Consider the following 62370-nt stretch of genomic DNA (forward strand, 5'->3'; position numbering starts at 1 on the left):
CCATTTTGGCGCCCCCTATGGTCGGCGCCCGGGGACATATGTACCCCCCCCCCCCCTTCGCTACGCCTCTGCCTAATTACTCTAGTCCTAACCCCTCACCTCAAAAGTTCACATCAGCCCTGATCAATATTCGAATTAGGGTTCGATGATAGCAGTAAAATGTAGGCCTGCTTTGTTACGCTCTGTCGGCAAACAGATATTGAGAAGCTTCGGCAAATGCAAAAATGCATTTCTGTGGGTGTGTGGAGTGTAAATTAAATTTTAAATTATGTTGTGCATATGATCGCTGTTTCTAAACACAATCAACCAGTCAACGAAATACCCATATCGTATTCAAATGTGTGAAAAAATATGTATAATATATATATATATATATATATATATATATATATATATATATATATATATATATATAATATATATATATATATATATATATATATATATATATATATATATATATATATATATGTCAGAGGCGTAGCGACCCTTCCCGGCGCCCGGGGACAAACTTTTCGATTTGCACCCCCTCCCCTCAAGATTTCGATTTGCCACCCCCTCAACCTTTCAATTTATTTTTTCAACCCATTTTGGCGCCCCTAAGGTCGGCGCCTGGGGACATATGTCTTATGTGTTGCGTTACGCATCGGATCACCCGCAGAGTTTCTTCCAGGCATCTCTTCGGGGGGGCAAAGCCCCCCCGAAAAATTTTTACCGCCCCCCCGAACGGAATGAAATTTATATAATTTATATAGAAAATATATACTTTTAAACAGTGTCCGCCCCCCGAAGAAAGTTTACCGCCCCCCCGAATATTTCAAGTGCCCCCCCGGAGAAAAAAGTCTGGAAGAAACACTGATCACCCGAAAGGCGTGTCCGTGTGTTCACAACAATCAATTCCTATTGGATTGCAATTTATTTAAACAGTTTTCTAAAACGCGAAATAACGTTTTCTAACATTGCTATTTTATAATGTAAAATTGTGACGTCACCATCTGACCCCCTCCCTCATCGCACACCGTCCACAAAATTACTCTCCCCCCCCCCCCCTCCCCCTTCGAGTGTGACTTCATTTATGGACGACCCCTTGACATATTAGTATGGCTTGTTTCTCAGAAATACTGTAACCTTATTGCCAGTTTGAAAAACAAATCACTGGGATGATAAAAATATTATTTTTTGTTGTTGTTGATGCATTTAATTAGGTAATTACATATAATATATTTAGAAGTAGATCTAGGCATAAGCTTGAGTCTAATAAACTATAAAATAAAACATTAGGATGCACGGTATATTTATAAGCGCAAATGTTAAAAAAAGTATATTCTATTTGGCTTAGATTTTGAGAAAAATATTAACCCTTCAAGATTCAAGAACCATCGGTGGCCAGTAGAGTTATTGAGTCTAATTCATCAAGTGTAACTTATGTATTAACCAGAGTTTAAACAGGTTAAAGTCTCCATATAGATTATAGATCTAGATCTAGACTAGATCTAGATATAAGTGTGCAGGTAACTAAAAGATTCTAAATCGAGATCTAAAATATATTAATGAGTACCATAAGCAAAGCCTTAAGCCTAAGCCTACTAATATAATAATATTTAGGCCTAAATAAATTTTAGCCATTTTTAGCTATACTGGCTATAGTATAGTATAGGCAAATTATAGGCCCTATTTTATTAGTAGCCTATTATTAGTTCTATTAGGCCTACTATTAATAATAGTATTCCAGCCAATTCTAAATTATTATTATTATTAAAATTTAAAATTAACTTAAACCTTAGTAGTTTAGTAGGCCTAATGTCTTATTTTATCATTATTAAGTAATATTATAAGGCTGCATCTGGCATCCATCCAGACCCCGGTGTTGTTATAATAATTTAGCCTATTATAATAGACTCGGCCGCTATTCAATTGGACCAGCCTATAAATTTGTTAAGATAATAATAATATGATAATTGTAAACAATAGGTCCTAAGGCCTAAATTAACTATATCTTTTCTGTTGTTGTGATTTTTTTCTTATAATTCTATAGGTCTTATAATAACTTAATGTCTTGAGATTTTGCTTTAAATGCATGATATCAAATTATCATTCCTGACAAATGTCAAGCAGAGTTTCTTCCAGTTATATAGAAAACACATAATTTTACTTTGAGTACTATTTCATATGGTATTAAACTTCTCTGACCGAGCTAATGTTGAGCTTGCATTGTAAATTTGTGCTTTATTTTTTTAAATTTTCTTCTGTTTAACGTAATTTATTTTCATATGGCATATCAGTCCAAATTTAAAATAAAATTATTGTAAAAAAATATTTTTGGACTAATAAATATATATAATAAATAAAATGTAGGCTACAGTCTAGAGGTCCTGGCCTGTTTTCTTGAACACTAATATCTCAAATGCGTGGTAGCAGCTATAATATATTATGCAAAATATAACATATGAACTCGATCACAATGACTCCAAATAAGCTTTTCATCTTGCTCGGTTGGGGGTGGGGGGGGGGGGGGGGGGGGGGGGGGGGGGACACAACAAATCTCAACAATCTCAGATTGTAATGGTATTGCTGCGACACGTGTGCTATACGCTTACACTATTATCTAAACCAATGTGAACTCACAGTGACACTAGCTAGACAATGTTGGTATTTTTCTCTCTCTGACAAAAAAAACGTGAGTGGGCGATCATAGATGAAACGACATTTAGAATGGGCATATTTAAAAATCTGAATCTAGAAAAGAAATACAATCTATGAAAAACAATTTTTTAAAAAAAGCTATTGCAAAGCAACTATCGAGACAGAACTACAAATTTACTTAAAATACTTTTCTTCTCGCTGACTGTTTTTGATCAACCAGGAACAAGGGAAGGGATATCCCAGTTTAGTTAGGTTCCAAACCGGTAACAGACAAGAGGCACGACGTCTTACATTGAATATAGTCTAAATATAGGGTAGTTAGTGTAATAACACGTATTTTTGTTGATATGACAATACAGTCGTTATTGTGGGTTCTTTCTTTTAGGAACACGATCAACAGTGCTTTTTAACTTTAAAATTTATTTACATAGATCCACAAGAATAATGACGATAATCCATAGTAGAAGAAACGACTATGATATTATAGTCTAGAAACAAATTGATGTGGTGACATCTTACATCTTACTATACATGCAAGCCCCCCTAGTTCACCTTGCACTCCCCTTTTATACCTTACATTCTCCCCCCTTATGTCAGTGAGCAATCTCACAAAAAGCATGTAAAAACATGACGAGTCACTCACACGATGTTTCCGTTGGCCAGGTACTCTACATTCATGCAACTTCATGTTAGAATACAATATAATAATCATACCCAATAGTACAGTCTGTTACAGTTAGAAATAGTAGGACCTAACACTAGCAAATCAACAAAACTAATTAACACACACAATAAAACACATAAAAATACTAACAAATCCACAAGAAACATCAGATAAATATAAAAAGGTATAATTTTAATACAGGTTATAAACAAGTGTGTAACTATAGATCAAACTCAATACCAGGTCCGAATAGTGGCCATGGCTATAAGGACCTGGGTCCGAATAGCCACTCCCTAATATTAAACTAATATGTTATTAGTTGGTTTTTTTTAAATAGTTAAGGCCAGGGCTTTTAAATTTTTATTTGTAACTTTAATTAAGCACTGTCATCATTTTAAAAAATTACCTTTATAATCATAACTATACAAAGTTACCTAATTTAGTCTATTTATAGTCTAATAGTAACTGCATAGAAATCACCTGTCATCTGTTGTAGGTCTATAATATGTTTATGATGTTTGACAGCAATAACTGATTAAATGCTTATGTTAAAACATGCTTACCTTTTTTTATAACCATATAGAATTTATAGGCTTTCATCATGGAAGAGAGCATTGAAGCAGACAATGGCAATGCTGTGATTGAGTATTCACAATTTGCTAAAACATTGCATTCGAATGGAATAAGTCTTAATAAATTACTTGAAGATGTTAATTTTTTCCAACCATTACAAAGGTAATTGCTTAAAAAACTTATCAGTTTTTTTTTAATGGGATGGCACAGCTTTTCCATTCAAAGTATTTTTAATTAAAAATAATAAGTCCTGAAGATTTTTATTTACAATTGAGGCCAGATTTAAAAATTAACATTTTTTAATTTGAAAAATTTGGATTATTAGAGACACTACATTATGTCTATATTAACACACACAGATTATCTTTGAGAGATGTGCATCAAGATGAAAGTGTCATACATATTCTTAAAATGTTTCATACATTGGGGATTGCAGCTAAGGAGGATCTTAATTCAATAGCTGTAAGCATATTTTTATTTGAACTTTATTTTAAATGTGTAAAATTTTATAATTTTCTACTTAATCATCAACTTCCAGGCAGTTCTTAATCAACCAGATCCAGTAAATCTTATAGGTATTACAGAAGATGGTGAATTTAGAAAAATAAATATGTGGGATAACTAAAAAAAGTTAAGGTAACTATCAGGAAGAAAAGAGAATGGCCCTAGGAGCAGATAGAATCTGCAGAACTGCTTGGTGTAGAATGTCAAAAACTTCCCAAAATTTTTCAAGTTGGGTATTTAACCTATTTGTAAAGTGGAGTCACAAATTATGGAGACTGTTTCAAAGAGGTAAAAAAAAAGATTGGAGAAAGTTTGCAAATTCTTGGTATGCTAAGGAATATATGGAGATTAGGAAAGAAAATTCTATTATAGATATATTTAAAAGTTATGTATGGCTCTGATTGTTGAAACACCACCAATGCTATTGAGAAGTTTCCCAAAATAAGAGCTTGTGTAAATATTGAGAATCATGTGGCCAAGGGGACATCCATAAATGACGTCACGCTTTTTTTGACGATTTTACCTCTCCACCTCTCTCCCCCCCCCCCCCCCCGTCACACATCATCACAAAAAGCCAGACCCCTCCCCCCTAAAATGATGTCACACCTCAGCCTACACCCCCCCCCCCTCAAAATTGCAGTTGAATTTTTCTTAAAACATCGATATTTTTCCAAAATCTTGTCTGAACTCTGTCAAAGTACAAAGTAGAGTATTTTAATCAATTGCTATTGCACTTTATTAAAACAGTTTTCTAAATCGTGAAATTATGTCTAAAATTCGTTTTCTAACATTGCTTTTTTATAATGCAAAAGGGTCATACCATCTGAACCCCCCTCCTGCTCGTCACACCGTCAAAAAATTACGGACCCCCCTGTGAGTGTGACGTCATTTATGGACGACCCCCAAGTACCTTCTCATTGGGGAGTTAGAAAGGTGAAAACTCATCCATCCATGAACAGTGGTCATCAGGCACAGACAATGTGGTCATATACAAAGAATGACAGCAGATGCGTTGTCTAAGACTCCGCTTAAATGGACCCACCAAGCAAGAAATAATTAAGGAGGCCTAAAGAATCATGGAGATAGTGTTTAAGGAGGGTGTCCTAATGTTCTTTCAGGCAGAAGTTAAAGCCAGGGACAAGTTGAAAAGGCTTGAGAGATGATAATGAATTATTTTAATTGCAGATTTATTGACTGGTTTTACTAATCAAATTTTTATTAACTGATTTTACTAATAAAATTAGCACAGTTTTTTTTTTTTTATTTAATAGACACTAGTTTCAAGAAAAAATAAGCCAAAAACACAAAATGTTCAAATTAGTGATATATAAAAAAGTAGGATTCCATAATTGATTTTCAACTAAGTATTACTCAATTTTCTATTTCTGTACAGAAAATGAGGTCAAGCAAAGTGGAAGATGTCCAGTACAATGTAATTTTTCTGCTTTATAAATAATATTAATTGTTTTATACTGCGTAAAACAAATATCTACCTTCAGAATTACATAACAGCTTTTATATCCAACTACTCTGAACTTTTTTTATCTGTTTACTTTAATGATACAAAAGTTTTGTATTCAACAAAGTCTGTAAAATATCTTCCTAGCACAAATGGGTACCTGATAATATTTAGGAAAGTAAGTGCAACAAAATATTTTTTGCCCACACAACCTGATCACACCATCTGAAGGAATCTGCTTCATCTGCTCTATCATCAAGACTCAATTATTAAAAGATGTCTTTAATTTTTATATCAGTTATTATACAGTTAAATGGTGTTACTAATTTTTATTGGACAGATCAATACTGTATCACATCAAAAATTCTTTTTGCTGGTATTTCTGTTAGGATCTAGGGATAGGATGAGAATTACTACAAAATAATAGAAACTTTCAGTCTCTATAACATCAAATTGTTATTCACATTTTTTTAAATTGGTTAAAAATGTGGGATTTATTGAAATTTGTATTCCTGCTCATAATTATTTACAGTGTTGATCTTTTTTTTAAAATAGAATGGAATTAGTCAAACGGAAGAAGATGTAAAGAATATTGAAAAGGTGGGCCTAATTTCATACATGATAAACTCCACAATATTTTTAATATGCAGGTTTTGTCTATTTTTTAACTTTGTATTTTAATTGCTACACTTTCTTTGATTATCGGCTTTAGCGTTGTTTCACTTACAAGAGCTAAATAACCTAGCAGACTGTAAAATCCATCAGTCTCATTGTAAAATGTGATATAGATAAAATAATGTATTGCTTTTCAATAATTTTATACCATTATTTTTAATCAGTCGGATGAATGGAGTTGTTTCAAAAAACTTCAGGAAAAGTGCTGTGACTTGATCAGAGAAATAAATACACATTTGGTAAGATTGTTTTTAGAAAATTGTTTTTTAGCACGAAATATAAAAAAAAATTATGGAACGAACTTTTAAATTCCTTTTTAATATGTTTATTTCAGACTCTGTTTTTTAAGCAACAATTTAAAGGAACAACAGAGTGTGGAAGACCATCAGGTATATTGCCAGAAAATACATTGTTTTTTTTGTTTTTTGTTTTTTTTTGTTAAATTGTAGGTTAAATAAAATATTTACAACTTGAAATGTTACTATATAACAATATTTAACAATAAGATGTCAAACTATTAATTTAAATACATTATTTAATGAACATTTTTTAAATTAGTTTCTTTCAAGGAGCAGGATATTATCTCCACACAACTGGTGAGTATTACTCAATTAATTAAGACTTTTCTAACAGATTTAATTCTGAGAGACAACAAGCGTTTTATTTTAGCTTTTAAAATATTTATAAAAATATGTATAAACAAAAAAGAATCGCTCCATTTGTAATTTAAGCCTCTATTTAGACTAAAAGAAAATTTTATTTTAAAACTAGCATGCCTGTCCCCGCGTGGGGATTAAAGAACGTCTGACAAAATATATAAGTAGAGTTTCACTAATGCGTACCAAACCCATATTCTTAGGCGCGTGACCTTGTTTTTTAAAACTAAGTTATTCAAATGTAAACAATGCCTGCTCTTGGATCATAAATATCGGGACACGGGTTTACCTACACAACTGCCCAGCATGCCTTGAGTGTAGGTAAATCACTCACCGTAATATTTAACGCCTAAGTGTTGGTAACATGTTGGTAATCATTTATTTTCTCCTTTTTAGTGCATTATTACATAAAAGATTGTTATTAAAACATTTTTTATGAATTTTTTTATTTTAACTTTCTAATTGAATTCAGCGTTTAAATATTTTTGTTTCTCTCTTCTATTCAAAGCCATTCTTCATAGAAAATGTACATTCTCTTGAAAGCTCTTTGAAAGAAATGATGGTTTCTTTTAGAAGGATCCAAGCTTTAAGACATGCTGGTTTGACTGAATGCTCAGCTGCAGTGGAGCAGCTTGAAACAACAAACCAACAACTAAACGAAATGTAACTTTAATTTCTCAATAGTGGTAAACTGTTTAAAAATAAGAATGCTATAAAATGTCAATAATTTTCATAAATATCTCCCTACATTCGAGGTATTATTATTATTATTATTACTATATTTTGTGTTGAACAGTTTCAGAGATGCTTACACCTTAGTTGAGAGTTGCGGAAATGTTTACACCTTAGTTAAGACCAGTACAGCATGTGAAGAAATAAAAACATGCCTTCATTCTTTAAACAAAACTCTTAAGGCAAAGTAAGTTTGTGTTGTTCAATTTATTTGTATGTATCAGCCACTGTTAAGATATCATTTTCTGTTAATTATATGTTGGTTATCTTCGTTTGATGATTAAACTAATCAGTGGTAGCTCCCAGCTACCTATGGTAGTAACCATATGTTATATGTTACTTTTCTATTAAAACACCATAAGTAAAACACAGAAACAATCATTTTGAAATATGTTTACATTTTTCTTAGCCATTTTTAATTACATTTTAATTTTTTTTTAATATAATCAAAGTGGACAATTTATTGAGCAACAACCACCCTGTTGTATAAAAGTAACAGATGTCAAAGATAAAAAAAAGACTTCAGATTCATTTAAGCTCAGTATAAGGTAGGTAGTTTTATACTAAAGTCTCATCCATTTATGTCATCCACATTGTTAGGGAGGGGGGAGGGCTCTGATGTTGATTTTCATGGATGCTTATGAACTGGGTGGTTTTCTTTTTTTTTCTGGATTGTTATAATGCATATCCTCAATATAGGTTGGTGCAAGTGAATATTGGTGCACACGTATGTTGAACGAATGGTATTGAATCGGGCAGCTCAAACCCCCCTCGCAGCCCAACATTTTGGTGGAGACAGCTTAAACATCAACATCAAGACTCAACGACCCGTTTTTGAAGATTCTTGTATGGAGACCCAAATTGGAGTTTAAAGATCGTATTTGGAAACTCGTATGTGAAGACACTTGCTAAGAAAAATTGTATGCTAAGACCCTAGCTTAGAAAACTGGTGGTGTAACTACATTGTGGAAACACATTGTGAAACACATCAGTGAGGCACAAGTTCATTCAACTGATAGTTCTACTACTAGAATATACTGCTAGATTGTACAAGAATATTTCAACAATGGACATTGCAACCGCGATACTGTTGTGTTAGATAGCTGACTAATCATATTCCGCCAGCTGAGTGCGACGTCTACGTGATCTTGACCTCGGACCGTTGGCAAAGTAACGAGGGTCTGAACAACTTGTCCCCCCAATTTTTACCCTAGTACAATATACTGACAGGGGTATTATAAAGACAACATCATTTATTATGCAAACAAAATGAACTTTAATAACAGTTCTTGCATTTTTTAAAAACAACCATTCAACGTCACAGTAGGCCTATCTATATTAATAAAATTAGTAACTCCGTGGTAAGATAAGCATGAGTGAAAATAAAATAATTCTTATTATCTGATGAAGTAAAAATCATTAAAATAACACACCAGCATATTATAGAACTACACTTCTGAGGAAAAAAGCCACTCAATACTGACTACTGTTTAGTGTTTATAAATAATACTTGTTTGATGGATTATTCACATAACTAGACATGGGTGAATGGAACAAAAAATTGAAAAGTATGTGCCCTGTTTTGCCAGGGCTAAGATACGATGTATATTTTTTGTTTTATGGGACCAAATATTTTTTTAATCTTTTTAATTTTCATTTATTTAATATTACCCTGAAGTTTTCAAACAGTTTTGTCACATAGCTTAATTATTTTGTCACATAGCTTAATTATTTTGTCACATAGCCTAATTATTTCATGTCAGCTCTATGCAGTCTTTTACATTGTAGGTGTTAAAAATATCATTGACATGGCTACACAACTTTTCTTTATATTTCTAGAGTTTTTGGCATGAAACAAGGCACACATTGCCTAGGGCCCCTTGAAATATTCTTGTGTCATGAAAGCCAATGGAAATCACATGACGAACACATTAGAGAGAAGGTACTGGTACACTTTTTGTTCTGTCTGACAGCTTTAAACTTTCTGCTCAACATTTTATTTCATGTCATCATCATCATTTAGGTTCTATGGGTCACCAGCTATAGATTTCTAGATGAACTTTACTTTTATGATTTAAAATGAAAATAAAACACCTAGATTTAAATTTACAATTGAAAAAGTAAATAAGTGCAAATGTTGGCTTTTAAACATTTTAGGAAAATAATTTGCTGCAAATGTAGTAGCTTGTAGTTAAGAGAATGGATACTGTTAGTAGCTGCAGTAGATCAACATGAAAGTAAATGCTAGTGGTCATTGAAAATAATTTGTTGACACTGTCAAGTTCAGATGTGTTTATTACAGCAACCACCAATGCTGGTAGAGCAGCCATCAGAACGAAAAATGTCTGAATCTGATCAAGGCATCCTGGTTGAACTTAATGTCAACATAGAGAATTATCAGCGATGCAAGGGAAGAACTTCACCCAAGAGTTACGCACATTTTGACAGAATTGGAATAGTACTAAACTTCACAGCACTACCAGAAAAATTTGAAAGTGAAATTAAAATTGAGGTATATTCCTATGAAAGTAGTTTATTTTTTTACTGTTAGTTTAAATCCAATCATTTCTAGTATTTTTCACTATAATTATGTTGTCTGTTTATATTTTTCAGATTAAAACCAGGTTTGTAGCTATAAATTAAATTTGGGTAGCTACTGTGATTAAATCTAGGGTGTTAACGATCATTAAACTAGGGTGTTCACAATGAAAAAACTAGAATGGTAGCTAGAATTTCTATATCTTCAGCATCATCATCTACTATTTACATGTAATTTTTGTCTCTTCTTTTTCTCCTAAGGAGTTTTATTTCTAAATTATATTTTTCTATTGTGTAAAACAGACACTAGATCTCATAACTTAAAACAAAATTGAGAAGCTGCCTCAATGGTATAAATAACATAATATTTCTTTAAAAAAATAGTTTAACATGTAACTTATCAAAACATCTGTATTGTAGTTTTAAAAATTCATAAGAAGAACTAACATTCAAATGCTGTGTTAAAACTATAGACCAGAAGTCATAGCAACTCCATAAAAGCTCAAACGTTAAACCAAGTTTACCTGTATATTTGTTTTGTTAAAACTTAAAATAGTATTAGATCAGCTGTTACTTAAAATTGAATTCCATTTTTTCTTGTCTTCTAGTGCCTTTCCCTTCCCTTCACTGTTGTAACTGGAAGCAACCAAATATGGCCATACACAGGTGCTGTTGTCTGGTATTGTTGGATCCAGAAAGATCTGGTAAGGTTAGACGTAGGGGGGTGGAGATGCTTCTCATTGTGATTTTGTGTTGGTTAGTGTTTGTTACCCTGTGTTTTCTTAATTACATTTGCTCCGAATGAGCATAAAAATATTAGAGTATTAGTGCATTTTTAAAAAAAGACAGAAAATGAAATGAAAATGTATGCATGTTAGAAAAATAGGTGATATGGATATGGTATTAGATTACATTTGTGTGAATGCGGAATAATTGTTTACAAAAGTGTTTTCATACAAGATGTGTCCTGTTTTTTATTTGAGAAAGGCAAAACTCAATTCTCATCGTTTTCTCCTTTTCTTAATTGAAGCAAGCAGCTAATCTGAAAATTATAAACAACATATTATGTCATCACAGTACAGCACACCATTCAAGTGCCCCAGTGAGATGAGCTTCAGTCAGCTGCTGGCCATGATACAAGCAAAACTAAAATATATCAATAGTGATCTTTATTTAAATGAAGAAAATGTTCTTGCACTGCAAAACATATTAAAATGTAAGTACCTGTTTATAACTAAATTTATCTTGGGGAGGGGTGGTCATTTAGTAAAGTAAGTGCTCGCTATCCCCATGTGGTCATGGGGTAAAGTGGCCACTGTCATTTTCAATATATATATAAAATATATCTTAATACACATCTTTTATGGCAGAGTTTTTATTTTGTTTTCTAACTTAAAATATAATCATTTTTGTAGTCAAACTTTTTATGTTTTCTAGCATTGAAAAAATGCAAGCAGAACAATAATATGATTGACATGCACTCGCTACTTCAAATGAAAATGCCAAAGCAAGGTAATCACACAAATGGGGAGCATACATTCTCATGCTATACCTGGCTGGAAGCAGCATTTAACACCATTAACTTGTTCCAGAGCTATGCGCAAAAAGGGTAAGTTCTACAGTGGTACCTCAAGACATTTAAATTTTTCGGCAAGGTTGCTTGAACATCACATTGCTCTTATCTCTAAACAGTTTTCCCCATTGAAATTAATTTAAATGCCATTAATCAGTTCCAGCCCCCATAATTCTACCCCTGTTGTTTTTGTTTTGCGTTTTTAATGATAAAATGTATTTAAAAATGACAAAGGTATAACTAGCTGTTCACTAGCTGTCAATGCAAAACTCTTGTATTTCAAACTTTGCTCATATTTCAAAGTAAATCGTCAGGGAAATCATATGTCAAAGTACCAGTGTATTAAAACAAGCATGTGAACCTGTTCTATTCCCTATCACTAAACCTAGATGGCTTGTTTTCTGTTTCATTTACTGCAGTTATTACTTGCAAAAAAACTTATTGAAAATTAATTGTATAAAGTCTTAAAATGTTGAACCATTTTTTAAATATAATTTGAATGTCCTAAAATTATAAAAAAAAATCTATCAAGAACAAAGAAGAAGAGATAGGAAGAAGTCTTTTACGCTGTAATGTCTGCATAATTTCAGGGTTTTATGGAGCTTCCTATCACACAGACAGTGTGTAAAGCTGCTGAAAGGAAAGTCTGTTGGTACTGCAATAGTTAGGATTTCACTCAACAATGTTGAGAAAGAAGATTCTATATCTCCATATGCTGCACTTACAGTTCACAGTAACTATAATAATAATAGTATGTTCAAACAATGTTAAATACTGTTTTATGATATTGCTAAAAAAAATTAATCACACTTTACTACCACTAAAAATTAAAATGATTTTTAGGATATCAATTTTTATGTATATTCATTTTTCATGTTGATACATTAGCTTGAAATGTGCAATTGTTAGTTTTGAGAGGAAAAAAGTATTAGCAATCTCTAAAAATATGTTAAACAATTAAAGCTAGTTAATTATCAGTCTGATAGGAGACAGTATGAGAGTCAGTGCAATGCCTAGACTAGTATATTTTGATTTTTTATTAAACTATTAAACCTTTCCCATGATTCATTTCTTTAATCTCCTTTACTTCTCACATCAACTTTGTTGTCGTATCCTTTAGAATCTTTGTCTAATATTTCATATAACACACTATAGTCTATTGCATGTGCTTGTTGCTCATACCTAACTTTTATTACAAGTTTTCTTACATAGTCTCATTGTATGGATGACAAAAATTAATAAGCCCTTTTATTTACTCTTCTGGTCTACAGCTATTGTTGAGTAAGCCGTAGAAGTGATTTTTTATTCTCTTCTTATCTGCAGCTGTTGTTGAGAAAGCCTTAAAAGTGAGAGACCTCTACATCTTCTTATCATCCCTAAAAAATTCAGAGAAAGAAATCTTGATTGAGAACTTAATCACAAGTGTAGTTGGTGATAATGTTCCGCTTTCTGAACTGATACCATCTTCAAAGCGTAAGCATTATTTTTTGTTTTTCTTGTCATATCATACAGCTCAAATATATTTTAATATCCTTGAAGCTCTCACTCTGAGGATTTGATATGTCTGTTTAAAAAAAGTATTGGAAGCTACTTTTTGGGTTAACTTATTAATTTTCAGTTTATAGTGTTTTAAAGCTATAATAAAAATCGTTTGAATGTCATTTACAGCTGTTAGAAATGCTACTATGAATGATTACTTGACCAAGACATCTAAACATGTGGAGATCATTTGTTCAAAGTAAGGTTGTTTTCTTCTTTTAATGTCCTTCTTTTGTTTGCTTGATTTCAAATCATGTCCCACAGCATTCTGTATTGAAAGTTGGTTTTTTCCAGTAATGTGACATGAAGTCCCTCACCATTTTTTCCCACGTTTTCTTTAACTTGCTTTCGTCTCTGTTTGTCTTTCCAATCAAATCTTGCGATCGAAATTTCTTGCACTTCCCAGTTAGCTAGCGCGCTGAAATTTTCAGGGAAGCTTTGTTTTGGATGACAATTGAATATTCAATTGTTATTATTACTAAATTGATCCATGGAAACATTTTATTGAGCATTTTAGACCGCTATATAATCTATATATATAATTCTCCTCTGCGAACCGTTAGAAGACAAGCTGCAAGCGCCTCCTTACAGTCCCCTCTCTTTCTCTCTATCACTACCACTACCACCCTCGTTGTAGTAAAAACGTGGGGAAAAAGGGACATAACCCAGTAACTGTAATTTGTGTACAAACAACCGTAACAACTGGTGGCCAGTATGGGGGAGACGATATGGTCGAGTGGTTGGGCACACGATTGCTATCCCACTCGACACGGGTTCAAATCTGTGTTTTAGTCAGTAACGTATTCACACGTGTTTTTTACGAGTTGTCTTTTTACGAGTTGTCTTTTTACGAGTTGTCTTCGTTTACCCAAAAAAAAGTGAAAAGATAAAATCGATAGCAAGATTTTAATGCAAACAAACAGACAAAGACTAAAAGGTAGAAAATAATAATCATTAAAAAAGTTAAAAAAAAACCCACGTTTTCTGATTGAACTAAAAAGTAGAAAATAAATGCTATACATCACAATAATGCAAGCGATCACTCTACTATAAGCGATCCAAAACGTGGGGCGCCGTGATTTTCTTACAGATTCTAATACTGTTGACTCTCTACAAGCTCCCTAATAAAAGTCAATAGTATTATCTAATCAATAGTAATATAACTTTTACTTCGGCGCCCCACGTTTTTCATCGCTTATAGTAGAGTGATCGCTTGCATTATTGTGATGTATAGCATTTATTTTCTACTTTTTAGTTTTATCAGAAAACGTGGGTTTTTTAAAACTTTTTTAATGATTCTTATTTTTTATCAATTAACAGTTAATAGATGAAGAGCTATCTAATATTGAAATTAATTAATATTTATATACTTTAATATGTTTAAAAGCATATGCTATTAAATGAATGTAGCTTCCCTTTGTTATATTTTTTTACTTTCTTGTATACAGAGTATAGAGAAAGTATTGTAATCGTGCACAAAATTCACATGAAATTTTGACAGTTTTCACAGTTTTACTTCTCATTACTTCATCATATACAGAGTATAGGGGACTTATTTTGATCAGGCAAAAATTATAAATCCAGATCTATCAAAAGATCCAATTGTCTGCTTTAAGTCAAATTTTGAATAATTTCTGTTGACCGTAAGTAATAAAATACACTATTTCCGATTTCTTAAAAAACGCATATGAATTTATAAAGTACTTATTTTCCGCACTTCTATACGCATATTGTTTTCCTGTTCACTTGGTGTGCAATTCCATTTTTTCTACGAGATTCTATTCTATTTTTAAAAGTTTAAGTCACTAAAAATGGATTAAAAATCATGTCTATATCCGAGTTGCCATCTCCCATAGCGTTATATAAGAATATTCAAGAAAGTTTTTGGGGAGATCACTCCCGGTTTATTACAAAGGGGATGTGGTAGTAAAGTTAATTAAGTTAAGGTTTAGTTGGAACAAATGCTGTTTATATAACCTGTATCAGCTCTCATAATAATACAATATTAAAACATCATTTGGTATAAAGCTACCAGCTTAAAATAACTTCTAATATAGTTGTAATAGATATCTAGAGACAAAGAAAGATGGAAAGTGTTAGTGGTTATCATAGCATATATGTAGCAAAGTTACAAAGACAATTGTGACTAATAACAATGATCATAACTTGACAAAAATTGCTCAACAGTAACTAGGACTACAAATAGATTGTTATTATTATAAACTATTTTAAAAACTTTACACTATTTCTATTTTTTTTACCATAGGGATGATGCTGAAGATGAAAAAGTTACAGAGCCAAACCTATATGCTGAAAGTTTAGCAACACCACCCAAACAATTGAAATATTCAGCAGTAGAGCTCCCACCTGATTTAGTTGATGTTGAACCAATGATAACAAAAAACATAATCAACTTTGAACGTGGGAATGATCCAATGTTTTGTGAAAACCATGAACATTCCAATGATGGTTTCTGAAACTCAGTAATTTTGTGAATAATATTGTGCGATGATCTAATGACAAACCATTAAATAAAATGACTGGAAAAATATGTGGTTGTACATTCAAACAGTACAGCCACCAACACGCCCATGTATGAGGGACCGCAGTTATGCCTTTTAAACTAGTAATCTAGAAGCCAGGCTTGTCCTCATTTCAGTTTGGAATTCAGATGTAATCTCAGCACCAGAGTTTTATAAAACATGGAGGGTGAATAATCAACTAACTCTGTCTTTGTACCCTTGGTTCAGTGAATGGACAGGCACTATATTGGTATCCACATAGCTCAAGAATTATTTGGGTATACAAAAGATGGTTGTGAAAAGTAAATTAAGAAATAGCTGATTCTGCTTTGACATCATAGCTTAGATGGTAACTTAGATGGTAACTGATTCTCTGTTGAAGGTCTAGTTTAAACACAGTGCTTTACAAAATAATTACAGTTTACTTGATTTTTAGATGTATTTTTTAATTAGAAAAAAGGTTGTGAGTGATCTTTTTTTAGTTGAATACTGTTAGTTAGATATATTTATTCTACTCTTAAAAATCTTTCATTTATTTTTTTTTTACTTTCTCATATACAGTATATAGAGAAAATATTGCACAAAAACCACAATACTTCATAGTATAGGGGACTTACTTTAATCGGGCAAAAATAATAAATGCAGATTTATCAAAATGTCTGTGTTCTATGCGTAATCGAGTCAGAAAAACTGGGTTTTGCAATTCTGTGTGTATGCATGTCTGTGAACACGATAACTTGAGTACCATTACAGCTAGGTTGATTAAATTTCATATACAAGTATTATCTCAAATTTGTAGTTCTGTATCAACTTTTCAGTGATTTCCAGTAACTGGAAGTGGAACTTATTGTATTTTTGGTTTTTCAAAAGCCTATAACTTGATTACTGTTTCAGGTAGATAAATAAAATTTTACATGTAAGTAAAAGTTCTAATTCTCTGACTTCTGTAGAATTTTGAGTAATTTCCATTGATCGGAAGTAGTAATTTACGCTATTTCTGATTTCTCAAAAAAAACGAATGTGAATTTATAAAGTACTAATAATATTCCGCACTATTATACAGATTTTTTGGTGTTCACTTGGTGCTCAATTCTTTTTTCTACAAGCTTCTATTCTATTATAAAAAGTTTAAGTAATTAAAAATGGATTTAAATCATGTCTATATCCCGAGGTGCCATCTCCCGTAGTGTTATATAAGAATATTCGAGAAAGTTTAGGGTAGATCACTCCCGCTTTATTTTACTTTATTTCATCAACTTCATCACAAACTTTGAAAATGTATATATATGTTACCATCAGTTTCTAGTATGCAATATCTAGAAACATTTTTTATTTCATACTTTGCCTAGACATTTTATAAAAAATGTTAATGTATGTAAAATAACAGAAGAAATACAAAAGTAACAGTTATAAAATGTAATGCTTTGTTAAAGTTTTAAATAAAGTATTAAAAAGAAACGAAAACAAATGTACAAAGTTAAACCCTAACCATATGATAGTGGGTTAAGGTAAGGCCCTACATCTCAGCATCCTTTGAGCACTTAAATTTTTATCTAGATTTTTCTTGTTGCTTATGTGTAAAGAGACATTCACCACTATACGGTTTCATTACCTTTTGTCTCAAATACTTACACCTTGCTTGTTCTGTTAATCATTCTATAGAAAGCCTAGGTAAAGTACAATATATAATTTGTTTCATACCTCTGCTGACTCATTCCATATTTTCTATAAGTTGCCTGGTTTTGAACATAATTTTTTTTTTCATGTTTTGAAATTTTCCCAGATGCTTTCATGTAAAAATCAAGTGCCTAATTATAAACACATATAGATCTATTTGGATGAAATAAAATTATGCAAGCCAAATTATCAAAGAGTAAGCCTACATCTTATTTACCCAGACATAGCTCACAGTGTAGGGAATCTGGTTAATCTATTATTATTTTTATTGAGAGCTTGGCCCTAAACTTTGGCGTAAAGTATCTTTGGTTTCTTCTGTACCAGTGACAAAAGTTTACTGTCTGGGGAAATTTAGGTCCCTGTGACTGTCCACTTTATATTTAACATCTAGATGCTTTAAGTAACTAAAAACACAAAACTGCAACTATCCTATGTAAATTTTGTACATTGAAACAGCATGTTATAAAAAATTGTTGCTGTATCTGCAACAATAACTAGGCATACCTCTGCTGTTAAAACAGAAATAAGACTTATGGCCATTTGACTAAAAAATATAAATCTGTATGTAACTACAGTAAACTATTTTTTACTCTTCCTTCAAAAACCAAAAACAAGCTTAATAAAACTGCATCAGTTTTGGTTGATCTGGAAATTACTATTTAACAAATGCTCCTCTTATATTTATTCTCTTAAAACATTTTGTTTTTCTCAACTAATTCTAGATTCTGCTTTTTATATTTAACAATAAACATTTGATGGGGAAAATATCAATTACTACCTGTGTATAAATGTGTTATGAGGTTAACATACAAAAACAATGTGATATTTAATTGGGGGGGGGGGGGGTGATAATGGAAGATTGCTGATTTGTGAAGAATGAAAGTAAATAATATTTTAATTGTGAACGTCATATAGATGACACACTAGCAACATTTTTTTGATGACGTAAATTGTAAATTATGAAACAATAAATAAAGTAAATTTTATAAATATTGCACCCATTTGATTTGATTGTTTTTTAGTTGATTGAAATTTTGTGCCTGTGTGCAAATAACACTCCCAGGAAAACAGGGCAGTGAGCTGCAAGCTTTGAGTTAGAAACGTGTGTAGCACAGTGAGCCATAGATATAAGAATAGAACAACAAACTGGAACACATACTCTAGAGATTTATAACAAAAGGCTCATTAATATAATAACTAAATATTTAATTTTTACATTATCTACACTATACTATAACAACCATGCACTAAAAGAAACACCATATCAGTTAACTATTCACAGTTTTCCAAAAACACAAAAAAAGATGGTACATAAGCAAAGAAATGGCTACCATCCTATAAACACAAGAAATAATATAATGTACACTAATGACAAAAAACAAACATTGAAGTGAGACTGAGCTTTCAAATAAAGTTTGATACCTGTACAACTGAGCCTATAACACCTGACTTTAAAAAAAAAAACTGACCAAACTCACAGAGGAACCAAAGACACATACCAGGTCAACAAAAACACCACAGACTCATCCAACCTATTTACTCTTACATTTCCCACTCTCACAAACATCCTTAAGGGTTAAACATTATCTTCCAGTATAACATTGATGTAAATCTAAAGTCCTCGTCACAAAAAATATAAACTAATAGAATGGTTAACATTCTATATGCACCAGTGGATCTTAACCCTTTTGAGAGTACCAAACCGACCTGTTTCAGATGCGCATTAACCTAACCCTTCTTAAGGGTTATTTCTTCCACGCTGACAAAATCCAATCATGATTCTGATGTTTGTCTTCACCTCCGTCAAAAACTATAATAAAACTATGATAAAACCATAATAAAACTATGATAAAACAATAACAAAACTATAATAAAACTATAATAAAACAATAATAAAACAATAATAAAACAATGATAAAACTATAATAAAACAATAATAAAACAATGATAAAACTATGATAAAACTATGATAAAACTATATTAAAACTATAATAAAACTATAATAAACAATAATAAAACTATAATAAAACAATAATAAAACTATAATAAAACTATAATAAAACTATAATAAAACTATAATAAAACTATAATAAAACTATAATAAAACTATAATAAAACTATAATAAAACTATAATAAAACAATAATAAAACAATAATAAAACTATAATAAAACTATAATAAAGCAATAATAAAACAATAATAAAACAATAATAAAACTATAATAAAATATAATAAAACTATAATAAAACTATAATAGCTGAGACCAAAACACAGAGATCGTTACCAGTCTTGAAATATGAAGGGCCAGGACAAACATACAAATCTACTGTATAATGAAATGGGGTGGTGGTGGACCTGGCACACTGATCAGACCGTACATCTTAAACTGTTGCTGATTCCACTTAACTTAATGGCTACCTTACACAGGTATAATAATGGAGGTTCATAGAAACAGATTAGGTTTGACCACAGAAACAGATGCACTCACTCATACTGTGGATTGGATAGAGGTGTACATTTCAGTATTTAACAAAAAGTTATATAAAATTGTAATAACAATAAATTATTATTTTTAAAAAGATTCTCATATTTAGTGAAATAAAATTTAGCAATGATCAGTCTTTATGCAATTATACTAAACAAATGCCTGTTCAAATCTATAAATCTTTGAACTTCAAACTGACAGAATAAAATGTGACTTTAAAAACAATAGTTTAAAATTATTTTGAGCATTTTTTCAACAAATTATTTAAACAGTCAGGGGTGTAAGGCACGGGGGACATTTCTTGTACATTGTCAGGTGACTTTTCAGAACTTTCTTCATCAGATGACTGGTGTGTTTCTATTCCCTTGTATGCTGACTGCAGTGTGTCACCACCAAAACTTTGTAGTGTGTCTCCACCAAAATGTTGTGTGTCACCACCAAAATGTTGTTGTGTGTCACCACCAAAACTTTGTGTGTCACCACTGAAATGTTGTTGTGTGTCACCACCAAAACTTTGTTGTGTCTCACCACCAAAATGTTGTTGTGTGTCACCACCAAAATGTTGTTGTGTGTCACCACCAAAATGTTGTTGTGTCTCACCACCAAAATGTTGTTGTGTGTCACCACCAAAATGTTGTTGTGTGTCACCACCAAAACTTTGTTGTGTGTCACCACCAAAATGTTGTTGTGTGTCACCACCAAAATGTTGTTGTGTGTCACCACCAAAATGTTGTTGTGTGTCACCACCAAAACTTTGTTGTGTCTCACCACCAAAATGTTGTTGTGTGTCACCACCAAAATGTTGTTGTGTGTCACCACCAAAATGTTGTTGTGTGTCACCACCAAAATGTTGTTGTGTGTCACCACCAAAACTTTGTTGTGTCTCACCACCAAAATGTTGTTGTGTGTCACCACCAAAATGTTGTTGTGTGTCACCACCAAAACTTTGTTGTGTCTCACCACCAAAATGTTGTTGTGTGTCACCACCAAAATGTTGTTGTGTGTCACCACCAAAACTTTGTTGTGTCTCACCACCAAAATGTTGTTGTGTGTCACCACCAAAATGTTGTTGTGTGTCACCACCAAAACTTTGTTGTGTCTCACCACCAAAATGTTGTTGTGTGTCACCACCAAAATGTTGTTGTGTGTCACCATTAAAACTTGGTTGTGTGTCCATATCTCTATCAAAAGATTGCTGTGACTCTAGCTTGCCTATTCCTGAGTGCATATTCACCATTCCATCTTGATGGCTGCTTTTGAAAAAAAAAGAATTTTTAAAGTAGAGCACTGACATAAGGCTTAAAATTTAACAATAAGTGGGACAGTGTGGTTGTGTGATAGATCTTACAACTGCTGTGGGTGGGACAGTGTGGTTTTTTGACAAGTAAACAAAGGCATGTATGCCGAGGTCATTGAAATAGATCAACTCTATTTCATCTACCCCATGTGACTTGGGCACAAATGGGAAAAGATGATGAATTAAAAATGGGGGACTGATGTCAAAACAGATTATATATTTCTTGCTATTAACACAACAGCATTTCAAATGTAAAAAAAAAGTATTTCTAGCTAGTAATGGGATGGCCTAGAGTTCAAAAAAAAAAAAAGTATTTCTAGCTAGTAATGGGATGGCCTAGAGTTCAAAAACAAAAAAAGTAATTGTAGCTAGTAATGGGATGGCCTAGAGTTCAAAAACAAAAAAAAGTATTTGTAGCTAGTAATGGGATGGCCTAGAGTTCAAAAACAAAAAAAGTATTTCTAGCTAGTAATGGGATGGTTTGGAGTTCAAAAACAAAGTTCAAAACCCTTGGAGAAGAGGTAGATAAAATGTTTGCTGAGGATGCTTCTTTTTATATACGTTTGTGAACAGCTCTTTTTAATAGTGCTATTTTAATTCACAATTACAATAAAAATGTACTATACCATTTGATATCAAGATTTAATTCTTTAACTGAATTTCCATTCAAATGTTTAGAAGTCTCTTCCTGCATTTTTGCAACCTTTCTTGGAATCCCAGAATCCTCCACTGATTCTTTAACCTCAACATTTAAATCCATTGATTTCATCTTTTCTTCAACTCCCCTGTAAGTAACAATATAACTGCAATTATAATGGGGCAGCTAAAGTAAAGTAGTAAAAAGAAACCAAGTAAACTTCATCCCCAAATCATCATTGAGTTTAAAAAAAAATAAAAAAAAATTAAAATCAATTAGCATAGACCAATACTGAAAAATAAAAGATCCTAAAACTTTTTAAATTAGATCTATATACTTAAATATATATATAAAACTAGTTTGTTTTAATTAATTTTCTTGAGTTTTGTGATAAATATTAAAATATGTATACAATTTAAAGGGGAAAATTAATTTCCATTTGTCTACAAGAAATTTTACTCAAATATTAGAGGTATGAACAATTTAACTACTGTGAAATAATAAAATCTTTTTAACTTAATTATAGTAATGATTTCCAAAAAAACTTCACAATGTCTAACAAATAAGTTCCTACCTTTGTAGGTAATTGTGTAGTTAAACAGAATTGAACAAACATAATTTATAGTAATTAGTAAGTACCCTAGTTAAAGAAATAGATGAAATGATTCATGAAAGCAATCATGTAAGTACCCTAGTTAAAGAAATAGATGAAATGATTCATGAAAGCAATCATGTAAGTACCCTAGTTAAAGAAATAGATGAAATGATTCATGAAAGCAATCATGTAAGTACCCTAGTTAAAGAAATAGATGAAATGATTCATGAAAGCAATCATGTAAGTACCCTAGTTAAAGAAATAGATGAAATGATTCATGAAAGCAATCATGTAAGTACCCTAGTTAAAGAAATAGATGAAATGATTCATGAAAGCAATCATGTAAGTACCCTAGTTAAAGAAATAGATGAAATGATTCATGAAAGCAATCATGTAAGTACCCTAGTTAAAGAAATAGATGAAATGATTCATGAAAGCAATCATGTAAGTACCCTAGTTAAAGAAATAGATGAAATGATTCATGAAAGCAATCATGTAAGTACCCTAGTTAAAGAAATAGATGAAATGATTCATGAAAGCAATCATGTAAGTACCCTAGTTAAAGAAATAGATGAAATGATTCATGAAAGCAATCATGTAAGTACCCTAGTTAAAGAAATAGATGAAATGATTCATGAAAGCAATCATGTAAGTACCCTAGTTAAAGAAATAGATGAAATGATTCATGAAAGCAATCATGTAAGTACCCTAGTTAAAGAAATAGATGAAATGATTCATGAAAGCAATCATGTAAGTACCCTAGTTAAAGAAATAGATGAAATGATTCATGAAAGCAATCATGTAAGTACCCTAGTTAAAGAAATAGATGAAATGATTCATGAAAGCAATCATGTAAGTACCCTAGTTAAAGAAATAGATGAAATGATTCATGAAAGCAATCATAGTTAAAGAAATAGATGAAATGATTCATGAAAGCAATCATGTAAGTACCCTAGTTAAAGAAATAGATGAAATGATTCATGAAAGCAATCATGTAAGTACCCTAGTTAAAGAAATAGATGAAATGATTCATGAAAGCAATCATGTAAGTACCCTAGTTAAAGAAATAGATGAAATGATTCATGAAAGCAATCATGTAAGTACCCTAGTTAAAGAAATAGATGAAATGATTCATGAAAGCAATCATGTAAGTACCCTAGTTAAAGAAATAGATGAAATGATTCATGAAAGCAATCATGTAAGTACCCTAGTTAAAGAAATAGATGAAATGATTCATGAAAGCAATCATGTAAGTACCCTAGTTAAAGAAATAGATGAAATGATTCATGAAAGCAATCATGTAAGTACCCTAGTTAAAGAAATAGATGAAATGATTCATGAAAGCAATCATGTAAGTACCCTAGTTAAAGAAATAGATGAAATGATTCATGAAAGCAATCATGTAAGTACCCTAGTTAAAGAAATAGATGAAATGATTCATGAAAGCAATCATGTAAGTACCCTAGTTAAAGAAATAGATGAAATGATTCATGAAAGCAATCATGTAAGTACCATAGTTAAAGAAATAGATGAAATGATTCATGAAAGCAATCATGTAAGTACCCTAGTTAAAGAAATAGATGAAATGATTCATGAAAGCAATCATGTAAGTACCCTAGTTAAAGAAATAGATGAAATGATTCATGAAAGCAATCATGTAAGTACCCTAGTTAAAGAAATAGATGAAATGATTCATGAAAGCAATCATGTAAGTACCCTAGTTAAAGAAATAGATGAAATGATTCATGAAAGCAATCATGTAAGTACCCTAGTTAAAGAAATAGATGAAATGATTCATGAAAGCAATCATGTAAGTACCCTAGTTAAAGAAATAGATGAAATGATTCATGAAAGCAATCATGTAAGTACCCTAGTTAAAGAAATAGATGAAATGATTCATGAAAGCAATCATGTAAGTACCCTAGTTAAAGAAATAGATGAAATGATTCATGAAAGCAATCATGTAAGTACCCTAGTTAAAGAAATAGATGAAATGATTCATGAAAGCAATCATGTAAGTACCATAGTTAAAGAAATAGATGAAATGATTCATGAAAGCAATCATGTAAGTACCCTAGTTAAAGAAATAGTTGAAATGATTCATGAAAGCAAACATACTTACAAAACAACTGTTTGTTCTATGTAACAAGTTCTGTATCTATTAGTCTTCCTTGTATCTTCAACTGGAATAAAAAGATTCTTAAAAATGTTTTACATACAGAGAGAATATTAGTCTAAGTTTATCACAAGCTTTAATATTGGCTCATTAAATTATTTAAATTGCATTCATATTGTGGCCATACCTTGAATGTTTCTCTTCAGTACTGACAGAGGTACACAGCAGAGTTGAGTGGTATTAAGTAAAATGGTTTTCACAAGGGGCTCCCCAGCATTGCTTCTTAAAGAATTCAGGTATGTATAGATGTCTTTTACCTCATCAGCATTTTTATCAAAAGAATATAGCTCTACAGAGGAAGACAAGTCAAGTTTCAAATGTTAAAACATTCATGTCAAAAACAACCATTTTGATATAGATATTACACATGAATTTATATATATATATAAATATATAAAGCAAAGTGGTTATATGCTGGTTAGGGCACTTTCGATGCCACAGGGGGCTTTTAATTTGGCAGGTGGTCACTTCAGGAAAATAGAACAAGGGAGCAAACTCTAATCAACCACATAGTCCACGACAAGTGGGTGAAAACTGAATGTGACAGATCAGTACCTTATATGAGCAGCTATATATTGAAAAAAAATCCCCATTAAAACTCCTGATAAATCCTGAGGATGTAGAGCGACCACGTGGAGTAAAAAAAAAATTGAGGAAACCCAGGATGCCATTAGATCTAACCAGAAGTTGTATTTTCTTAAATAAACTGTAAACTTTTGAGAAAAATTAGGCAATTTCTCAAAAAGTATTTTTTAGATTTAGCTAATTTTTTTGTATTGAACATGGTAATTCACTTGGGAAAACGGGAAAACTATCAGTCAGCTTCTACAAGCTCACTGAGGACTAAAACTGCAAGTGAAATACTGTGCCTCTATATTAAAAAAATTCCCCACCTGAAAACCCTCGGATAATTTCAGAAGTTGCAGAACAACCTCCAGAGGTAAAAAAAAACAACTGTGTTACCTTCAGGAAAAATCAGTATTTCCTTATATAAACTTTGTTAATTTTTTGTGAAAAAAAAAACTAGGCGACAGATCATATTAAGCCTATGTGTAAGGGGGGTTAGCTTCTAAAGTAATAATTTTTTAATGGATATCATAATAATTTTGAGGCAAAAAAAAGAATGATATTTAGTCTTCATTAAGTATTCAAACACATCAGCTACATAAACAATAAATTAAATAATAAATAGCACCAAACAATTAAAGCTCTACTCTAATTTTTAACATACATTGGATTTTTAATGTATTGAAAAAGTGACATGGATTTAGACTGAACTTTCATACTTTGAAAATATGAAAAATATAAATGACATACAATTTCAAAAAGTAGCTTAAATTAAGACAGTTTACTTTTTATTTTAGCTACTGTACATAAAATAAAACAAAATTACCTTTTCCTGAAAATGATGCATTGACATGAACACATAAAGAAGCATATGGCTTTTTTGAAACTTTACTTGAAATATGATTTTGAGAAATTCGAATGACAGCAGTGCCTGGTTCTTGAGAACTAAGTAAGTTTTTTACTTCTTCAAATGAGGAGATGCTCCAGATAATCCTATTGAATGGAATAAAAGTTCATACATTCTGTTGAATTAAAATCTATAAAGATATATAATTTAATTAAATATTAGAAATGAAAATTAAAATAAAAAGATAAAATACAGTTTTTCATGAACAAATATTCAGCTATAGTTTTTCAAATGCAATAAGACTGCAGTTTTTTTTAATTTATACCAACCCATGTTTTAGAAGATCTTTCAGCTCAAATTCAAAATAAATAAATGAATTCATTGCTGCAACACACCAGCTATACATAGAGAAATCATTTTCCTTTTTTCTTCTTTTTTGCTTAGGCATTTTTGATTGAATGAAAGAATTAATTTCTATTTCATTTGCTCCTTTGCACAAAGCTGGAAAATAAAAAAAAATAAAGATCTAAATTTTTTAAAATACTTGCAAGTATTTATTACATTTTATACATATTTAACATAGAATTTGGACAAATATGTTTAAAAATGATTATTGCTTAAAATGTCTTTAGTTAAATTAAAAAAAAATTCTTTTACTAGGATTAGTTCACAAATAATCTTTAACAGTTGTAGTCGCAAACATTTTTAATTCTTTCAGGTTTAATAGCTTCAGTGTTTGATAGCTCAAAAAAAATTAAAACAAAGTAATTAAACTATCCTAGAGACCTCTATGTGTAGTGGTCAGTGTTGCATAAAATAAAGATGATCAGATAGAGCTGAACCTCATTAAAAAAACACCTAAAAAAACAACCCCAAAAATACAATATGTCCGGTAGTCTGGTAGGAGAAAGCAAATTGATCAAAATGAGAAATGTGCAAAAGTGTGCAAAATCCCATCAACTTAAAATTTTTGGTAATTAATTAGAAAAACTCATTTATTTATAAAAAATATGACAAATCAATTTTTAAAGTGGTTGATTCAATCCAATAGTAAAGATGTTGAAATGTTTCCTTTAGCTTGGAGCTTGTTTTGAAGAATGACCTTAGTACAAGGTTTACTTTACATTGTGTTTTATGAATAAGAATATTCCAACAGATGAAATTAGATATAATAAAAATGTAAGCTTCTATATATTATAATTATCACAACTACAATCAGGCACCACAACCATAGTTTCTGAAAAATAATTTTTAAATAATTTTCTTACATGTTAACATTTCCTTGTAGGTGTCTTTATTTCTTTCTGTAAAGCATTTTTGCAGTCCCTTGACTTTAAGTTGTGAAAAGAACATTGCTGATAGTTCTTCAACTGACAAGTTACTCGGGCTTCTAAAGTTTATTTCACCCTGAATATTACACGAATAATAGTTACTTTACCGCCTTTACACATTAGGACAATATTGAAAGTGTGTTATAAATTTTGAAAATCAAAATATAAATGCACATCAACTTTCTCTACATTTGATTAAAGACACCTTGACCTTGATGCACATTATTAACAATGGAAGAAGAGGGGCTAATGTGGTGGGGGTATCAACAGCCTCAAGACCTTGTGTTGACAATGCTGATCTGACAATGGGACCAGAACACTTGATGAGCAACATCAGAAAATGAATCATAATGCTACAGGAGATTTACGCTTCTTTTTAACAAGAATTGCACAGTATTACATTATTACACTTATTGAAATAAATACAAGACAATTAAAGGAAGATGCTAAAAAATCCAACACCAAATTAAAAAAAAGACTGAAAATGTCTGTGTCAATCAGTGAAAAACAATTTCTACAAAACAACATTTAGTTTTTTTAACCAAAACAAAAAAAAAGCTGTTTTAAAAGAAATCTTACTGGCTTTTTGTTAGCCCAAATGTACCACTGAACTGCTCCAGTATAGGGCCACTGCTGAGCAGTTCCTGTCATCACAGCAAAAGGGTGCGTCCAACACTACAATACAAATGATAGAATAAAATTAGTGTTTACTATAAATGAATAAAATAGTATACAGTACAGTATACGATTTCCAATTACTACCACACACAGAAGCTAGAATTGTCTATTCGAATGGCTCAAGTTTTTATAACTTGTGTTACAGTGGATTCATTTTATTGAATGCCCAAGTCTGGGTTACATAAAACTAATCAAATCTTACATGTATTTATCAGAAGCTAAATCAATGAATAATTGTAAGAGCTATGCCCCTAGAAACAACATACATTTCACAAAATAGTTTTTTTAGAGCTTAATAGCTTTGACGAAGAAACTAATTCATGGAAGAATATATTTTGAGTATTAATTTTTTAATGATAGTATGTATTAGTACTAATCAAGAATGTCATTAGTGAAGTTAATTACCTTGTATGTACCAAAATCAAATTTAATTGTAAATAGTATCCTCCTTAAGTGGCAAAATTCTTTCTTGGCGTTTCTTTTGACACCTTTTTTTAAATCAGCCAAAGTTACTTTAAATTTCACTAGTGATCCCATTGAATCACAAATGATGTTTTCTGTGAACTCACACTTGCACTAGTAGAATAAAATTTTTTTTTAAAATCTTGTTAAGACTTGCTTTGTATAATGTGTTAATTAAATTCATTGACTGTGTTTTATTATTTGTATCTGCATAATATAATACTGCAGAAAGCCCAGCACATTTCAAAAATTCTGTAGTTTAGTTTAACTCTCAAGTATATTCATGGCTACAGTATAAATTATAATTATACATTTGCCCCTGTATAAATTATTTGATTTAAGATTATAAGATTTGTGACAAGAGTGGTTTTTAGGTCCTGTGATTTTATCAGGAAAAACCTACTTTCAATAGTGCATAAGTGTTTTGGTCTTTCTTATAATTTATTTCTTAAAATTGGCATTAAGAGAGAAAAGAATCAACTGTTATAAGCTTTTTTTATTTAGTTCACAATATCTGTTTGTTTGTTAGCTTTTTGTGGGTTTGTGGCAAATCTTGTAACTCAATTTTACCCACTTCTAATGCTCCAATTTTGTTCTAGCTTTCTAGATACATTAGTCTGTGATGACAATGAAAGAATAACTAATTAGACTTTGTAATTAAAATTTAATTAAAAGATTACTAAATTCAACACTAAAAGGGGAGATAACAAGATTTAATACTAGTAATTGCTCAATCATCCACCTGTTGATAGTCAACTGTTTTCATGGCTGACTGGTTTTTTGCCTCAGCGCTAAAAAAGGGCAGATCATTGTTTTTAAGGGATTGCAATCTACTGGTAGGGTTTTAAAGCAAATATTTTTTGTTGTATGTGTTTTTAAAAATTATTTAGAACTAAATTACTAAATTGCTTTGTTAAATAAAATAATTGATTGCTACAATATGTAAGAGATCTCATGAGTGTCTAATGTTGTATTTGCTTATTTTCAAAGCATTGAAAAGCTTATTATTGTGATACAGATCTTGGATTTTAAAAATATTTGTTATATATTTTAAAATGTAACTGGTAGAAAATGTAATTTTGAAAGGTATGTTTATATTTTTACCTTTTCTTCTGCTTTATCATTTTGTTCATAGGTTGCAATTACGTTTTTTACATTAGACATTGTACAATCTCGCCCATAAATTCTAAAGAGAGAAAAAATCAGCAGCATAAATACTTTATATAAGGTACAAGTAAAGTTAGTTATAAATATAATAGGTTTTCTGTTTCAATAAATGATAATAGTATCAAATAAATAGATTTTATTTGAACTCATAATTCAACTTAATTTATTCCATTGAACACATGGTATACAAACCTTAATGAAACATCTACAATGTTGCAATTTTTTTTTAGTAGTACACAAGGTTTCTGGCTTTCAACTGTCCAACCACTATAAAAAAAATGATTTAATGGCTTATCTGATTAATTCAATATACCAAACATTTCCAGTGTGTACTGGGCAGTGATAAACTAAACCAATACTACACAAAAAATACACAGAATCCCATATAATGACAGATTTGCATCTGAGAATGCAAGTAAATTAGATGTGATTCAACTTACTATTCAATTATTTTCTCCCTCAGTTTGGGTAGAACTTCTAATGAGGGAGAAAGCTCAATCAGTTCCCAGCAGTTTTTAAAGCTAATATTGGAGAAAGAAAATAATACATAAGCAAAATGAATAACTGAAAACAAAATACTTCTATTAAATTGTATGATGTATAAATAAAAAGAAATAATACTTCTATTAGTCTGTACAAACATAAGGGAATTAAAATATTAAATTTCTACTAATCTGAACTAAAAAGAAAGAATAAATGACAAATGTAGGTGATGAAACTAGTTTAAACATCCTTACACTGGCGGCTATAGACTATAGATACTATAGAAACAAAAGAACCTTACATGCAGTGAATTTTTTCCTTTAGCTGAGTTAAGTCACTACGTTTAACTTCCAGCTCAGCATATACCAAAGCTTCATGGCGTTTTAAGTCATTCATTGTGTCCTCTAGGGTAGATAAATTAGCGTCCTGCTTTAAAAAAAAAGAAAGAAATTTATTTTTTATTACAATTCTAGTAAATACCTTATATACTAGATTTTAAACCAAAATTGTCAAATTCAAATTTATTCAAATTTATTCAAACAACGGTTACAATTGTAGGCACAAAGGCCTTTTTTCACATTGGCCGTTTAAACAAATAAAGCAATTCAATAACACATAGCAGTAACACATAGCACTGAAAATGTGGAATAAAGAAACAATGGTACATAGCTATCATACATAATGAGATAAAAAAGAGAATATAATAGATGAATGAGAATTGTTACAATGAGTCAGTTAGGTCATGAAATAATTTTAGTTTTAATTTAGATTTGAATATATTTTCAGATCTAGATAGCTTTATTTTATTAGGAAGATTGTTCCACGAATTAGAACCAGAGTAGGCGAAGCTATGTTTTTGGAAAAAGGTTGAATAAGGGAATGGTAAATTGAGACGACGATTTAATTTTATGTTAAAAGAAAATAGATCTGATAAGTAAGAGGGGGCTGTTTCGTGGAATATTTTATATAAGAAAATTGATTTAGTATATATTATCTTTTTATTTAATGGAAGTATTTTAGTTGTAAGAAAAGAATCCATACTACTAGACAAGCCAGTAACCAGTTTTATTGCCCTTTTTTGTAAAGAAAGAAGAGGACGCTGCTTAGATATAAAGCTGCCGCTCCACACTACAGAAGCATAATCCAACCTGGATTGAATAAAAGCCTCATAAAAAACCAGCCTGCTCCTATAGTTGAGAAAGTTCTTTATCCTTGCTAACTGAAAGGTTGTCTTTAATAAGGACATTCTTAGAAAATGAATATGGTCAGACCAAGTGAGGTTGTGATCTATAAACAATCCTAGGCATTTGTAACTGTCTACCTGTTCAATGTTTGAATTGTCTATAGTAATGTTTAATGCGGTGGATGGAAGACGAAGGCGTTTCTGATGAGTTGTAATAAACATTGACTTGGTTTTATCGGGGTGAAGTTTCATTTTGTTAAATTTTGTCCAAGTTGCAAGCTGATTGGCACATGTTTGAAGTTTGTAACTGAGTGACTCAGCACTGTCTGCAAAGACATGCAAAGAAGTATCATCAGCGAACATCTCGCACTGACCAGCGTCAATATGTAATGGAAGATCATTAATGTATAAAGAAAAAAGTAAAGGACCTAAGATTGAGCCCTGTGGAACCCCTATATTAACATATTTCTGTGAAGAGATGGTATTAAGGTGAAAAACGCGTTGAGATCGGTTAGATAAAAAGGAGTGAAGTAACCTAACTGTAAAGTCGTGGAATTTGTATGGAATTAGTTTTTTAAGAAGTATGGTGTGATCAATAGAATCAAAGGCTTTTCTGAAATCGACAAACAGCGAGCCACAGAGTAGGTTTTTGTTAATATTTATAAGCCAGTTTTCATTCATCTTAATCAGAGCAGTGTGACAAGAATGAAACTTTCTAAACCCAGACTGATTACTATGGAAAAGCTTGAACTTTTCTAGGTAATATGAAATGCATTTGTTTATATGTATTTCTAGTGGCTTGGAGAGGGAAGAAAGTATAGAAATTGGCCTGTAGTTATTAGCATCTTGGATGTTACCTTTTTTGTGTAGTGGTATAACCTTAGCATGCTTAAAATGTGTCGGGTAATAATGCTTGGCAATACAGAGGTTATAGACATAGGTTAAAACTTCGGAAATTATTGGAGCTGAAATCTTCAATACATTATTAGAAATATCATCAAACGAAGTTGTTGAAGACGGTTTAAGAGATCTTAGGCTAACATAAACTTCATGAACAGTCAGAAGCGGAATGATCAGCTCTGTCCTACCACGGTGAGCAGAATTACAAAAATTTTTAAGCTCCTCACTGATTGTGTAATCAGCATCTGTGTTGAGCGCTACAGATGATATAAAATGATTGTTAAAGTCATCAGCAGATATCTGGCAATGTCCAGCTGTATTACATGTGCGTTTTTTTCTAATTATTTGATTTATAGCAGTCCAGATAGATTTGGAATTAGGTTTGCCTGACAGCAGCTTATTAAAATACTCCTTCTTCGACCTACGCACGAGCAGTTTGACATAATTTTGCTGCCTACAAAAGTCCTCAGAAGTTCCATAACGTTTAAGCCAGTCTCTTTTATTAATTGCAGATTCGATATTGTTGTTAAACCAAGAAGGTTTGTATGTAGTCTTAACTCTTTTAGAGATTTTAGGAATATGTTTGTCATATATAGTATAGAAAATACGCAGCCATTCAGAAATGGCAAGATCGGGACAATTATAATTGTATACATTGCAGAAGGGGGCAGCCAATAAATCCGAAAGAAAAAGATTTTCATTAAATTTTCTAAAAGAGCGATAACTTATAGTTATGTGTTGCCGCGAAGGTACACATAATCTTTTTGTCGAAAAAGTACAACAAACAGGGAAGTGATCACTAACACCACAAGAGGGAACACAGACCTCTATTAGGTTGCAGTCAGGTGATGCGTATATGTGGTCAATTATTGTACTAGATTTATCATTTACCCTGGTAGCCGTGTGCACAAATTGTTTAAGATTCAAAGAATCAATAATATCTTGCCAATATCCTTGAGGTTTTAATAAATTTATATTAAAATCTCCCAATATGATATATTCATTGTTAGTAGATAAAACGGTATCCATCATGGAGCAAAAACGATCATACCAATCCATGTTTTCACAGGGATTTCTATAAAGGAAGCAAATTAAAATTGCCGGATGGTGTTTGCTTTTTTCGAGTTCAATCCAAATACAAAGGCTGCCACTTAAATGATTAAATACAAAAATTAGTAGGCATTTTAATTACATAAGCTCACAAAATATGAATATGGCTGAAAAATAGTGTTGAAAGGAAATTCTAACTTTGGTGTTGAAGATTTAAACTTATTATAGTCAATATTTTAAGCAATAAAATTTAAAATCTATTATTCCAACAGTAAGTTTCATTAAAAAAAAACTAGGCTTACATAAAAATTAATTTGTTTGCACTTTAGATGTGTGTAAGTAGTAAGTAGTAAGTAAAGTACCCTTTCAAACATGCAGGTCCATGGGGCAGGCAGAGCAGAGTCAATTCTTTCAGAGGCCTCAACATTAAAAGGGATAGTGTGGTCAGCACTGTGCCCAACAGACTTTACTTTACCTAACGTGATTCAGGTTAACATATGAGATGGGTGGACTCAGGGATGTGTTTTTACTGACATGAATCCAGAATTTGAACTTGAGACTTTCAGGTGAGCCATTGTATGCTCTACCATCCAACCACACCATCCTACACTCAATGTATGTACCTCATGAATTTTTTTTTATATGTGGGTAATTATCTTCTTTTTTTGTGTCAATTGTTATTTACTTTATTTCTGTTGACAGAAGCATTTATCTTTATTTAAGAAACAGCCAATTTCAAAGTCCAAATGAAGAAAGTAAAGCTATAATAATTTAAATATAAAAGATATAATAAAAACACACTGTAAGTGCAAAACCTGGCATTTGGCATTCTACAGAAAGTATAAGATAAATTGTAGACAGTCTATAATCTATATGATGCCAAACAGGGGACCTTACACACTGAAGACTAAGTTTATCCTTTATGAAATTTTTGCATATGACAACTACAGAATAATTTCAGTTGTTTAATTGTCTAATTTATCTACTGGCATTGACAGCAATAATAACTTTTTTTCCTTAAAACTCTGTCTCCAAAAAATCCCATAAATCCAAAACAGGTGAAAACCAAGGCCAAGGCAATTATAAATAAAAGTAAAAGACAGTATAATGACTATAAAAAGGAAAAAAAAACTTTATAACATACCTCCGTTATCAAGACACCTTAGACTGATATTATTTTTGGTGTTTCATTAACACTTTACAGTATTGTTAGTTTTGTCTGAATAGCATTAACAAGCACTATAACTAAATCAACAATGTGTCAATATACATTTTTCGCTTGACAAAGAGAGACATGAGTTCTCCAATAGCATTGCCCATGTTAGCAAAAAGGCCCCTGATCACAAATGTTAACACAAACTAAAAATGTGGTTTTGTACATTTGTCTTTAAAGTGGCAGTAAAAAAAATTAAAAATAACTAAAGCTGATAAAAATCAGAACTTGATATTTATGGAATCAATGTTATAAAAATTTACATATGCAAAGAATTTAAGGCAATTTATCTGAGCTCTGGCATAATTCACAAGTGTCCATGACAAAGATTAGTCTTTGATCAAGGAACTCATGCTTAAGAAGAAATAATAATAAACTGATACCTGTAAAGAGTCTTTAAATTTGGAATGAAGCTCTTCCAAAGTGTGTAAATGGTCAACAAAGGTATCATTTTCAGTGCACTGGAAAATATCATTTGCTAAAATAAATTTAGTTTTTAAGAGCTGTATTTGTTTGCTATTCAACTTTACATCTTCAGAAAAAATATTTAAATGGTTATTACATTTTAACCTGATCACATTAATTTTGTTTATTATAAAAAAAAATAATTTTAAAATATGTAAACTGCTACGTTAAAAAGTGTGGATGGATTGTGGAATAGGGTTATGAGTGTTAATAGAACAATAAAAAATATTTACCACTGTGTGGCTATTATCTTCAGAAATAAGTGGGAGTGTAGCTTCTGCATCAGATACCTATTGAATGTATAGAAGCACACAATTTCAAATCTACTCTTTATGTTAAAAGATATTTCTAAAACAAAAAATTCTAATATCACCACTTTTAAGTGCATTTCTTTTTCACCTCAAGCAGTGAGAAATTAACTTTAGCAGAAAAAACACTTTTCTAATGTAGACTACCACTCGTGGTCAATTTAAATATTTTAATTGTCTTACATCATTCTCTGTATCTTCAACTTTGCCCATTCTCATTTTCTGTTTTAAAAAAAAAACTCTATTAAGCATTTTAAATAATGTATTCTCCCAGCAATAAAATTACTCTTAATTTATCAATTGCTAGAAAAGATTTGTTGTTTTAGGCATGTGGTTAAATACAATAGCTAATATTTATTATGTTTATTTAAATGCAATTACATGTTACAATAAGTAAATTATTTAAATTACAGTTTTAAAGATGCAAAAATGTAATACTTTTCAAATTATGCCACAAACAAAAAGAACTTATTTTTTATGCTATTGTTTTATTTCATTTTATTCACAAAAATCAAATTTAACTTCTGCAACCTCCACTCAACATGATCTCTTCAACTCAACATAAACTCACACGCATTTGATCACAGTCAGCTTTGGCTCCGTTCCCCAAGTCACAAAATGTTTGTAAAAAGCGCAAGAATCTATCATCCTGATGCATATCTTTCAGTGATAACCTGTGTTTAAAAACTAAAATATCAGAGACAGATCAGCTTTATTCTTTTATCATTTTGTATGATTGTGTTAGTGTATAACACATTATTTGTTAGTGTCAGGTGTTTTAAAAGATTTCAATCGTCAGAATTAAATATGACATTAAAATATTAAATTTGTTGATACCACATGCATGATATTACTGGATAGTAGAGTACTCTAAGAGAAAAATTTGGAAAGTATGTATCAAATGAATTCATGTAAAGTTAATATGTCGAGACTGGCTAAATTGTAATAAAAGTAAAAAAGTTTGAACGTTAATGAATAGATAGAGGCCTCTTTTTCCTCTATCAAAATAATAAAAACCTAATAGATGTAAAAAAAAAAAAAAACCTAAAAAAGGCTTCCTTTTAATATTAAACACTATGAACAAAAGTGACTTTCATTCAGTTTTGACAGATTTTTCAACTTTCCCTGAGCAAACTACTATTTTTCCAACGTCTATGACGGAATATTTGTTTATAAAATTTTAAAATGTATAGGCTTTATCAGGCGGTGGTCACTCATTTTTTTGTGATTTATCCAATGTGATGTCAATTATAGTCTGACGTCATTTCATGGGTCGATACAATATTTCATTACCATGCCATGCATGGAAGTGGTCTAGACCACTAACATTCTTTGAAAGATTTGGCTGCTATTTCCTGAAAAAAATTTTTGTTTAGAGAAATAAAGTTATAGGTCAGTTGACTGCCTTTTGAAAATTTCCTAAGCCAACTGCTAGGCTTTGGAGACTTGGGGGTCATCCATAAATGATGTCACCCTTTTTTTGACGATTTTTACCTCCCCCCTCCCCTCCGTCACACATAGTCACAAAAAGCCAGACCCCCCCCCCCCCCCCCCCCAAAAAAAAAATGACATCACACCTCAGCCTACAATCCCTCTCAAAATTGCAGTTGAATTTTTTTTAAACCGATATTTTTCCAAAATCCTGTCTTAACTGTCAAAATAGAGTATTTTAATCAATTCCTATGACAATTTTTTAAAACAGTTTCTAAAACGCAAAATAATGTCTAAAATTTGTTTTCTAACATTGCTTTTATTTAATGCAAAAGTGTGACGTCACACCATCTGACCCCCCCCCCCCCCTCATCACACACCGTCACAAAATTACGGACCCCTCCCCCCCTTCCCCCCTACGGATGTGACATCGTTTATGGACGGCCCCTTGAGAGAACCATCTATGACTCAACTAAATTTCTTGAATTGTTCAGCACCATTGTGTTTTTCTGGAAACTTTGCTTCATACAGGCCTATATAGATTGTGGTCTAAGACAGATTGTTTTATGACTATCTTGGCTGAAAATTGTTCATACCTTTTAATATCCTGCACATCAGACAAATTAAATTTTTTCAAAATAGGCTCTAAAAGTTTTCCGCCATCATCAAAAGCATGCATCCATTCTTTTAAAAGCTGTGAATTATGTGTAACTGCATTGTAATTGTAGGTTGAATTTGTTAATTCATGTGTTTCCATCTTGGAATTACTGTTGCTGAAATAAATTTTAAAAAATGGACTAGTATAAAATTGGGAATTTTTTTTTTTTTAAATAAGTTGAATAAATTAAGTAGATTTCTAGTGACCAAAGCTTAGTGTTTATTAATGTATTATTAGGTATGTTAGACCTAGGACATAAATCAGATTATTACAATTTGCCCTTAATTTCCTAAGAAGACATAGAGTAGTAATCTTGTTTAAAATTTGACTTGGCACATCATTCATAAAATGACAGAAAAGCTGAGCTGACTCATAGGATTCACGATTGAATTTTGTTAGTGCGGATGATAGAACTATTTTAGGAAGGGTTAGGTGAATGTGCATATTTAACTGGTATGGTTGAGTACCTCCAAAAAGATTAAGAGCCACCAGTCTCAAGTCTGATGGTTTTTGTGTTTTATATAGAGAGAAAACCAATGGAGACAGTATATACAAAAAACATTAAAAAGTATAGATACACATTGCTGAATATGTCTATTACAGTGGTATTATAACAATACTACTAATACATCCATTGATAACATCACATACAGAGGGGAGGGTTATTATTTTATGTATTGATGAACTGGGGATACCTATTTAGAACTCTGTAACGTCACCATTTCAGGTGTGGAATAGGGCCTAACATGATGTTGCTAGGTTGGGGTGGGAGGACAAAAATCATCTAACATGTTCACATCTATTCTATTTTGTCTAGCTAAGAGTATACAGTGTTGTAACTGAGGTGCATTCTTCAGTTATGACGTAAATGAATGGTTGTTCAATCAAATTTTTCATGGAAATGACTTGTATCCTCTTTTTTGTGTTTGCTTTGAAAATCTATTTTGTAATCTCTAAAATAAAACGCAAGGGCCATAAAATGCATGGCAGCATGGTTCAGCCCGCTTTTCTGCTTGTTGTTTGGCAAAAGCACCAGGATTAAAAATGTTCTATAACTTTATCATTGAACACCATTTCAGCTTAACAGACTCTTCTTCTGCCAAGGTAAAATGTCTCTGTATCACATAATCATAAAGATCTTGATCTTACAACTTTGAAAAAAAAAATTTAAATGATAATTTTATTTTGTTGCTTATTTATTGACTATTGAGTAGCTGATCATCCCTCTAATTCTCTGTAAAATTTATCCTTCTGTAATAATGGACACAACCAAGGCCCATTAAATATATTAAAAATCATGTATGATGTTATTAAAATGAATATGGTATGGTCCATGGTTTAAAAAATTGGATAGTTTTGTTTTTATCAAATATTGCTAAAAATTGGATGTGTGTGTTTGATTACAGGCCTATAGAATATAGATAGATCATAGGATTTTATAGGCCTGGTAGATCTAGATCAAGCAATACCTATGTACTATGTAATACTGCTAATACTAATATACTATATGTAGTATATAATATACTAGGCATTCTGCCTAGCTTCACTTAGGTTTACAAAAAACTTTTGAGAATTTAAATAATTAATTAATTTGTGATTGGCTGTAATGTGGAGTGCTTAGGGCCTGAGTTTAAATAGTCTAAGTAATTTCATGTCATGCCAACTTTGTTAAAGGATTCGCAAACTTATTACTCGCAAGGTTATTAGAACTGCAAAGGCTTCCTTAATATTATACATCAATTTTTATATTAAATTCACTTTCGCATTAAATTTTTACAATTCAACTACAATAAACTGCTTAATTTATAATGAAATATCTATTTAGAAGAATGCTATACTTTGAGATTTTTTTTTCTTTAAAATAGTTAAAAAATTATTTAAAATTAGGCCTATTACTTTAAAATATTACCTCCCCTGTACATAGACCAAATAACGTAGTCTTGGTTTACTTTTTCATAAACAATTGTTTGATTAAGAAAAAAACAGACAAATCTAACGATCCTACAGGGTTTTTCAGACGGTAATTAAAATTTTTTGTTACTTTCCATGGTTGGTCTACGATTGCACAAAATATTAAGGGGAGGGGGGGGGGGGGGGCGTTTGTTAATTAATATATATATGTCTTACATAAGGAGAATTTCCCTCGCTGTTAATTTTTAGCCCTCTTCGAGGGCTTTGAGTCTGACCAACAGTTTTTCCTTATACCCTAGTCATCTATAGAGGTGCATGCTAAGAATTAGCCTGATGTACAGATGGTAAGCGCTTTAAAATTGTTGGTGAAATTACCCTCTGTTTTTCCTATAAAATACAAAGACTGTATAGGGAAATACGTCTGGTCAGTTTTGACCCATTTCCAGATTTTTCCCGGCTATGGCCAGTTTTTTCTGACACCCCTAGGTGTTCTTCAACCACCTGACAAAATATCAAGGGAGGTTGTTTGGCAAAAGTTTTTTTTCGTAATATAGCCCATATAAAGAGTATTTCACTTGCGGTCACTTTTTAGCCCTCGTTGAGGGCTTTTAGTCAAACTGACAGTTTTTCCATACAGCATGACCATTTATCTATGAGCATGCAAAACATAAGCCTGCTGTAGAGAGGGTAAGTACCCATAAAATACAAAGATTATATAGGAAAATACGACTGGTCAGTTTGGACCACTTTGCTGATTTTTCCCGGATATGTCGCGTTTTTTCTGACACCCGTAGGTGTCCTCCTACCACCTCACAAAATATCAAGGGGGGGGGGGTCGTTGGGCAAAAGTTTTTTTGTAATATAACCCATATAAGGCGCCGGTCAGTCGAGGTCAGTTTTGACCCCCTCTCCGTTCACTTTTTGGCCAACTGGCACCTGCCTTTGTGTTCTGTCGCCCCAAGACAGGATCCTGCCAAATTTGAATCGCCTGCAGCGTAGGGAAGTGCCCCATCGGGCACTTGACCACTTTGCTTTATATATATTATATAATAGTATTATTAGTATTAGGCCTATATAATATTAATATATATATAGGTCCTATATAGGGCCTATACTATATACTATATCTATCTATCTATATATATAATTCTCTTCTGGGATCAGTTAGAAAACAAGCTGCAAGCGCGCCTTTGCAGTCCCCTCTCTTCCTCTCTATCACAATCAATACCACCCCCACCCCACCCCCACATTGTCTGGTGAGCGGTGTTCACTCTGTTTACATTTTACAATCATAGAGACGGGTTTGGTGACGGCTATTAGGGGCAGATAATTTAGTTTGAAACGATTTTAAACTTAGAGGAGGTAACTAAGAGGAGGCTGCTTTCACTGGGGGGGGGGGGGGGGGGGGGTAGTGTTTTTAAGCAAATATTTTCAATGGCAGCATTGGTACTGTCGAATTCACAAATTATAAATTACTGAAAAGTAGAAAAAAAAAACAACTAAATAGCGGCGTATGATACGCAGCGGGTCGGCTCGTATATATAATTCTCTTCTGGGATCAGTTAGAAAACAAGCTGCAAGCGCCTCCTTGCAGTCCCCTCTCTTTCTCTCTATCACTATCACTACCACCCCCCACCCCACCCCAACATATTGTCTGGTGAGCGGTGTTCACTCTAAATTTTTACAAAGCTAAATGTTTACAAATCGAAGAGCTGTACAGCCGGGTTTCTATTAGGGGCAGATAATTTAGTTCGATTTTAAACTTACAGGAGGTAACTAAGAAATAACTAAGAGGAGGCTGCTTTCACGGGGGGGGGGGGGTGTAGGGTCGGGGTTAGGGGAAAGTGGGGGGGGGGGGGGGGTTAGTGTTTTAAAGCAAATATTTTCAGTGGCAGCATTGGTACTGTCGAATTTACAAATTATGAATTACTGAAAAGTAGAAAATAAAACAACTAGATCTAAATAGCGGCGTATGATACGCTGCGGGTCGGCTCGTATATTATATAGTAAAATATATAGATCTAGGTCTAGTAGGCCCTATAGATAATCACGTTCATCTAAATCAATGAAACTGCACTTACGTTATTGGTCATTTTAATTTTAATTTAGAAACCAGAAATAAACAGTACGCTACATTATTAGGCCTAACAATTATTATTAAATTAAAAAGCAAAAAACAATTTCACATTTTCAGTAAATTTGGTTGTTTACATTTTGTCACTGCAACAAACCTTGGGCTTGCAGTTGTTAGAGTTAGACTCTAGCTAGCTAGATCTAGGCTAGGTCTAGATCTAAATATAGATCTTACTGATACAAAAAGAAAAACATTAGAGTTCTAGATCTACATATGAAACATTTCCACTAACCACGCATATATTTTTATTAATATTATTTTATATTTCCCTGTGTTGTTGTTTTGGTAGTTTGGCCTACATTTATTTATCCCCACTAGATCTAGATCTGACTAGATAAAAAAGCTTTGAGATCTAAATCTAGATATAGATCTATACATATATAATAATTTGAGGACATATCAGAGATATCTCAATTAACTATTATATTTTATGCAATGGCTATTTTGAGGTTTTATTGTTCTATAACTTTCTTTGACTTTTAGCCAAAATTAAAATTGCTTAGACTAAGCATTAGGCCTATACAAACTGGCAAACAAATGTAGATTTTCGAGAAATAACCCGTTCTTAGGGAATTCCCTTTTAGACGTTTATCCTGTTACTTTTTATGCTCACTTCACTCCTCTAAGTCTAGATCTAGATCTAGATATCTAGACTAATAGTAAGTAACTCTAGTACTAGATCTTCTCAAAATTGGAAGTAACTCTCAAATTAGAATAAAAGTGTGGGTGTTAAGTTTAAAGTAGAGGCGTTCTAGATTTCTATTTCCAATTTCTATGTGATGTCAGTAAGCCTACTACTTTACTTCTTACCTAGACTAGTCTAGCTAGAGAGATCTAGATCTATAGATTTTTATTTTTATAGGTAGATTAGTTAGAGTTGGCCTACTTCCTGTTTTACTGTTTTATGATTAGTTAATTATTAATAGCTTAATTCACAACTCTGCATCCTTCTTCTGAGGGTCTTGGTAAAATGCGAGATGAAAAGTCAAAACATACAACATGCATAGGTAAAGATAAAGTAAATAGTGAAGCACAATTTCATTTCATTTGCGAGAGACATTTTTGGTTTTGTTCATGTTTTTTTTTAAAGTTCGAGAGTAAATGTTCTTAATACCATCACAAGTGTTATATTTTTTACAGCCTAACACTAACCCAAAGGCTGCATATTAAGCAGTTTCTAACAAGGAGTTGTTCAAAGTCAAGACAATAGAAATTCATAGAAAGAAGTTGCTCAATCAAAATTGGAATTTATAACAATACAACCTATACTATACTGTCCCAGTGTTTAAAGTCAGCATCAAAGTTCATTGTGAATCACCTGCAAATTAAAATTAGGTTACAGTATAATTTTTGCAGACAGTGTAACAATTAGATAGATGGGGTAAGATGCAAGACAAAAATGTCCTGTGAATGGACGTTATTGCACCCATCTTGTATTTTACTTAATTTTACCACCTCAGCATTCACATTTTGCATTTTCCCAAAACCCTTCTCCTAACCTAAAACAGGCAGAGTGCTTGGTGTGAAACCCACTCTATTAATTTAATGTCATTAAATCATTAACTTTCTTTTCACTAACAGGTAGCAGAAACAGCAACTTTGTCTAAAATCATAGAAAACAAAAAAATCATAAATGGCATCATTTTGTGCTCACCAAAGATTTTTATATAGCTTCAAACATATTGAATAAGCTTTTTAGTGGGTGACGCTTTCCATGTAGGTAAGTGTAAACTTTATTTTACAGTGTAGGCCTATATATCTTTAAAATACACTTTGTAGATAGATGTTTTCATTGTAGTTCTACCTGTTAGATTTCTTCAGATCAAAATACAATAAGAACTGTAACAAAAATACTGTTAAGCATTTGTAATAGTTTGCAGAACTTGACACATTGCCTTTTCTGTAACCAAAAGGCATTCATTCAAGTTCTTTAGCTTTACATAGAGGAAGCACTACATATTAGACTGCTCCATTGTGTAAAAAATAGTGTGGATGCTAGTAGCGAATATATTGTTAAAGCTGATAAGAAAATGTGCTTTTTTCATACATGGTAACAATCTTGGCACCTTGACCTCTTCACAAACATTGTTTATAATGTAACCCACCAAATTATTAATTCATTTGAGTTACAATCACTTAAACTTATTCTAAATGAATAATAATTTAAATTGACTTGCAAATTACATTTATACAAGCTCCATCATAATAGATAAGCCCAATGTAAACTCCTGATGCTTAGTATTTTAAAGTAATATTAAACTCCAATTAAGAAATATTTTTAATGTGATAGTTAATTTGGGTTTAATAGCATTTGTTGCAAATATTTCAAATGTGTTTTTTTAACTGACAATATTACTACAACAATAATTTGTTTCTAGATATCCAACAGTCATGGATTGTGGTATTGTTAGTGGCTTATGGGCAAACAATGAAGACCATTCTCCTTCAAAAGATAATGAATTTCAAATATTCAAATTGCTTCAACATCAGTTGATGGAAAATAATGCACTGTATTGTGATCAATCACAAGAAATCCAACCAAGATTGGCAACAGTGTTATTAAGTTTTATCAATGAAAGCATCTTTAACACTGAACACAATAAATCAGGGTAACTATAATGTTGTAACATATAATTATATTCATTTGCAAAGTATAGACTCATCTATTAGTTGAATATTATGTAAATGGAACCTTGACAGTTCTTTTTTGTATTAACTCACATTTTGCTAATTACATTTTTATTGTTTAGACCTAACACTGAGTAGCAGTTTTTTCTGCTTGTTATTTACCAGTTCAATACAATTTTTTACTATTGGCATTAATGCAAATATGATTAATTTCGATTGCCACAGAAACCAGAGAGAAATGCTTGAAACTTTTCTTAACCAACTTGTTGTCTATGGAAAAGTAGCAGAGGAAGATTTAAATAGAAAAAATGTAAGTCGTTTATAAATTGTTTAAAAGGCTTTCTTGTTTTAACTAGCTGTTTCATTTAAGTTGTTTAAAAAATAATGCAAAAGGGCTATAGAATTAAATGTTAGATTGACACTTGAAATAATACATAAAAGACTGTCTTCTGCTTTCAATTAGTGTTAGAGTTAAATATTGGGCTTTATTTTTTTAAAGAGCAGATGACGTTAATTCACTTGGACCTGTGTTTCTAGTTTATCAGTTCAAGTAGTGTGAAAGCATTAAATTTATTTATGAGAACAGAAGCGTAGGTAGAAGAGGGCAGGTGGGGTAGCCACTATGGCACCAACACTAGAGGGCACCAAGTGGGTTAGAAAAAAATAAAAAGCATTTTTAGTTGTATTTGTGAATTGTACACAGTAGAAGTTCAGAAAACAGACTGTAACTTGGCTTAACAGACTTGTTTAACTATTTTCTACATCAGATGTGTGACACTAAATTAATATAAACTGGGGTGGGAGTGCAAAATTGATAGTTTATCTGGGCACTGACATTGATTGCCATTGCTCTGTTTATGAAACTACAAACTGTTAACATTAGTGTTTTGAATTCAATACTGTAATGAGATAATAAAAAGCAAAATTAAAGAATTATTGAATCAATTTGTGATGCGCTTATAGAGTTATGTTCCGAGACAACATGTAATAGCAAGGATATACTTATTTATTTCTACATTTAAACTTTACAAAACATATAGGTGTACTTAATTTAGACCTCAGATGAAGTAGAGTTCATATGTTTCTTGACCTCTGCATATGAACGGATGGTATTGTCAGCACTATGCTCTGCTGCGTTAACTTTCCCCAACGTAAGTCAGGTACCTTCAGAGTTGGGTGGACTCTTATTTTATTTTTTCAGGCCTGATAAAATGTTATCATTGTTACTAATTAAATTTTTGTTTAAAATTTTAAGAAAATGGAGCTAAGTTTACCTAGCATGTGTCTGACTGGAAAAGACATAAACCACAATCAAGTGCTCCAAGTAAGATGTCCATATTTTAATTTTTTTATTCCCATGTTTTTTTTTTTTTTTTTTTTTTTTTTTTTTTTTTAAATTTCAAAAGTAATTCTTTTAATTCTGTCATTTATAAAACCAATGAAATTGTTTTTCTTCTTATCCAATAGACTGAATTCAGTTCATTGGAAGTAAAAGAGGCTTTAAGTCCAATTGAAAAGGTAAATTCCTGATATTTTTAATGATTTGACAGGCAATTTGAATGTTTTTTTTAAAGATCAAAAGTTGTGTTGCCTCACTGTTGTTTAAATTGTGACTAATATGTACGTTCTTACTATTTTCTTTCACTAATATTGAAGTTTAATAATTAAGGTTCATACATCAAATTATTTCCTCTTGTAAAACAATGTGTAGGTATAGTGATAGGAAAAAGCATAAAATTGTAACAGACCACTATAACAGCACAACCCAATTTTTATTTAACATTGTAGACTCACACATTAAGTCATTTTCAAACAGGATGAATCATGGGACCTTTTTCTGAGATGTCAAAGACAGTGCAGTAATTTGATCGATTCTCTTAAATTTCAGGTAATTTTATTTTTACATGCATATAGTGTTAAATAGATAAATCTATTATATATGTTGATACATATATAAAAGTTTTATATTCTCAACTATTTTTTAAAAATTAATTTTATTTTTTAGTAGCAAAATCACATTTTTGATTTGGTATATATAAAGTATCATTTTTACTTTCTTGTATATACAAAGTATAGAGAAAGTCTTGTAATCGTGCAAAAAAAAAAAATCGAGATTTTTACAAATCTTGACGTTTTAAACCTCCTTAAGTCGGCAAAACATATTTTTGCAATCTTGTCCGTATGTCTGTGTGTGTGTCTGTAAACATGATAACTTGAGTACCGTTACAGCTAGGTTGATGAAATTTCATATATAAGTATTTTATCAAAATCTTAGATCCGTATCAACTTTTGAGTGATTTCTGATAACCGGAAGTGGTACTTTTTTCACTTTGAATTTTTCAAAAGCCTATAACTTGAGTACTATTTCAGATAGATAAATGAAATTTCACACATAAGTAAAAGATCTAATCCTCTACCTTCTTTCAAATTTTGAGTAATTTCCGTTGACCGGAAGTAGTAATTTACGCTATTTCTGATTTCTCAAAAAACGCATGTAATTTTATAAAGTACTCATAATATTCCGCACTGTTATGCACATTTTGTTTTGGCGTTCGCTTGGTGCGCAATTCTTTTTTCTATGAGATTCTATTCTATTTTAAATAAACCGGGAGTGATCTCCCCTAAACTTTCTCGAATATTCTTATATAAAATAACAGGGGATGGGAACTCGGGCTATAGACATGATTTTTAATCCATTTTAAATACTTAAAGTTTTAAAAATAGAATAAAATCTCGTAGACAAATTAATTGCACACCAAGTGAACGCGAAATAAAAAAGCGCATAATAGTGCGCAATATTATTATTACTTTTAAAATTTACATTAGTTTTTTGAGAAATCGGAAGTAGCGTAAAGTACTACTTCCAGTCAACGGAAATGACTCAAAATTTAATAGAAGGTAGAGAATTAGATCTTTTACTTACGTATGAAATTTCATTTATCTATCTGAAATAGTACTCAAGTTATAGGCTTTTGAAAAATTCAAAGTAGGAAAAGTACCACTTCCGGTTATCGGAAATCGCTCAAAAGTTGATACGGATCTACGATTTTGATTAAATACTTATATATGAAATTTCATCAACCTAGCTGTAACGGTACTCAAGTTATCGTGTTTACACACGGACACACACACACACACAGACATACGGACAAGATTGCAAAATTATGTTTTTCCGTATCAGTGAGATGCAAAACGTCGAGATTTGCAAAAATCTCGATTTTTTTTTTTGCACGATTACAAGACTTTCTCTATACTTCGTATATACGAGAAAGTAAAAATTAAGTGTTTAAAATGGATTAAAAATCATAACTATATCCCATAGTTCCCATCCCCTGTTGTTTTATATAAGAATATTTGAGAAAGTTTAGGGGAGATCACTCCCGATTTAAAGATACTCTCAGACCTGCTGGTGTAGTGTAACCAAAAGTGTAACTTATCTGATCTAAGCACTTATATTTAAACTAAAAGTTTTTTTATGACATTTATTTCAGCTTAAGCAAGAAGAGATAGACTCTTTAAGACTATACAGTGCAGAAATGATGAAATGTTTGAGAAGGCATAGAGCTCTGGAGTATGCTAGTCTGGCTACACCTCAAGGGGAAGATACTCAAACAAACCAAGATTTGAACAGGATGTAAGTTTTATGGGAAGACCTGATTAATATTGTTGACATGGTCAGAGTTTGTACGCCGTCTGGAAGGTCTAGGAAACAACTAGAACTTAGAAGTCCTTTCTTTAGCCCATTTACTGCAATTTTGCCAACACAGAAGAAACTCAATCACTCAGTAACATGGTAGAGGGAGAGGCGGGGATTGTTTGCCTGCAGTTTTTATTGTTGTCGTTTGACTTTGACAGTGTTATGGGTATTTAACATTGTTATTTAATGAAAGAATGATTCCGCTGAGATTGCAGAGAGACAGTCAAAACAAAAAATTATGAGCGAGGCGTTTGAGTGGTAGTCAAAATATAATTCATCTACCTGTATTTTTAATTCAACTTCTGTTAAATTATCAGCTACCACCTCTACCACTGTTTTCCATTTAATTTTGGAACTTTAAATTAATTTTTAAATCTTAGTAAATGCCGACAATTTAGTATTAGACTAACCTGCCCCTCCTTGTAACTACAGTCTTTGATGTCTAAGCTTGTGTGAACTAGTTCATGCTATGACATACAGACCCACTAATATCTAGACTACCTCCCAGTAACACCTCCGCCATGTCTTGTGTTGGGGGGGGGGGGGATATTTTACCAGCAATTTTTTAATTGCAGACAAAAAGTTTCTCATTTTTAAGCTTAAAATTTTTAAAAAAATTTTAAAAATTTTTTTTCTCATTTTTAAGGCCTGCAGAATGTTTATTTTTGGCTCAAATGTTTTTTTTCAAGTAGCCTATTGTTTCCAAAATACAATTTACTAGTTCTAGGTTGAATAGGTCTAAGATATTCACAAGAGCAGACCTAAATTAGTAAATAACTTTATTATTATTATTCTTTAAAGGATATACTATTAGGCCTTATAGATAGGACTACTATAATAATTTAATTGAAAACTTTAAAAAAAACACCGTTAACAGATTACATTAGTTTAATTGTCGAAAACAAAATAATTTCATGTTAATCAATTATTTTAATAGTTTTAACTTGGAGGAGGTGGGCAGAATCAGAAAAGTTATTTGCTGAAATTAGCCTAGAGAAGTTAAAAATAAACATTAGCTGAATTGCCTAAAATGAATGTCATTAGACTGTAATTATAATGAGAGTGTAAATATTGCATTGTTTTATAAATTGTCACTTAAACATTATCATCTGTATCAAGTCTTTCTTTTTAAAAGTCTGGATATTTCATTTTTTAAAAGTTGTACGAACCCGGCATGAATTAAAAACATGTTTTTGCTAAATTCGGCTCCATAGTAGCTTTAAAAAATAAATAAATAAAAACAAAGATGTAAACATTAAGAATTATTGTATTTTAAGAACTAATTGTTATAACATTTTCAAATGCAGAGAACTTGAAAATAGTTTTTTTGCTATTTAAGGCTACATTTCCAGTTATATTAACCTGACATTTTAACCTTAGGTTTAACTTAAATAAGACAAACTTTATTGGCTATATCAATTAGATGTAATTGCATTAGCTTTTACTCAATATTTTCCAGTAAATATTTTAAACTTATACCTTACAACAGCCTGACCTTGTTACTCCATGTTTGTATACAGTTTCCCTGTGAAATTTAAAAAAAAAACAAATTGATTTTTAGGGATTTCTCAAGTTGTGTTTAGTTACTTTAAATAATTTTTTAAAAAAATGCACACAATTTTTAAAATATTTTTATGGTTTTCCCAGTTGATGGCATTGTTGATGTGCATGTTAAAGTCTTTTGATAATGTTGTAAATACTTGTCTCATGACAACTCCAGCATATAATTTCATATCAGTTACTCTAAATATTCATTACCTCAAGTAAAAATTATTAGTTCAATATTAGTCTAAATCATAGCATACTTTTTTTTAAAAAGTAAAATCATTACTTTAAAGTTTATTTGATTTGCAACATTTTTATGTGTAATTTTGTTTTACGTTTTACTGAACAGTTTTAGAGATACTTATGCATTATGTACAACGGAAAGCTCTAACACAGTAATCACTGCAAAGCTCCGTTTTTTGAACAACACTCTTAAAGAAGTGTAAGTGAATTTGTTTTTAAACTTATTGTTTCTTTTTTTTGCTTGCATACTATGGTTTGTGTTAATTGTTTTAATACTGTGATGTGCTATTTTTCTCTCCGTACCTAGGGGCTGGAGCTTTGAAAAACAACCTCCTTGTTGTTTAAAAATAAACAATGGAAAACAGAAAGAAAAAGCCACAAAAGAATTTGAGCTGCATGTCAGGTATGTGGATTTAAGCTTTAAACTAAACAGTTTTTGAGGTATGTGGTTAAGCTCTAAACTTAAGTTTTAAAAATTTGTATTACTTGTCTCACATCTTGAAACAATATACGTGTTACATGTAGTCCCCATTTTATTTCAATTTTTCCTTCCACTTAATTTCTGCCATTGAGAAATGGTATCAAGTAAATGCTGCTATCTGTACCATTTCAGACACCCTTTTCTTATTGCTTAATAATATAATATTAAATACATATCGTGATGTCATTAGGTTGGGTGTGGTAACTTTGGATTCAGCATCATCACCCATTGTGATCTACAACAGCATCACCCAGAGTGATCTAAACTGCCAACCGCTGGTATTGTCCCAAATTTTTTATACAATTTTTTTTTTTACAGAGTGTATGGAGTTTCAGACTTTCAACTTACAGAACCCCCAAAAGTTTCCTTGATTTCAGAAAAAAAATTTGAACAGCTTGAGGTACTATTTTGCTTTGATAAAATTGTTAACATCTAATTCTAACGTGAAGGATTAAAAAAAACGTTTCTGTTGTTTCTAAATGTGTAAAACAAAAAGTAGTGTCTAAGCTGGCTAGCTAGACACATCCATTTCATACAAATTGCTCTTTTCTGGATCAAATAAAAAAATCTTCATTGCATGCTTACATTTTTTTTCTTAAGAGAGCTGGAGACAGTTTTAAACTTGAAAATAATATTTATCTCTATTACAGAAAGAAGAATTACTTCCCCTGCTGGAGCATAACGTGGATGATGGAGGGCTGGTGAAATTAAAAGTGGCTATAAAGAACTATAAGCGTTGCAAGGAGAGAAGTAATTACACTGACTTCGAGCACTTTAACAGAATAATCATCACATTGAATCTGAAGACTTATGGAAATCTTGAAATCAAGGTGAGCATTTTTTTCATTAAAATTTTAACAATTTTTATTTTATGGTCAGCTAAAGTTTACAGGAAGGGAACCAACTTTGGCTGTATTACTGTTTAGTCGAAATGATTTGAACAATGTGACTTTTATAGCCTACTGTGTCTATCACATTTTACTTGTCTATAAGGTGCTGCATGCATTAGTTCTTGATTAGAAATTATTAGATATTGACATCTCTGCCTATCCACTATTAACTGTAATATTAAATTTGAGATATAGATTTATAAAATACCACTGAATAATATAACAACTATTTATAATTACCCTTATTGTAATTAAAGCTTCTCTTGACCAAATATTATCTTATTTGTAATAAGTTAGATTCTTTATGACTGTACACAACAAAACAACAGGCTGGGAAACATTTTATTTTAACAAAGTTTTTCCCCTGACAATATCTTCAAGTATGATTCATTCCTAAATTTATATGATACATTTTTTACTTGTCTAGTGCCTTTCCCTTCCCTTCACTGTTATAACTGGAAGTAACCAAAGATGGCCGTACACAGGAGCTGTTGACTGGTATTGTTGGATCCAGAAAGACCTGGTAAGAAAACATATACATTAATACCCCAACATACACGTACCCTGATATAGATTTTTTTAGATTTTAACTGATTAAATTTTATCTCAAGGCACCTCTGTTCTCTATTTCAATAATATGCATTGTAAATTGTAACAAAATCTTCAAGTCCAAAAGATCACAAATGGGCTTCTCTGATTTAGTCTGTAAACTGTCAATTCTGATTGTATCTCATCTTTTGCCATTGTCATTTTTATTGTTTTCTGTTCATTTATTCCTCTGCCATTGGCTTGAATTTAAATGCCAGTAGTTTTTAGATTTAATCTTCATTGTGCTTGTACAGAATTGTAAGTTAAAGATATTCTAGTCCTAGTCTTTAAGAGATAGACATTTTTTTAAAGTTTTGTCTAGCCAATTAATTAATTAAATTGTTTTAAAAATTCCACTCACAGTACAGTAAACCTTTCAAGTGCCCCAATGAGATGAGCATTAGCCAATTAATTAATTAAATTGTTTTAAAAATTCCACTCACAGTACAGTAAACCATTCAAGTGCCGCAATGAGATAAGCATTAGCCAATTAATTAATTAAATTGTTTTAAAAATTCCACTCACAGTACAGTAAACCTTTCAAGTGCCCCAATGAGATGAGCATTAGCCAATTAATTAATTAAATTGTTTTAAAAATTCCACCCACAGTACAGTAAACCTTTCAAGTGCCCCAATGAGATGAGCATTAACCAGGTGCTGTCCATGCTACAAGCAAAACTGAAACACATTGACCCAGAGCTCTGTTTCAATGAAAGAAATATTGTGGCACTTCAAACAATGTTGACTTGTACGTAACAGATTACCTTTGTTAATTTGATTACACATTTTTTCCCTTATAACTCCAGAAATGGTTGGCTGACCATCATCTTTTCTTCTCATAAATGTTATCCTATTGTGGAGAATTCTGTGCACAACTTAAGGTCATCCATAAAATGACATACTACTCCTAGGGGGAAGTGGGGTTGGACTTGTGTGTCAAGGGGGAGAGGGGTTCAGAAAGTATAATCTAACACTCTTGCATTTCAAAATGAAAGAAATAAAATTTTATTTACTATTTCACATTTATAAAAAAAAAAACATTTTTGTGAATAGCATTAAAAAATATTCAAATATACTCAATATTGATCAAGCTCAGTAAAAATTTTAGAAAGTGATTAGGTTAAAAAAAAATGAAAATTACAGTTTTAAAAGCGCAGTAGGAATTTTAGGTGTGTATGGGGGTGGGGGGCTATTGATGATGGATGTAAAAGTTGTTAACGTTCAACATCATTTACAGATTACCACCTTAAAAAAGGAAAACATTATTTTGGGTATCCTAGATGTTTTAACCAAGAATTACTTTTTTTTTCTAGCACTAAAAAAGAGTGAGAACAAGAGTGAGAAGATTGATATGTACACATTGCTGCAGCAAAAAATGCCCATGCAAGCAAGGTCAACAAGTGGCCAGCACAAATTCTCTTTCTATACATGGCTAGTGGCAGCATTCAATACCCTTTCATTGTACAAATGTTATGTGAAAGAAGGGTAATTAAAAAATATATATAAATAACAATTTTTCAATTACTTACTTTATTTTTATAATGAAAAGAGAGCATTATATTTAAATTAATTTTAAGAGTATTTAAATATCTCAGCCATTTTTAAATAAAATTTATCTTCTCAGAGTTCTATGGAGTTTCCTGAGCTTTAGTGAAAGTAAAAGTTTACTGGAAGGAAAACCTACTGGCACTACTATTGCTAGAATCTCAAACAACTCAATTGAAAAAGAAGATTCCAAAACACCTTATGCATTGATTACAGTTCACACTCAACAGCAAAATTCAGGCAAGTCTTTAAATGGTTAACCCTTATACACATTTTTCAATTTTCCATTTACCTTCCCCTATGCCCAAAGATGCAAGTTTATTAGCAATGAGAAATATTTAATCTTTCTTTAGTTGTTTTTTTTTTTAAATTATAGAAATTGACTACTTGTGGCCTGATCATTCTGATAGAGACAGATTAATGTGGATGTAATCAAATTGTGGTTTGATTTTAACCTTCAAGATTTGTGTTCATGTTAAAATTATCTCTAAACTGATTATAAATGTATTTTTGAGGGGAAAAGTAGGTCTAGCTGTGATGATTAAATATTATCTTTCTTCTTCTTCGTTCTTAATTTTAGTGTTGGAAGGGATCCCCCTCCAACACAATTAAAAGAGCCACTAACATTTTTTCATTTCAAATATTTTATTTTTTTATTAAGATTATTAGTATTTGCACAAGGAGCTGGAGAGCCGCATCTTGATATCAAAAGAGCCGCATGCGGCTCGCGAGCCACAGGTTGCCGACCCCTGGCATACACCATATGTAAAAAAAAAAGTAAAGAATCATCTTTGACCTAGAAATCCATTGGGCTGATGAAGTAGAGTTCATACGTTTCTTGACCTAGGCATATGTATGCCTGTCCGTTTGATACACATTAATATAAAAATGGACAGTGGCCTACATAAAATTAATTTATCTAGTTATTTTATTGGTACATTTTAACATATTCTAGGAAACTGATTCAAAATTTGAGTTCATTGTTTTTTATGGGCATTTACTTAACTATTTTCTAGTTATTACTAACTCGGAGAAAGTTTCTGAAGTGAAAGATCTTTACACTCATCTGTTGCGTCTGAAGGATAAAGAAGAGACACCATTAATTCAACACATGCTGACTAGCAAATCAGATAATTACATTCCACTTTCTGACCTGAAGACTTTTTCAACAGGTTAACCATTTTATTTTAACCATAAAAAAATTAGCTAGCTGATGTTCTCAACCTCATAAAATAAACATGTAATCAAATGTTAACCATGTTGTATTTAGAAGTAAATAATTTTTCAATAAAAAAAATACATTGTGGTTCAATCCTTCTATTATTATGTATATTCAGATAAAAGTGATATCACATCAAATGATTACTTAACCAAAAGAGTTAAAATGCCTGGAGCTATCATTTGTTTTAAGTGAGTTTTTTTTTTTTTTTTTTCATTTTATTTTATTTTGAAATGTAGTTTTTTTTTTAAAAAGTTAATTTTAATAAAGTGTGTGGATATCTACACTTTAATTGTAATATCAATATATACTCATACTTTATAATCAATCGAAACTTATCCTGTTTGATAAATGTGTGAATTTCAATCACATCACTGATCATTAGCTTCCAGCTATTTGAATAAAATTAGCAGGTCTTTGCAGTAAGATATAAACTTAAAACTTTAAAAAACCCAAAATAAGTTGTTAAAGATGTTTGTTTTTTACTTCACTCAAAAATTACTTAACTAAGGCTACTTATATTTTTCTTGCTAGTGATGATGAGCAAAGTAATACGACTGATGCAACTGATCTAAATAGAGAACAAGCAACAGCTGAGAAAGTTAGACTCCCAGAGCAGGCAACAGCTGTAGGCGTTAGCCTTCCAGACCAAGCAACACCTGACGTAGGTAGACTGCCAGAAGATCTTCTAGATCTGGATCCAATGAGAATGGATTTGGATGCTGATTTTCCTAGTTACATGGGTGCAATTAGTGAAGAAGGCATTGCTCAAAATAGGGATCCAATGTGGCCACCTTTAAATCAAGACTCAAATCTTTATCAGCCTGAAAATTTTACCTACTTTAATGACTATATAATGAAAGATGCTTAGATTGAGAGGAAACTCAGGCAAGCCTGTTTAATGTAAAAACCTACATTTTAAATCTCTAATTTTAATTTGTTTGGATTGTAAATTTGTATTTTTTGACTGGCTCGTAGATAATTTATACTTTGATCTAATTTATCTCATCATCATATCATTCCTGTGGACCCCTTGTGAAGCATAGGGACACACCCACACTTCTCCATCAAAGGGACACAACCACACCTCTCCACCAAAGGGACACAACCACACCTCTCCACCAAAGGGACACAACCTCACCTCTCCATCAAAGGGACACACCCACACCTCTCCATCTTACTCTGACATTCCAGCTGCTTTTGTTTTACTGGCAACTTATCTTTCCCTGGGGATTCCAATCTAGTACCTGTCGTGGGTTGTATCAAGGTGCGTCCAATCATCCCCATTTGCTCTTTTGTATTTCTTTGCCAATTGAGTTTTGCCCAGTTTCCTGGTCATGCAGTTTCCTCAGCTTCTTCTGTCATTTTGAGGAGGAAGTGTTTCTTGTCAATTCTTCCACTCTTCTTTACATTGCCATTAGCCTCCCAATACAAAGTTCTGAGGAATACCTTTTACTATTTGATCTGATTGACTGATATTTAGACATATAGGCCTGTATTCGCTGTATGTTTGTATTTGCTGCTGATAGTGAGAGAAACACAAATCTTGCTTTCTTGTTTTACTGAGTCAGAACAAAACAAATTGTTTCAAATAACAGTTGTACTTCTGTTGTTGAATGATTATGACAAATATATTATGTATAAATCCATGCTGTTGCCATATCCTATTACCAACCTATGCTGCGTTAGTTTTCATTAGCTGAACACTATAGTCTGTGACGCTTCCATGACATTTGTTCCCTTGATGATAAGTTACACTTTCAAGCCTGAAGGTCCATGGGGCAGTAGAGCTCACCTGTTTCTGTGATCTAGACATGAAAGTGTGGTCAGCTCTATGCCACGTAGCCTTTACTTTCCCTATTGTAAGGCAGGGACACATCAGAGTTGGGTGGACTCCAGTCAGGGACCCAAACTCGCAACTTATGGAGAGCAGTGATAGGTGCTAATAACTGACCACGCCATTCCCTTTATGCTAATTTTCATGACATTTGTTATATTGTAGATTTGTGTTACACCTAAAAGGACCTGAATATTTAGCTTACACTGACATAGTTAAGAGGACTCATTAGTAGAGGTTAAAGTGTGTTCAGTGAAGTGAAAACAGCAGGATTTAAGAGCCTCGTCTGTGTTAATTGTAAATATAGATGAATATTCAAGATTTCTTAAATAAAATAGTGTATACCACACGTTGTGTTGAAGTTTGATTTTACCCGTCATTAGAGAAGTTTCTAGAAATTACAGTTAAATGAGTGAAAGAAACTCTCCACATCTAGCCTAAAGCTTCCACCAACCTCCCCCCCCCTCTCACATTTCATCACTCCCCCCCACCTAACTCTTCTTAACATTATGAATGTTTGTGAGAAATAGCTGTGATTCTTAATGTTATATGAAGGATGTGGGCCTATACTATAGGCCAAAAACTAGACTATTGCCAAAAACATTTTAAATACAGTAAACACAAGTGCTGAGGCGTGTTTACACTGGATGTGACCGGTGCTGGGTCTTATTGCATCAAACTTGTCAACAGATTTTGACCGGGGCATGGTCTTTGACGGGGGAGGGGGGGGGGGGGGTTAGGACAGTGGTTTAGGAAGATCTATAATTTCTGTATAATTATGTATATATATATATATATATTATGTTTTGTGTGGGGGGAGCAGTGCTCCACGGAGAGATGCCTGAAAGAAACTGAATATAAATCACGGTTTCCAAGAGCACTATGAATAAGCCACACTTTGACTTGGAATGAAATTAATTATAATTATCAAAGGAAGGAAGTACCAAGACGTTGAGTCAAGTATCAGCAAGGCTATGAATGTTTTTATTGTGTAGACAGAGTGGGATTCTAATGCATTCACAAGAAACACTAACACAAGTATAGCACAAATTTAACATCAGCAGACATGCTCCATTGCGATTTGCTTTCTTCTTTAAATAAAGCACATCTTGCAAGTACATAGGTCAGACAAAATTTACCATCTACGCATGTTTATGCGTTATCTGCCATTCCATAGAAAGCTTTTCAGCGTGGATGCTGGTGATACTGCTAAGGTGTATGAATTTAATCCACTTTCAGTGAAAGTGTAGGCCTAATACTATACTAATCTACATACAGGTTTTTTCATTGGGAGTAATTTGTGCTTCCTTGAATCATGAAAACATTGTGCGGTGTTGACTCTTTACTGAGGCTGTAGATATTTTGGTTATACAACACATGATGGTGCGTGTGAGGTCGTGTTTGTTAAGCGAGTAAAATTTTACAGCACGTTTTCTGACTTAATATCAGAAGCATTAAAACTGCGCTTTAAGCTCAATAAACCATACAAAACAGATGACTAATAGACAGTTGTGATCAGTGGTGTAGGCAAGGGCCCAAAATGAAAGTAGTCTCAAGCTAAATTACAGCTGTTGTTGACTGTTTTTCCTACGCGATGCTTGTTATACTATACTTGGAATCTAAGATAAGTTCAGTCGACGATCAGCCACCATTCATTGAAAGATCAAATACCCATACTTTTGACCCTATAGAACCATGTGAGGTAGGGGCAGCAGATCATCATCTTTTCCCAATTGAAACCCAAAAGATATGGGGCAGAAGTATGAAGCAGAGTGCATCTGTTTCAATGACCACAGCTTGGACGATAGTGTGACCAGCACTATGTACAGCTGCTACCTTCCTCAGCTTATAGTTCAGTTTGCCCATGCCTATACATCAGAGGTGAGTGGGCTCAGGGACATCATACAAATTTGGGATTCGAACTCGACACTTTCGGATTAGCAAGTGTAAGGTGGTCATCATCCATCCTCCATTTCACCATACAACAATAAATCAAATAAACCTATTGTTTTAATTTATAAACTAAACCGCTACACTCTTTACCATTTCTAAATTAATTACACTAGTACTAAAATAGTAGGTGTCTGATTTTAGGATACCTATACTTACACTATAGGGCACTATAGGCTAAATTAAATTAAGCTTATTATTTAATAGGCCTAATAGCTTGATTACTTTTACGACTATTATATAAAAAACTATTACATTTTAAAATTTTATTACATGATTTAGAATCTACTAGATCTACTTATATTTTTTTACAATATGTGAATTATTTTAAAACGGGGGTTTGCTAATTTGAATCACCGTAACAAAAAATAGTAAAGAACAATAACTCCGAAATTTTATTCTAGGGCATCGAATTAGGTATAACAAAATCAAAACACTAAATCTAAACTATTCTAAACTTACTTACTACTAAGGCCTCTTTTAGATCTAGATGTACATTAATTTAGTTAGATCTAGACCTAGATGATCTAGATCAGGGGTCTCCAAACTACGGAGAGGTTACGCGAGGTTATTTTATCCGGCCCGCGACGATCTTTTTGTCCACTGAAAAATGTTTGTTGGAGGTGGCTGAAGAGTAGAGCTTTGCACAGAAAATTCAAAACCATTTGAAAATGTAGCTTTGTGTGCTAATACAATTTATAGCTGTGTTGCAGACATTGGTGAAAACATTGCGACTCAAATAGCGAGAAATTCAAGCAAGTTTTACTATTTTTTAATTGCAATGGATGAGTCGCTGGACAGCTGTTCCACCTCTCAACTGCTTGTGTTCATTAGGGGTGTGGATGAAGACATGAACATAACATAAGAGTTGGCTTCCCTACATACTACATAATATGTGTGGCACTGTTACCGAAGAGGATATCTAACCATAGATAGTTTAGAGACAAACACAAAATCGCAATCAGTAAGATGGCTAATGTTGCTAGAAAATTCTGAGCAGTGTATCTAAGAAAAGAAATAGAAAATCTAGGTGAATTCCTGATAGTAAAGGCAAGTCACAGCCATTATTGTCTGATGAAGAGTGGGTATAGAAATTGGCTTCTGCGGCAGACATAACTAGTCATTTAAATTTTCTGAACCTAAAACGGCAAGAGAGTGAAATCTAGTTTCTGATCTAGATCTATACACCCACCTAAAGGCCTTTAGATACAAACTTGTCATGTTTTTGGAACAAGTACAGGCTAACAACTTGACACACTTTCAGCAGTGCAAGGTCTTTACGGCTGAAGCAACCACTGACATTATTAAAGACCTCCAGCTGCAGTTTAAGTAGCGGTTTTCTGACTTGGATTCAAAGGCAGAAGAAGTGAGACTATTTCAAAGCCCATTTGAAGCAAACGTGGCCAGTTGCAAAGATGAACTGCAGCTGGAGGTAATTGAATTGCAAGAAAATGACTTCCTTAGAGACACTTTCAAAGAAGGGCGGATGGGTTATTATACATTTTTGAACAAGGAACTTTCCTAACATTTATACTTTTGCATCAAAGTACCTTTCAAATTTTCGAACAACATGCTGTGTGAACAAACATTTTCACATTTTCAAGAATGAAATACGTGAAGAACAATTTGAGAGCAAATGTGGATCTCTGGTGGGAGGGGGGGGGGGGGGGTGGACACTTGAAATTTGTATATATTTCTATATAAATTATATTTTGTTGGGGGGGGGGGGAGAGAGGAGGGGTAGACGTTCTTCGGAGGAGGGGGGCGCCACGACCCTGAAGAAACTCTGGCCCCGAACTGATATTCGATAGTTAATGCGGCCCTCGGGCTGAAAAGTTTGGAGACCCCTGATTTAGATCTACAAGATATATCATATGCTTAAGATTAAATCAGCGTCCTTTTTAATGTCTCTTTAAATTTTAAAACAGCAGGTTTTGATATTCATTTTTTTTATTGCATGTCACTACCTATGCTCTATGCTACGACTACTTTGAATAGCACTCACTTTGAATCTTTTAAAAACAATATCAGAATTCCTAGATTCTAGTCTACTACTACTACAACTAGATTACTAAGATTAGATTAGGTTTAGGTTTAGATCTAGTCTAGCTAGATCTAGAGATCTACAATATAAACAACGAGCCGACCCGCTGCGTATCATACGCCGCTATTTAGTTGTTTTTTTTTCTACTTTTCAGTAATTTATAATTTGTGAATTTGACAGTACCAATGCTGCCATTGAAAATATTTGCTTAAAAACACTAACCCCCCCCCCCCCCCCCCCCAAGTGAAAGCAGCCTCCTATTAGTTACCTCCTCTAAGTTTAAAATCCTTTCACACTCAATTATCTGCCCCTAATAGCCGTCACCAAACCCGTCTCTATGATTGTAAAATGTAAACAGAGTGAACACCGCTCACCAGATCATGTGGGGTGGGGTGGGGGGTGGTAGTGATAGAGAGGAAGAGAGGGGACTGCAAAGGCGCGCTTGCAGCTTGTTTTCTAACTGATCCCAGAAGAGAATTATATATATAGATAGTAACAACAAGTTACTAGATTCTAAGAGTTAGTGTAAACCTAAACTTAACTAAACTAAAAAAACTTCTAGATCTAGATCTAACTAATTCTAGGTTAAAGTAGATAAGTAGTAGATCTAGATCTAGAAGTTTTTTAGTTTAGTTAAGTTTAGGTTTACTCTAGTTTAGAGTTTAGTAGAGATCCACGACTCTACTCTTAGTTTACTCTACAACTCTACAGTTTGAGATTCTTGTGTGCTATGTCAGTGAGTGCACATAATACTTAGATCTAGTTATAACTAACTACTAAGTTATCCCAACTGTGTAACTGCAATACCTAAGAAATAAATTAGACTAACAGAATATTTTAAAATATAACTTATTTTTTACCTTCTTGTTGAACAAAAATGACTCAGTAATCATATGTAGTACATACGTACACCAAAGATAAACTGGTAGTTTTATGGTACTTTATGATAAGCCATGAATAGCCGTCACCAAACCCGTCTCTATGATTGTAAAATGTAAACAGAGTGAACACCGCTCACCAGATCATGTGGGAGCTATTTGGAACTGCTGGCAAGAGAAGCGGAAGAAGCACTGTACCATGGTAATATTAGGGACGTGTACAATACAATTAAGAAGATATCTGGTAAGTACAGTAAGCCAGAGAGGCCAGTGAAAACCAAAGATGGAAAGACAATACCTGATGCGGAAGGACAGATGAAGAGATGGGTAGAACATTTTGAAGAACTACTGAATAGACCAACACCAGAGTGCACGCAAGACATACCACCAGCTGAAAGTGACCTCCCTATAGACTGCAACCCACCTTCAAAAGAAGAGATACATAGAGCTATAAAGCAGCTGAAAAATTGGAAGGCTCCAGGAATAGATGGTATACCGGCAGAAGCACTGACAGCAGATATAGAAACTAGCACCACACTACTATACACACTCTTCAAGAAAATCTGGGAAGGTGAACAAATACCAGAGGAGTGGAAGGAGGGACTACTCATAAAGCTTCCAAAGAAAGGCGATCTTAGTGCATGCTCTAACTATAGAGGGATAACACTTTTGTCCATCCCAGGCAAAGTCTTCAACAGAATATTATTAAACAGAATGAAGGAAGCCATAGATCCCCAGCTTCGAGATCAACAGGCGGGCTTTAGGAAGGAAAGGTCATGCATAGACCAAATTGCTACCCTGCGCATCATCATTGAACAGACCCAAGAGTGGAACTCATCTCTCTATATTAATTTCATAGACTATGAGAAGGCCTTTGATAGCCTGGATAGGCAGTCAATGTGGAAATTGTTGAGACACTACGGGGTGCCACAGAAAATAGTCAACATTATTATGTCTTCATATGAAGGTCTCAAATGTAGAGTAGTGCATGGCCAACAGACTTCAGAGGCCTTCCCAGTACGGACCGGAGTAAGGCAGGGTTGCCTACTTTCACCATTCCTGTTCCTACTGGCCATAGACTGGGTTATGAAG

General features: G+C 32.2%; 3 protein-coding genes across 3 annotated transcripts; 2 read left to right on the plus strand and 1 right to left on the minus strand.

The window, feature by feature from the left end:
• The first annotated feature begins 1396 nt into the window (after positions 1-1396).
• On the plus strand, positions 1397-18736 carry LOC131944012 (uncharacterized). Its single transcript, XM_059304457.1, has 20 exons — positions 1397-1511; positions 3891-4042; positions 4240-4342; positions 5778-5816; positions 6399-6443; positions 6683-6757; positions 6853-6907; positions 7077-7114; positions 7683-7837; positions 7971-8093; positions 8359-8454; positions 9746-9848; positions 10209-10418; positions 11053-11148; positions 11522-11660; positions 11882-12053; positions 12608-12768; positions 13341-13490; positions 13686-13755; positions 15823-18736. The coding sequence occupies exons 2-20, from the start codon at positions 3909-3911 to the stop codon at positions 16031-16033; spliced, it is 2175 nt and encodes a 724-aa protein (XP_059160440.1). The 5' UTR covers positions 1397-1511; positions 3891-3908; the 3' UTR covers positions 16034-18736.
• Positions 18737-19082: 346 nt separating this feature from the next.
• On the minus strand, positions 19083-37787 carry LOC131943998 (uncharacterized). Its single transcript, XM_059304432.1, has 19 exons — positions 37627-37787; positions 36171-36273; positions 35783-35821; positions 35525-35581; positions 35210-35287; positions 30782-30909; positions 30438-30518; positions 30190-30264; positions 29935-30016; positions 28774-28944; positions 28270-28365; positions 27628-27766; positions 26689-26860; positions 26339-26505; positions 25073-25234; positions 24892-24952; positions 22164-22322; positions 21273-21493; positions 19083-19090 (listed from the first exon to the last, which is right to left on the minus strand). The coding sequence occupies exons 1-19, from the start codon at positions 37785-37787 to the stop codon at positions 19083-19085; spliced, it is 2160 nt and encodes a 719-aa protein (XP_059160415.1).
• A 4545-nt stretch (positions 37788-42332) lies between these two features.
• LOC131944005 (uncharacterized) lies at positions 42333-56755 on the plus strand. Its single transcript, XM_059304445.1, has 19 exons — positions 42333-42392; positions 43315-43453; positions 44112-44342; positions 44587-44671; positions 45617-45685; positions 45829-45879; positions 46178-46249; positions 47853-47995; positions 49953-50045; positions 50154-50249; positions 50646-50727; positions 50978-51157; positions 51645-51740; positions 52415-52553; positions 53119-53290; positions 53430-53590; positions 54367-54522; positions 54688-54760; positions 55104-56755. Exons 3-19 carry the CDS (start codon positions 44125-44127, stop codon positions 55438-55440), a joined length of 2223 nt encoding a protein of 740 aa, XP_059160428.1. The 5' UTR covers positions 42333-42392; positions 43315-43453; positions 44112-44124; the 3' UTR covers positions 55441-56755.
• The last annotated feature ends 5615 nt before the right edge of the window (positions 56756-62370 follow it).

This window comes from Physella acuta, unplaced genomic scaffold, assembly GCF_028476545.2.
Source record: "Physella acuta isolate Inbredline_101_S28 unplaced genomic scaffold, ASM2847654v3 ptg000041l, whole genome shotgun sequence".
Lineage (NCBI taxonomy): Eukaryota > Metazoa > Mollusca > Gastropoda > Physidae > Physella > Physella acuta.

Coding starts and splice junctions, on each gene's coding strand:
- LOC131944005 (XM_059304445.1), top strand. CDS start 44,125: ATGGATTGTGGTATTGTTAGTGGCTTATGGGCAAACAATGAAGACCAT. Junction 51,158..51,644: donor ATGGAAATCTTGAAATCAAG/GTGAGCATTTTT, acceptor TTACTTGTCTAG/TGCCTTTCCCTTCCCTTCAC. Junction 54,523..54,687: donor CCTGAAGACTTTTTCAACAG/GTTAACCATTTT, acceptor ATGTATATTCAG/ATAAAAGTGATATCACATCA.
- LOC131943998 (XM_059304432.1), bottom strand. CDS start 37,787: ATGGAAACACATGAATTAACAAATTCAACCTACAATTACAATGCAGTT. Junction 28,366..28,773: donor TTGATTTTGGTACATACAAG/GTAATTAACTTC, acceptor TTTGTATTGTAG/TGTTGGACGCACCCTTTTGC. Junction 26,506..26,688: donor AAAGATCTTCTAAAACATGG/GTTGGTATAAAT, acceptor TCCATTCAATAG/GATTATCTGGAGCATCTCCT.
- LOC131944012 (XM_059304457.1), top strand. CDS start 3,909: ATGGAAGAGAGCATTGAAGCAGACAATGGCAATGCTGTGATTGAGTAT. Junction 6,444..6,682: donor ATGTAAAGAATATTGAAAAG/GTGGGCCTAATT, acceptor ATTTTTAATCAG/TCGGATGAATGGAGTTGTTT. Junction 8,455..9,745: donor TCATTTAAGCTCAGTATAAG/GTAGGTAGTTTT, acceptor TTATATTTCTAG/AGTTTTTGGCATGAAACAAG.